The following is a 72089-nucleotide window of genomic DNA, read 5'->3' on the forward strand; positions in this document are numbered from 1 at the left end:
GCCCCTCTCTCGTTCTCCCACCTCTCTCTCTCTCCTCCCCACCCTGTTCTCCCCCCCCCCCGTCCCTGTATCTCCCCCTCCCCCCCTTCTCTCTCTGCCCTCACTCTCTAACCCCCCTCTCTAGACACGCCTGTGAGTTGGGGGCTATGCGTCAGTAGATGGGGCGGTTATGGGGTAATAGGAGCAAATTAATAACATTCATATATTGACAAGGGGGGTAGTTAGCGGGTGTGCGGGTGGGTAGTGTGTGGGGGTGGTTAATGTGTATGACGCCCCCCCCGCAACCGCACGTTGGGGGAACAGACCCAACGGGTCTGCACTTGGTTTAGTTCTCCTTAATTCTACCACAACCAATGAAGAAGCTGCTAAAGCTATTGCCAACCTCTCAGATACTCAGAAGCGGTACCTCATAGAGAATCACTTTAAACTGGGTCCAACATACAAATATTGTGCCTTCTATAAGAATGGATGCTGGCGAAGATTTAACCCTAACTAGTTACGAGCATACCCCTGGCTTGTATATAGCGATCATGTGGATGTTGTCTTTTGCCTACATTGTGCCTTGTTTGTGAACAACAGGAAATCATTTGTCGTCAAGTCAAGGTAAGTCACGTTTATTTGTCACATACACATACAAGATGTGCAGTAAAATGAAAGTGGCAATGCCTGCGGATTGTGCAAAACAACAGAACAGGTGCTCCTGAATGTATATTGCCATTTACCACTACTTCTACTAATGCAAGGGCATTTGTTGGCCTTGCCCTGTAAACCAACCCTGGTTCCGCAAATCCTGTCATGCCACCCCCCTTTTTGAAAAGCTTCGTACGGGCCTGCACTTGTGCCTTAACCTTCTGCACCAGCCAACTACACGGGGCCATTGCAATCAGGTTAGGCCGATGACTCAGCTTTGATCTGAAGTGAGCACTGGTTTAAGCAACTAACTTATAAACACCTGCTGTCCCCCTTCTCCCACCTCCTTCTCTTCCCTGTGCCCCACCCACACACACATAGCTCTCCCCTTCCCCCTTCAACCTATATCCCTTCCTCTTGTTTCACAAATTGTACCACTAATATCCTTTTCACACCTTTTGTCTTTTCATCACTGGCCTTTGTCAAACCATCTGCCTATCAAAAACTTCTCTCACCCATATCCACCTATTGTCCATCAGGCTTTGTCCTGCCCCTCCATTCTTTCAGCTCCCTCCTCCTTCGGTCCACTGAGTCCACGCCGACCATCGATCACCTGTACATTAGATCTATGTTATCCCTCTTCCTCATCGTGCACACTAGCCAATTAACCTACAAACCTGCATGTCTTTGAAATGTGGGGTGAAAGTGAAGCACCTGGAGAAAACCCACGTGGTCACAGGAAGAGTGTGCAAACTCCACACACGGCATCAGATATCAAAATGAAACTCGGATCTCTGACGCTGTAAGGCAGCAGCTCTGCCAATGCACCACTGTGGTGCCCTAATGGTAATCACATCAAATCTATTCCAGAAGCAAGTATTTTCAGCCGGGATAAAGGATTGGCTGCATGTTTGAGGAAGTCATTTGTGGTATTAGTTCTACATGAGAAACTATGAAGCAAACCAGAATCCAGGCAAGTCAAAAAAGCCACTACTTGGATAATTGCAAGTTTGCCGTGTTAAAATAACTTAGAGTCATAGAGTGATACCTTGTGGAAACAGGCCCTTCGGCTCAACTTACCCACACCGGCCAACATGTCCCAGCTACACTAGTCCCACCTGCCTGCGCTTGGCCATATCCCTCCAAACCTGTCCTATCCATGTACCTGTTTGTTTCTTAAACGTTGGGATAGTCCCAGCCTCAACTACCTCCTCTGGTTGCTTGTTCCATACACCCACCACCCTTTGTGTGAAAAGGTTACCCCCTCAGATTCCTATTAATTCTTTTCCCCTTCACCTTGAACCCAGGTCCTCTGGTCCTCAATTCCCCTACTCTGGACAAGAGATTCTGTGCATCTACACGATCTATTCCTCTCGTGATTTTATACGCTTGAATTCTAATTAGAAACCTGCATCAGAAAATCATACTTACATTAAACAGAGGAGGATCCTTGGGATGTGGGTGAAAACCTTTCTGTTTACAGGAAGAAATCTCATCCATCCCATGCTCCGTCAGCCTGTAAAATCCTGACCTTTGTTAAAGAAAGAGGGATCAGTCAAAGCACAGGGTCAAAGCAGTAAAGAGACATCCAACATTTTAACCTCTTTGTTGTTACAGGAAAATTCACATCTAATGTTGCAATACAGTCATAGGGCTGCACAGCACAGAAACAGGCCCTTCAGCCCAACTCACCCATGCTGACCAAGTTGCCAAACAATTTTGTCCCACTTGCCTGTGTTTGGCCAATATCCCTCCAAATCTTTCCTCTCCGTGTAACCTGGCCGATGTCCTTGAAATGCCTTAATTGTACCCACCTCTATCACCGCCTCTTGCAGCTCGTTCCATGTACGCACTGCTCTCCTCTCACTTTAAACCTACGGTCTCTAATTTTGGACTCCCCTATTCCGGGGAAAGGACTATGGCTTTTCACTTTATCTACGCCCCTCATGATTTTAAGTAACTCAAAGATCAGTCTTCAGCCTCCCACCCTCCAGGGAAAGACCACCCTGCCTATCCTTGCAGCTCAACCCTTCCATCTTTGTCAATCTTCTTTTATTCCCTTTCCACTTCAATGAAATCATAGCAGTGGCAGGATGGCCAGAACTATACAGAGTGCTCCAGGGGTGGTCTTCTACAACAGCAACGCAACTTCGCCACTCCCGATGCCCTGACCGATGAAGGCAAGCCTGGATGTTGGCTGGATTGATGGGCTTCTGTTACAAGGAGAGAATGGATACTTTGCATTTGACTGCCAGAAGGCTTTCGACAAGGTCCCACATAAGAGATTAGTATACAAACTTAAAGCACACGGCATTGGGGGTTCAGTATTGATGTGGATAGAGAACTGGCTGGCAAACAGGAAGCAAAGAGTAGGAGTAAACGGGTCCTTTTCACAATGGCAGGCAGTGACTAGTGGGGTACCGCAAGGCTCAGTGCTGGAACCCCAGCTATTTACAATATATATTAATGATCTGGATGAGGGAATTGAAGGCAATATCTCCAAGTTTGCGGATGACACTAAGCTGGGGGGCACAGTGTTAGCTGTGAGGAGGATGCTAGGAGACTGCAAGGTGACTTGGATAGGCTGGGTGAGTGGGCAAATGTTTGGCAGATGCAGTATAATGTAGATAAATGTGAGGTTATCCATTTTGGTGGCAAAAACAAGAAAGCAGACTATTATTTAAATGGTGGCCGACTAGGAAAAGGGAAGATGCAGCGAGACCTGGGTGTCATGGTACACCAGTCATTGAAAGTAGGCATGCAGGTGCAGCAGGCAGTGAAGAAAGCGAATGGTATGTTAGCTTTCATAGCAAAAGGATTTGAGTATAGAAGCAGGGAGGTTCTACTGCAGTTGTACAGGGTCTTGGTGAGACCACACCTGGAGTATTGCGTACAGTTTTGGTCTCCAAATCTGAGGAAGGACATTATTGCCATAGAGGGAGTGCAGAGAAGGTTCACCAGACTGATTCCTGGGATGTCAGGACTGTCTTATGAAGAAAGACTGGATAGACTTGGTTTATACTCTCTAGAATTTAGGAGATTGAGAGGGAATCTTATAGAAACTTATAAAATTCTTAAGGGGTTGGACAGGCTAGATGCAGGAATATTGCTCCCGATGTTGGGGAAGTCCAGGACAAGGGGTCACAGCTTAAGGATAAGGGGGAAATCCTTTAAAACCGAGATGAGAAGAACTTTTTTCACACAGAGAGTGGTGAATCTCTGGAACTCTCTGCCACAGAGGGTAATCGAGGCCAGTTCATTGGCTATATTTAAGAGGGAGTTAGATGTGGCCCTTGTGGCTAAGGGGATCAGAGGGTATGGCGAGAAGGCAGGTTCAGGATACTGAGTTGGATGATCAGCCATGATCATATTGAATGGCGGTGCAGGCTCGAAGGGCCGAATGGCCTACTCCTGCACCTAATTTCTATGTTTCTATGTTTCTATGTTCTCACTGGACCATTGGAAGATGAGGGGTGACCTTACAGTGGTCACCTTATAAGATTATGAGGTGCAAAGCTGAGCTATTTAGTAAGAGCTTCTTTCCAGAGTAGAGGAGTCTAAATCTGGAGGGACAAGGTTTATGATGAGGGGAGAAAATTAGAGGAGATCCATGTGGTAAGTGTTTCCACACAGAGGGTAGTTCCATGAATTAGGGGTAGACACAAAATGCTGGAGTAACTCAGCGGGACAGGCAGCATCTCTGGAGAGAAGGAATAAGTGACGTTTCGTTTCAAGATCTGAGTTACTTCAGCATTTTGTGTCTTCGTTGCTTACAACTCAGACAGGTACTGGTCGACATGGACAAGGTGGGCCGAAGGGCCTGTTTCATACGGTACAGCTCTGCGATTTGATGATTCCATGTGCAGGTGCAAGGTTGTAGAGGTTAATAAAAATGTTCTGGCTCCAGCCAAATCAGAAGGTAATTATAGACAATTGACAATAGGTGCAGGAGTAGGCCGTTCGGCCCTTTAAGCCAGCACCGCCATTCAATGTGAGCATGGCTGATCATCCCCAATCAGTACCCCATTCCTGCGTTCTCCCCATATCCCCTGACTCCGCTATTTTTAAGAGCCCTATCTAGCTCTCTCTTGAAAGCTCTCTCCAGAGAAACTGCCTCCACCGCCATCTGAGGCAGAGAATTCCACACACTCGCCACTCTCTATGAGAACAAGTGTTTCCTCGTCTCCGTTCTAAATGGCTTACTCCTTATTCTTAAACTGTGGCCCCTGGTTCTGGACTCCCCCAACATCGGGAACATGTTTCCTGCCTCTAGCGTGTCCAAGCCCTTAACAATCTTATATGTTTCAATGAGATACCCTCTCATCCTTCTAAACTCCAGAGTGTACAAGCCCAGCTGCTCCAATCTCTCAGCATATGACAGTCCCGCCATCCCGGGAATTAACCTTGTAAACCTATGCTGCACTCCCTCAATAGCAAGAATGTCCTTCCTCAAATTAGGGGACCAAAACTGCACACAATGCTCCAGGTGTGATCTCACTAGGGCTCTGTACAACTGCAGAAGGACCTCTTTGCTCCTATATTCGAATCCTCTTGTTATAAAGGCTAACATGCCATTCGCTTTCTTCACTGCATGCTTACTTTCATAGACTGATGTACAAGGACCCCCAGATCCCGTTGTACTTCCCCTTTTCCCAACTTGACGCCATTTAGATAGTAATCTGCCTTCCTGTTTTTGCTACCAAAGTGTATTACCTTACATTTATCCGCATTAAATTTCATCTGCAATGCATCTGCCCACTCCCCCAACCTGTCCAAGTCACCCTGCATTCTCATAGCATCCTCCTCACAGTTCACACTGCCACCCAGCTTTGTGTCATCTACAAATTTGCTAATGTTACTTTGAATCCCTTCATCCAAACCATTGATGTATATTGTAAATAGCTGCGATCCCAGCACCTTGCGGTACCCCACTAGTCGCTGCCTGCCATTCTGAAAGGGACCCGTTAATCCCTACTCTTTGTTTCCTGTCTGCCAACCACTTCTCTGTTGTAAAAGTGTTGTAAAAACAAGCCTGAAGGCTTTGTGTCTCAATGCGAGGAGCATTCGTAATAAGGTGGATGAGTTGAATGTGCAGATAGTTATTAATAAATATGATATAGTTGGCATCACGGAGACATGGCTCCAGGGTGACCAAGGCTGGGAGCTGAACATCCAGGGATATTCAATATTCAGGAGGGATAGACAGAAAGGAAAAGGAGGTGGGGTAGCGTTGCTCGTTAGAGAGGAGATTAACGCAATGGAAAGGAAGGACATTAGCTTGGAGGATGTGGAATCGATATGGATAGAGCTGCGAAACACTAAGGGGGAGAAAACGCTAGTGGGAGTTGTGTACAGGCACCTAACAGTAGTAGTGGAGTTGGGGATGGCATCAAACAGGAAATTAGAAATGCGTGCAACAAAGGTAAAAGAGTTATAATGGGTGACTTCAATCTACATATAGATTGGGTGAATCAAATTGGCAGGGGTGCTGAGGAAGAGGATTTCTTGGAATGTATGCGGGATAGTTTTCTAAACCAACATGTAGAGGAACCAACGAGAGAGCAGGCTATTGTAGACTGGGTATTGAGTAATGAGGAAGGGTTAGTTAGCAGTCTTGTTGTGTGTGCCCCCTTGGGCAAGAGTGACCATAATATGGTGGAGTTCTTCATTAGGATGGAGAGTGACATTGTTAATTCAGAAACAAGGGTTCTGAACTTAAAGAAAGGCAACTTTGAGGGTATGAGACGTGAATTGGCCAAGATAGACTGGCAAATTATTCTTAAAGGGTTGACGGTGGATATGCAATGGAAGGCATTTAAAGACTGCATGGATGAACTACAACAATTGTTCATCCCAGTTTGGCAAAAGAATAAATCAGGGAAGGTAGTGCATCAGTGGATAACATGGGAAATCAGGGATAGTATCTAAACAAAAGATGAAGCATACAAATTAGCCAGAAAAAGCAGCCTACCAGAGGTCTGGGAGAAATTCAGTCCAGCAGAGGAGGACAAAGGGCTTAATTAGGAAAGGGAAAATAGATTATGAAAGCAAACTGGCAGGGAACATAAAAACTGACTGCAAACATTTTATAGATATGTGAAGAGAAAAAGATTAGTTAAAATAAATGTAGATCCCTTGCAGTCAGAAACAGGCGAATTGATCATGGGGAACAAGGACATGGCAGACCAATTGAATAACTACTTTAGTTCTGTCTTCACTAAGACATAAATAATCTGCCGGAAATAGCAGGGGACCGGGGATCAAATGAGATAGAGGAACTCAGTGAAATCCAGGTTAGCCGGGAAGTGGTGTTTGGTAAATTGAATGGATTAAAGGCCAATAAATCCCCAGGGCCAGATAGGCTGCATCCCAGAGTACTTAAGGAAGTAGCCCCAGAAATAGTGGATGCATTAGTGATCATTTTTCAAAACTCTTTAGATTCTGGAGTAGTTCCTGAGGATTGGAGGGTAGCTAATGTAACCCCACTTTTTAAATAAGGGAGGGAGAGAAAAAACAGGGAATTACGGACCAGTTAGTCTAACATCGGTAGTGGGGAAAATGCTAGTCAGTTATTAAAGATGGGATAGCAGCACATTTGGAAAGTGGTGAATTCATTGGACAAAGTCAGCATGATTTTATGAAAGGTAAATCATGACTGACGAATCTTATAGAATTTTTCGAGGATGTAACTAAGTGGATAAGGGAGAACCAGTGGATGTGTTATATCTGAACTTTCAGAAGGCTTTCGACAAGGTCCCACATAAGAGATTAGTATACAAACGTAAAGCACACGGTATTGGGGGTTCAGTATTGATGTGGATAGAGAACTGGCTGGCAGACAGGAAGCAAAGAGTAGGAGTAAACGGGTCCTTTTCACAATGGTAGGCAGTGACTAGTGGGGTACCGCAAGGCTCAGTGCTGGGACCCCAGCTATTTACAATATATATTAATGATGAGGGAATTGAATGCAACATCTCCAGGTTTGCGGATGACACGAAGCTGGGGGGCAGTGTTAGCTGTGAGGAGGATGCTAGGAGGCTGCAAGATGACTTGGATAGGCTGGGTGAGTGGGCAACTGCATGGCATATGCAGTATAATGTGGATAAATGTGAGGTTATCCACTTTGGTGGCAAAAACAGGAAAGTAGACTATTATCTGAATGGTGGCTGATTAGGAAAAGGGGAGATGCAACGAGACCTGTGTGTCATGGTACACCAGTCATTGAAAGTAGGCATGCAGGTGCAGCAGGCAGTGAAGAAAGCGAATGGTATGTTAGCATTCATAGCAAAATGATTTGAGTATAGGAGCAGGGAGGTTCGACTACAGATATACAGGGTCTTGGTGAGACCACACCAGGAGTATTGCGTACAGTTTTGGTCTCCTAATCTGAGGAAGACAAGGTTCACCAGACTGATTCCTGGGATGTCAGGACTTTCATATGAAGAAAGACTGGATAGACTTGGCTTGTATTCGCTAGAATTTAGAAGATTGAGGGGGGGTCTTATAGCAACTTACAAAATTCTTAAGGGGTTGGACAGGCTAGATGCAGGAAGATTGTTCCCGATGTTGGGGAAGTCCAGAACAAGGGGTCACAGTTTAAGGATAAGGGGGAAATCTTTTAGGACCGAGATGAGAAAAACATTTTTCACACAGAGAGTGGTGAATCTGTGGAATTCTCTGCCACAGAATGTAGTTGAGGCCAGTTCATTGGCTATATTTAAGAGGGAGTTAGATGTGGCCCTTGTGGCTAAAGGGATCAGGGGTATGGAGAGAAGGCATGTACAGGATGCTGAGTTGAATGATCAGCCATGATCATATTGAATGGCGGTGCAGGCTCGAAGGGCCGAATGGCCTACTCCTGCACGTATTTTCTATGTTTCTATGACTTTCCAATTTCGATTACGATTTCTGCACCTTTAACTTTTAAGGTGAGTTTCCCTGATCCAATACAATGGTATCGTGTATTGTGTTCTTTTAATTGTATGGCTGCATGGTAACTCAAATATCACTGTACATTAATAGGTGCATGTGACAATAAATGTGAACTTGAACTTGGTACTCTATCAACACCATCAAAATGTTTGGTCTGAAACATCTCGATGAGAGAAGCTTTTAACCTCATATTTTTTAGGTTCCCAGTTCCACCATGTCACCATAATTTAACCCTTTCAACTATACATGAAGTGAACATTTGCATCCTTTCAACGGTGAATTTAATCCCATCACATACTCACTCATTGTACTTCGGTGAACAAACTATTGCTATAGCCTCTGGAAGCATGATCTGGTAGGAGCAGTGGGTGTGAAGATCCACGCTGGACAGGAACGCAGTCTGTGTTGGATGGGTCTGGAATTGCACAAATATTGCTCAGAGTCATAAACAATGGCAGAGCAAATCATAACTAGTGCTTTGGCATAGAGCACAAACAATAATTTATAGTTTTAGTTTATAGAGGCAACCTGAAAACAGGCCCTTCAGCCCACCGTGTGCACGCTGACCATCAAGCACCCGTCCGTTCACACTAGTTCTATGTTATCCCACTTTCCTCATCCACTCCCTTGACGCTAGGGGCAATCTACAGAAGACTAATTAACCTACTAATCCATGCGTCTTTGGAATGTGGGAGGAAACCGGAGCACTCGGCAAAACCCATATGGTCACAGGGAGAACGTGCACATTCCACACATACAGCTCCCTAGATCAGGATCGAACCTGGGCGTTGTGAGGCAGCAGCTCGTCCATCTGTGCCACTGTGCTGCCCGTGGACAGAGTTTAGTATGAAATATCTGATCCCAGCAATGGAGATACAGAAAGCCATGTGTGGAGGAAAGAGAAGCAACCAAGGCAAGTCAACACATCCCTTAGGAACAGGTTCCAATCCCCAGGCTTGTCTCCCACATCTGAAAGGAATTCCTGCTTGGTACGTTGAACATTGACACATGACATCAGTTTCCTTGTAAAACCAGCAGGGACTGTGGTGGTGTGGGTGGGAAGCCAGCAGTTATGACTCATTCACCACTCAGTGTATCTGCATTACCTATGCCTTGGAGGACATTCCTCGAAGTTCAAGAGATGATTGAAACTCCTGCTACTTTGTTGTCAGTCACCAACATTTATGAGGTAAAAGACCCGTGAAGTACGGGGATGGAGGGGATGTCATGGACCAGCCAGACCGCGCTGCCCACAGCACCAGGGCACTGAAGGATCCGGCTCTCCCAGACTGGGCACCAAGGTCCCAGGTACCCATCCTGAGCATCGGAGCCTCTAGCCCTGGCATGATTCTCATTTGCATTAATTACGGTATCAAAGAGCAGATTTAAAGGCACCACTCTTGTCCCACCTCTCCTCACAAATTTTACAGTCACACAGCTCTGAAACAGGCTATTTGGCCCAATTCTTCCACACCAACAAATTTGTCCATGGTTGGCCCATATCCCTCTAAACCTTTGATATCCATGTACCTGTCCAAATGATGACTGATCTTGATCCTGTCACCCTGCTAAACCCTCCCTAGTAGCACTTACTAACCCGTCAGGATGTTGGTTCCCCTCCAGCTCAGATTAAACCCTCTCTCATGTACAGGTCACCTCAGCTCCTGAAGAGATCCCAATGCTCGAAAAATCTGAAATCCTAACAACTGCACCAACTCCTCAGCCACACATTCATCTGTCCTATCTTCCTATTCCCACCATTGATCACACATGATAGCGGGTGTAATCAGGAGATTACTACTATAAAGGTCCTGATTTTTAATCTCTTTCCTAACTGCTCCCTATATTTGCTCTGCAGAACCTCATCCCTTTTCCTACTGGTCATTTGAGCCAACGCGGACAATGACATCTGGCTGCTCACTCTCCCCTGAGAATGTTCTGTAGTTGCTCTGAGATATCCTGGAACCCTGGCATCTGGGAGGCCAGACTCTACCCCTCACACCTGCCTCTACATGAGCATGAAGGATTCCCACATAATACTGGTGCTGTGGAGGTTGTAGCCTGGAAAGAAGTATGTCCACATTAGAGGTACGGGAAATGTTTCCACTCAGGTTGCAGTGTGAACAGCTTATATGTATTTATGTGTGCAGCCTGGTCACTCCAATACAGGAAATGTGTGGAGGCTTTGTTTCCAAGGAATATGTGGAGAAAGCAAGAACGAGGCACTGATTTAGGATGATCAGCCATGATCACATTGAATGACGGTGCTGGCTCGAAGGGCCAAATGGCCTACTCCTGTACCTATTTTCTATGTTTCTATGTTTGTCGAGGGCACCAAGGAGGTTGACCAGAATAATGCCTGGATTAGACGGTATTAGCTATAAAGAGAGGATGGACCGACTTGAATTGTTTTCTCTTCATCAATGGAAGATAAGCATTGGTGGACTGACAAAAGTATGAAGAATTATGAGAGGCATAGACAGGATAGTCAAAACCTTCCTCCCAGTGGAAATGTCGAAGACTAAAGGGGCATAGCTATAAGGTGAGAGGGAAAATTTAAAGAAGATTTATATTCTCTGGAGCGCAGAAGGTTAAGGGGGGACTTGATAGAGGTCTTTAAAATGATGAGAGGGATAGACAGAGTTGATGTGATCAAGCTTTTCCCTTTGAGAATAGGGAAGATTCAAACAAGAGGACATGACTTCAGAATTAAGGGACAGAAGTTTAGGGGTAACATGAGGGGGGACTTCTTTACTCAGAGAGTGGTAGCGGTGTGGAATGAGCTTCCAGTGGAAGTGGTGGCGGCAGGTTCGTTGGTATCATTTAAGAATAAATTGGATAGGCATATGGATGAGAAGGGAATGGAGGGTTATGGTATGAGTGCAGGCAGGTGGGACTAAGGGGAAAAAATTGTTCGGCGCGGACTTGTAGGGCCGAGATGGCCTGTTTCCGTGCTGTAATTGTTATATGTTATATGGTTATAAGATGTACACTGCGAGTTTTTTGTCATACACAGACAGTGGTGAGTGCCTGGAATGCACTGCCAGGGTTGATGGTGGAGGCAGATACGATAGTGGCATTTAAGAGAATTGATAGTCATTGTGGGCCGAAGGGCCTGTTCCAGTGCTGTACAGTTTAATGCCAAGAGTCTTTTTTAAATTGTCCATTTGCTCACATGACAACCAGTATTCAATGCCCTTTTTTTTATCATTGTGAGGTCCAGTCACAGCCATCTGTAGGGAGATATACTAGTTTGAGGCTCAGACTGAGTCTGCCTCCACTCAGAGGATTCACGAGCAGGCCCATTCTTAGTCACGTGTGTGACCAAAAAGATGAAAAATTGTGGAATACATCTCTTCTGATTCTGAAAGCATTACAGGTATATTGTTTTGTGCTGTATATATGATTCATATATTTTTCAGTTTATCACGTGAAGTTTTAATATGTTATGCTGACAATGTTTGTTTAGAGTCAGAGGCCAAATATGACTAGCCACGTGTGTGACATCACACAGAAGCATTTTACAAACTCTGTGAAATTTAAAAGCTAGAATGTTCATATCTTAGGTAGGAAAATAGCAATGAATAAGATTAATCTCATACAATTTTTTAATGTATCACTTTGTGATGACATTTCTTCCACTGTCATCACTTTCTGGTCACGTGTGCGACGTTTTGATTGACTTTCCCAGGAATGGGCCAGCAACTCAAACATCCCTCTTGCTCCAGCTCACTAATCTAAAAGCTGAATCGATAGTTTCTGGAAAGCTAAAAGAAAAACCAAAAAATGGTGGAAATAACAATATTACACATCTCAACTGGAGAGACAGAGTTCACTTCTCAGTAATTCCAGCATTTTGCTTTTTGCTTTTTAGTCATTTAGCTGCCACTGGACCTCGTAATGATAAAAGGGCATTGAATACTGGTCTTACCAGTGGTAGTCACGTGCAAATAGACAATTTCAAAAAGAGTCTCGGTATTAAACAGTACAGAACAGGAACAGGCCCTTCGGCCCACAATGTCTTTCTAAAGTCTCGTAAATGGCGTTAAATTATCTTAATTTAGCTTAATTCAGGGGTTGTTTCAACAAACTTAAGATTACTTGAGCAGTCGAGCTATAGGCAGAGTACAGAAAAGGCCAACTTACATGTATCCAACCCAGGGTTATCAGGGCATTGTGGTCCTGAATAAGGAACAGCTCCTCTTCACACTCCGTGTTACAGTAGTCAGGACCAGCATTTTGCTTGGGTACAACCACATGGGTTATGGTAAACTCATTCTGCAGCTACAGAGAAAATAAAGCGATCAGAATTAAAGACATAACAGAAAATGAAGCAGTCGGCCTTTCGGTCCCTCTTGTCTGCTCTGATATTCCACCAGATCACAGAGCCATAGAGTCATGGAGCACAGATACTGGCCCTTTGGCCCAGCTCGTCCATGCCGACCAAGATGCCCCATCTACATTAGTCACACCTACCTGTGTTTGGCCCATATCCCTCTAAATCTTTCCTTTCCATGTATCTGACCAACTGCCTTTTAAATGCTGTTATAGTACCTGCCTCAACTACCTTCTCTGGCATCTCGTTCCATGTACCCACCACCCTCTGTGGGAAAAGGTTGCCCCTCAGGTTCCTATTAATTTGTTCTCCTTAAACCTATGACCTCTGGTTCTTCATTCCCCTGCTCTGGGTAAAATACTGCATTTACCTTATCTCCCATATGATTTTACATGCAATAGGATCATTCCTCATCCTCCTTTGCTCTAAGGAATTAAGCCCTAGCCTGCCCAACATCTCCCTATAGCTCAGGCCCTCAAGTACTGGCAAAATCCTTGTAAATCTTATCTGCACCTTTTCCAGCTTAAATATGGCTGAATCATGATTGATATTTTTGTTTGAACACAATGCCATTTCCCTGTATTAACCACTGCCTCAAAATTCTTGCACGTCAAAAGTCTATGGAATCTACCATGAACACACCCAGCAACTGGGCCTCCACATCTGTCTTGCCTGTAAGGAAAACAAAAAAGTACTGCACAATGTCTGTGCTGAGCATGATGCCAAAATAAACTTATCCCATCTGCCTGCAGGCAATCGATATCCCTCCATCCCCACACACCAGAGGCGCACTCTCCTCCTATCTGATGCCGGAAGCAGGGCACGGGTCGATAGGAACGCACCCCTTTACAACAAAATTCATGAAGGGAATTTACAATTTAAGACCTCCAAGGCCAAGGTACACGGACGCATGGGATGTGAGCGTGGTACTACCCTACTTTGACAGTGGGGACCGCCTATAACTAACCCTGAAGGTGGTATGCTGACACAGAGTCTAAGGGCCTCTTAATCACCACCGGTGTCACCAACATCACCTCTGGCAGCGCTTTCCAGGCACACACCACTCTCTGTGTGAAAAAACCTACCCCGCTCGTTCCTCTAACAATAGACAATAGACAATAGACAATAGACAATAGACAATAGGTGCAGGTGTAGGCCATTCGGCCCTTCGAGCCAGCATTCAATGTGATCATGGCTGATCATCCCCAATCAGTACCCCGTTCCTCACTTCTCCCCATATCCCCTGACTCCGCTATTTTTAAGAGCCCTATCTAGCTCTCTCTTGAAAGCATCCAGAGAACTTGCCTCCACCACCCTCTGAGGCAGAGAATTCCACAGACAACGACCAATGACCAACAAGGCACACCAACGCCTCTACTTCCTTAGAAGGCTTGGAAGTTTGGCATGTTCCCTACAACTCTCACCTTCGACAGATGCACCATAGAAAACATTTTATCAGGATGCATCACAGCTTGGTTTGGGAACAGCTCCATCCAGGACCATAAGAAATTGCAGCGAATTGTGGACACAGCCCAGGCCATCACACAAACCAACCTTCTATTGATTCCATTTGTACATTGTGCTGCCTCAGCAAGGCCAGCAGCATAATCAAGGATGAGTCGCACACTGGCCATTCCCTCTTCTCCCCACTCCCATCATGGCAAAAGGTATAGAATTGTGAAAATACACAAGAACCAGGTTCAGGGGCAGTTTTTTTCCCCCCAGCTGTTATCAGGCAACTGAATCACCCTACCACAACCAGAGAGCAGGCAAACTAATATCTACCTCTGCTGTTGCTCGGACTATCCTTGACCAGACTTTGCTGGCTTTACCGTGCACTAAATGTTATTCCCTTATGATGTTTCTATACACTGTAAATAGATAGGAAAAGTGAGGAAAGACAATGCAGAAGAACGGATACTGTTCTAACTGTGGTGCAAGAACAGAGGATCGTGGGGGCCAAGGGTTCACAAATCATTGAAAATACAGGGCAGTTTGGGAAAGTGGGTATTGGTACACACAATTCAATTCTTTATCAGTGGAGGCTTTTATCTTGGTGGCTAATGGAGGCTAGATCCACAATATAGTGGATAACCTTCTAGTCTTTGATATTTCTACTAGGGATAAAGATTCTGACTGTCTACCTCTCCTCGCCTCTTTCACACAAACAGTAGAAAGGCCAGAACAGAACATCTGGACAGATACTTGACTATGCCGTACACAGAGCAATGCAGGCAAGTAGGATTAGTATAGTATAGATGGTTGGCATCGGTGTGATGGGCCAAAAGGCCTGTCTCTCTGCTGCACAACTCCATGACTTGTCAACTGGAAACTCCGGTCACACATGCATGTTCACTACTGCAAAGGGGACGATGACTACAAAGGGGACGATGACTCTGGAGAATGATGAGCCCACATGGGTACCACTGTATTTCAAACATCCTCCAGGGCATAGCTTTAAGGTGAGAGGGCTGAGTGACCTTGCAATGGAAGCTGAGGAAGGGGAAAACGTCAACAGACAAGACGCAGGAGGTGCTCAATTAGTATTTGAAAGGCACCAGGGCAGCGGTGGGGGTGTGGAGAGAGACTGGATCTCCCAAAAACATGCGGAAGGTGTGGTATAGGAGTTCTCAGTGAGTCGCGCGGTGTTATGAAGATGTTGATGTCTGTCGATTCCATCTCTCAGGGAGGGGTGGAAGGTGAGCAAGTCCATTGTGTATCCACCTATCACTCGTCCGGCTTTGCCCTCCCCATGAGAATGGACAAACTCCATACAGACTGCACCCGTGGTCAGGATTACACCTGGGTCATGGCGCTGTGAGGCAGCAGTTCTACCACTAAGCTACTGTGCTACCCTGAACATGATCATGCCAGCTAATGAACCAACAGCAACTAATTGAGGTAAATTTAGAAATAACAACACTGATGTCTAACCTGTTGATTTCGGAACAAAACTTAAACAAAACTTAGCAAAGAACTGCAGGTGCTGGTTTAAATCGAAGATAGACACAAAATGCTGGAGTAACTCGGCGGGACAGGCAGCATCTCTGGAAAGAAGGAATGGGTGATGTTTCGGGTCGAGGAAGACAGGTCTACACCTGAAATGTCACCCATTCCTTCTCTCCAGAGATGTTGACTGTCCCGCAAAGTTACTTCGGCATTTTGTGTCAATCTAAAACAACAAAGGAGTGAGTTCACACGATTACATGGCTGTTCACCATTCTCGGAAGGAATTCACACTGATCACATGAAGCCTGCTTTGCCCTTACCAATTTTCCACAAAGTATCCCACAGGTTTCCACACCTTTGTCGGTATTGGGTTCAGCGAGCTGGAGAAACTGCTGACACAGGTCTTTGGAAACTACCACGTTACGGAGTTTGTCTGCAGAAAAATCTGGAACAGAAATCCAAAAAGATCATGTGTATACAGCCTGCAGCAATCATTCATCACACATTACTGAACACATATGCAGCGATAGAAAATGATGAGAGGCAGAGGGAGGGTGAGTGCCCAGTATCTCTTCCCCATGGTGGCAGTCCTCCTCCACTCCTGAAACAAGAGGGAGTAGGTTTCAAATGAGAGGGTAAGACTTAAAGGGGACGTGAGGGATACATTTTTCACGCAAACAGTAGTCAGTATCTGGAATGAGTGGCCAGAGGTGGAGGAGGCAAGAACAAGAACATCTGGACAGATACTTGACTATGCAGTACACAGAGGAATAGGGAAGTAATGCAGGCAAATAGGATTAGTATAGAAAGGCGTGATAGTCGGCATAGACGTGATGGGCCAAAAGGCCTGCCTCAATGCTACACAACTCCATGACTTGTCAATTGGAAACTCTGGTCCCACATGCATGTTCTCTGCTGCTTGGCTCTGGGCCCTGTTTCCTCTCCCAACTAATACCATAATCTTAAGGTCAACAGATCCTCCAATAGATAAGGTAAATGATTAGGAGCTAGAAATTAAAAGGTTTGAGTATTTGTGGCTACAGTATTTGTGGGGGAAAAAGCTACTCAAGACATTTTCAAATGAGATCAAGCCATTTTACTATAACAACAGTCAAAAGACGTTTGGACAACTACATGGATAGGAAAGGTTTAGAGGGATATGGACCTAATGTGGGTAGGTGTTGAGCTGCCTGGACCTCCAGCCAGATGGGTCGCCGAGGAGCAAGGTGGGCCATCGGAAGCTCCCGGCGAGTGCCACAAAGCCGTCCAAGAGAGGACCTGGCGATGAGTGGCCAAGGACGGGCCTACGGTGATTTCCGGAGGTCAGACAGGCTCGCGATGAGCGCCGGAGATCAGTCGAGGTTACATCACCGAGAACAAAGAGGGCCTTGGCGTGTGGGGGGGGGGGGGGGGGGGGGGTGGGGGCACCGAGAACAAGGAGGTATAATTGAACACTTTGTATCTTTTTTGTATGGTATGCAAAACAAAGAATTTCACTGTGACATGTCACATGTTATAATAACGTATCAATCAAAGTATCAATCAATCAACCAACCAACTCAGTGCAGGGCACATTTACACCACAACACAACACTGGTGTTCTTCAATGAATGGCGACTGCAGGATCACAGTCAAAGGTCACCAGGGCGACAAGGACACGGACAGCCCTGCTATTGCAGACACATAGGAAGATAGAAAATAGGTGCAGGAGGATGCCATTCGGCCCTTCGAGCCAGCATCGCCATTCATTGTGATCATGGCTGATCGTCCCCTATCAATAACCCGTGCCTGCCTTCTCCCCATATCCCTTGACTCCACTAGCCCCTAGAGCTCTATCTAACTCTTAAATCCATTCAGTCACTTGGCCTCCACTGCCCTCTGTGGCAGGGAATTCCATAAATTCACAACTCTCTGGGTGAAAAAGGGTTTTCTCACCTCAGTCTTAAATGACGTCCCCTTTATTCTAAGAACACGTGGGCATCAGAATAACCGAGCGGCTTTGTGCAGGGGCTGGCGGGAAATGAGCCACTTTAGGATCCAAGCTGATGTAGAGGAAAAGACATTGCTCAGCGCTTGGGACTTACCAATTTTTGTATGGTATGCAAAACACAGTATTTCATGTGCAAGTATTCATCTGTGTCGATGCATGTATATGTATGCAGCCCCTTTTTGGTCTGCCCTCTTGGGAGCCAGAAATTAAAAGGTTTAGATATTTGTGGGCACAGTATTTGTGGGAATGAGCTACTGCAGCCATTTTCATTTGATCTCGATAAGATCACAGGTTTGTATTTCCAATGAAAAGATTCATGACTGGTGGGCGGACACAAGAACTCTACGATCACAAGAGATCCACACTCTTGTCAAAGTGCTATTGGCTGTGCAGCTCTTTATATGCAGGCCCCAATTCCGCACATCCCTCAGAAGGCAGGAGGGAGGTATGGCAAACAACGATTGCTCTTTGGCATAGTTTCTTACGTTGGCGTCTGCGCTATAACATGGAAATCAACTGAAACTACTGCATTTTTCAAATAATTATCAAGGAATGTGCTATTTAAAATGCATGGGTGAAAATGAGCCATTGTGCTCCATCTGTCATGACGTGTTTAGAACCCCTGTCCTCTCACACTAATCTTTCAACATATTATTCTCATCCTTTACTCCTTAATTGTTTCACCAACCTCTCTTCAACAGCATCCATGCTATTTAGTGATGACATAAAACTGGTAAGGAAGCAAGTGGTGAGGAGACCACAAGGGGATTGCAAAGGGGACGTTGATAGATTGAATTTGTGGCCAGAGATTTGGCAAATGGATGATGTGTAAACCTGTCCACTTTGTTAGCAAAAATAAGAAAATGCATATTTGAGAGATGACATAGATAGCTCTGTGATGCAGAGGATTGGGATGCCTCGGTGTATGGTTTCAAAGGGATAATGCAGGCGTAGCAACTAATTAGGAAAATCCACGTCTTAGAGAGGCATAGATAGGGTAGACACCACACAAACTCCAAATGCTGGAATCCTGAGCGCAATACAAAGTGCTGGAGCAACTCAGCAGATCAGAAAGCATCTCTGGAAGACAGGGATAGTCGACATTTCTGGGTCGAGATGCTTCTTCAGACTGATGTGTAGGAGAGAGAAAGCTGGAGAAGAGGTGAGACAAAGCATGGCAATTGATACAAGATACAGCTGAAAGTTAGGGTGGACCAAACCTTTTCTCAAGGGGGGAAATGTCAAAGACTAGCAGGGATAGCTTGAAGGTGAGAGGGCCAAAGTCTAAAGATGATGTGCAGGGCAAGTTTTATTTTATTAACACAAAGTGTTAGGTGCCTGGAACGCACTGCCAGGGTCGGTGGTCGAGATGGATAAGAGGCTTTTAGCTAGCACATTGAGAGGGAGTGCAGAGAAGGTTCACCAGACTGATTCCTGGGATGTCAGGACTGTCTTATGAAGAAAGACTGGATAGACTTGGTTTATACTCTCTAGAATTTAGGAGATTGAGAGGGGATCTTATAGAAATTTATAAAATTCTTAAGGGGTTGGACAGGCTAGATGCAGGAAGATTGCTCCCGATGTTGGGGAAGTCCAGGACAAGGGGTCACAGCTTAAGGATAAGGGGGAAATCCTTTAAAACCGAGATGAGAAGAACTTTTTTTGCACAGAGAGTGGTGAATCTCTGGAACTCTCTGCCACAGAGGGTAGTCGAGGCCAGTTCATTGGCTATATTTAAGAGGGAGTTAGATGTGGCCCTTGTGGCTAAGGGGATCAGAGGGTATGGAGAGAAGGCAGGTACGGGATACTGAGTTGGATGATCAGCCATGATCATATTGAATGGCGGTGCAGGCTCGAAGGGCCGAATGGCCTACTCCTGCACCTAATTTCTATGTTTCTATGTTTCTATGTATGGGCAGAGATTAGCTTAACTTGGCATCATGTTCAACACAGACATTGTGGGCCGAAGGGCCTATTCCTGTGCTGTTCTGTTATTGATGTTATTGCTTATGGTTCCAGGAAATAAATATAAAAGTAGAAATGACATGCCTCAGTTACTTAGGGCATTGTGAAACCTCATCCTAAATAGTATAAACAATATTGTTATGCTTATTTAAGACTGTGTCAGATGCAGATCAAAGGTGGTTTACTTGGCTAATACCTAGAATGGTGGTTTGCCCAACAAGAAAAGATTGGACAGGCTTTAAGGTGAGGGAATAAAGTTTAAAGGAGATGTGCGGGGAATATTTTTTTTATACAGAGAGTGGTGGTGACTGCCTCCGCTGGAATGTTGAAGAATGGTTGAAATGCAAGATCAGGATGGGTCTTGATGAGGAGACAATGTGTAATTCTGTGCAAGAATTGAGAGCAGAACATCGCAGTTTAAAAATAAGGAGACACCTATTTAAAAGGAATTGTTTTTCTCTCCAATGGCTGTGATCTACACAGTGCAGTTCCCATCGTGCTTTCAGGAAATAAGTCCCTGAATATTTTTAAGGAAGTAGTATGGAGATGCTTGATAAGTGGGTGAAAGATCATTGTGGGTGGGTCAACAGGAATGCCAGGCTGAAGTTACAATCAGATTATTCATGATCTTATTCATTGGCCAACTCTCTCCTCTTGCTCCTACTCTATGTCCATGACCTTCACCCACTTGTCAGTGTGGGATGTCTCTACACTCCCGGTTCGAACAGGGCATCGTAATACAAGGCAAAAAAACGCTATATAGATACAGCCTGCATCCTCATTTAAAACAAGAGAATGGCGAGGCTACTTTGAAAGCCAAAATCTGTCAATGCCAGAAATTGGAAATAGAGTCAAAGAGTCAGACAGCACGGAAACAAGCCCTTCGGTCCAACTTGCCCATGCTGACCAAGAATCCCCAATTACACTAATCCCACCTGCCCACTTTTGACCCATGCCCCTCCAATCTTTTCCTATCCATGTATACGTCCAAATGTATTTTAAATTGTGTTTATAGCGCCTGCCTCAACTGCCTTCTCGGGCAGCTCGTTCCAGATACCCTATGTGAAAATAGACAGAAAATGCTAGAAACACTATTTTAGTCATACATCAATAGTAGAGAGAGAAACAGAACTAATGTTTCGGTTGGCGAAAGTCAGAAAAAAATTATACGCATGCCAGCTATCGAAAAATAAAAGACTGTGCTGGAAATAGTCAGCAGGTCAGGCTTTATCAGGGGGAAGATAAACATTTAATATTTCAGGTCAAAGACCCTTTGTCAGAACTGGGAAGGAGACAAAAATCAGTAGTGGCGGGGATGCCTCAGGGTAGAACAAGGTGATCACTAGGATAAACTGTGAACAAGGTTATGTTGTCAATGAGTGAATGGTGACAATCAGAGTGAGAACATGGACAAAAGGTGAGAGTTGGGAAATCCAAAGCAGGAAGACATATTCACGTCTTCCACTCCCAGAGAGTAAACCAGAAGATAAGTAAGCCAATGTCACAGGTGGACCACTGATGGAGAGGGAGCCAAATCTGGTTACCTGTAGTCCAGAACATAGACCAGAATAGGCCATTCGGCCCACAATGACAGTGCCGAACATGATGCCAGAATAAATAATGTAATCTGCCTGCATGTGATCCATAGCCCTCTATTCCTTGCATCTTCATGGACTATCCAAAAGCCTCTTAAATGCCACTATTGTATCTGCCTCCACCCCCTACCTGGCAGCGTGTTCTGGAGAGCACCTCTACCTGTGTTAAACAATAAACTTGTCCTGCATATCTCCTTTAAAGTATTCTCCTCTCACCTTAAAGCAATGCCTCCTAGTCTTCAACATTTCCACCCTGGGATACAGGTTCTGACTGTCTACCCTCTCTTTGCCTCTCACCATGTTATACACTTCTCTCAGGCCTCCCCTCAATCTCCAGTACCACAGAGTAAACAATCCAAGTTTGTCCAACCTCTCCTTGTAACTAATATGCACTAATCCAGGCAGAATCCACACATGCGAGCATGTCCCAGCATAGATTCTTGCGGAACTCCAACCCCAATCTCCTGCTTCTCCCCATAACTTTTGACGCCTTTACTAATTAAGTAGCTATCAATCTCTGTTTTAAAAATACCCAATGACTTGGCCTCCACAACCTTCTGTGCCAATGGATTCCACAGATTCACCATCATCTGGCTAAATAAATTCCCCCCTCATCTCCATTCTAAAGGTATCTCCTATTCTGAAGCTGTGCCCTCTGTTCCCAGATTCTCCCAATGCTAGAAACATTCTCTCCACATCCACTCCATCTAGGCCTTTCATTAACCGGTAGGTTTCAGTAAGATCTCCCTCTCTCATCCTTCTAAACTCCAGTGAGTACAGGCCCAGAGCCGTCATATGTTTCTCGTACGTTAATCCAATCATCCCCAGGATGTTTCTCGTAAACCACCTCTGGACTCAACATGACGGGAGCATCGCTTTAAAAAACGCCATGTATTCAATATGGGTGTTGTTATCTCACGATATAGGTAGGGCGTGCTCTAAATAGCTGCTGTTATCTGTCCATTGAGTTTCTGTGAGGTTGTGGGTGTCAAAGAAAAATGGATGACAAAGATTTTATGTCAGTGGAAGGGACAAATAGAGGGAATCCACCATTCAGAAAGGGGACAAAGAAATCTTCACCATCCCTTTGCTAACACCAACCTCTCCTATTCATTTTTTTATGGACCACCCTATCACAGATGATCTCAGTACTCTGCGCCCGACCCTCTGCTCACCTCTCTGCCATCCACAACAGCACAGTAGACTGTCACGAGGGGAGTGAATAAAGTTTGAGGAAGGGAAGGAATTAAGAGTCTGGTGGAGGGTGATCTGCTGAGTGCAGATGCATTGGGTGGATGGTGAAGACCAGGGAGCACCTGCATGAAGCACCTGCATTGTCTGTCGGTGAGTCAGTGAGCTCCCTATTGTTGCCACTTCCATTCTCCATTCCCCTCCCACTCTGCCTGTAGCCTACACTGCTCCCACACCACCATCGCAAGCGAGGAACAGCTCTCCATCCTCAATCTGGGAAAAATAGATTAGCCATGATTGAATGGCAGAGCAGTGGTAGCCAAATGGTCCAATTTTGCTCCTACATCTTATGATCTTATGTTGCTGCTCATTAATTAGTGAATACTCATGAAATCTACTACAAATAACATTGTTAAAACCGCTGGTTTTGCGATGTCTAGAGTCAAGTGTGAATAAGAGCAGGTCTCACTGTTCCAGTTGGTTCCAAAGGATGAGGGCTTTGTTGAACGATCTACGGCAGGTGGGCCAGCGTTTGAGACGCTGGCGGCCGGCGACAGCGGGGCGCGGTTGTTCGGTGGTCTCTCAATGCCAGGTATTAGCGGGCAGTCCTTCGAAGAGGGGGGATTTTCTGGTTTTGCGTATTCCTCCAGCACCTTTAGCTGTTCCTTCTCCAGCTGTTTCCGCCGGATCATCTCCTCAAAGGCATGGAACTGTTCCTGTTCCGTTTGTTGCTGCCGCATCCGTGCCACCCTCTGCTTCTCATCTTCAAGCTGTTGCTGGCGGGCCACCTCAGACACAAACTCCTCAGTTTCCCTCTGCTGTGGAATACAAGCATGATGATACCAAATGATGCAGCTTGGTCCCTAGGAATAGTCACAGTAGTTTTACATTTCATCAAATAGTGTTTGTTGATCCATCTTACAACAGTGACCATTCATAAAGACTGTCAGCTGATGCAAATCATAACACCCTAAAGGCTGGGCAAAGCTACATAAAGTTAGTTGGTTTTCTTTCTCCAAAGCTTTGCTACCAAAAAAATCAGTCGGCCAGCAATTTGAAAAGCCTCCCTCAGAATTTAACTGCTGTTGCCATCAACCCAAGGATGTTAAAACTCCACCAGTTCAAAGATGATCCAGATTTGTGAAATCAAGGAAGTTCTGGGCATTTGTCCAGATTAAATTCCATCTGCTATTTCTCTGCCCATATTTTCAGCTAATCTACATTCCGCTGTACCATTGACAACCTTTCTTACTACCCACTACTCCACCAATTTTTAAATAGTCTGTAAACTTGCTAAGCAGATACTTACATTTTCATTCATATCATTTTTATGTATGGAGGTCCCAGAACTGATCCTTGCAGAACACAGTTGGTCATGGACCAACAGTCAGAAAAACACTCTGCCTCTCCTCCTTCTCTTTTACGGCCAAGCCAATTTTAAGCTTAAGTTTTATGTTGATTGGCCAAGTATTCACATACAAATAATTTGCCTTGATGCTCCGCCCGCAAGTAACAACATGACATACAGTGACAGTTAGGAATGACACATAAAACATTAAACATTAATAATAAAACGTTATCGATTAAACAAGTGAATTACATAAAATACCAGAGGAAAAGGAGGTTACACATTTTTGGTTATTGAGTAGAGCTACTACTCATGGAAAAAAGCTGTTTTTGTCTGGCTGTGGCAGCTTTGACAGTCCAGAGGGAAGTGATTCAAAGAGTTTGTGGCCAGGGTTAGAGGGGTCAGAGATGATCTTACCCGCTCGCTTCCTGCCCCTTGCAGTGTACAGTTCGTCAATGGGGGGAAGGTTGCAACCAATAACCTTCTCAGCTGATCGGACAATTCGCTGCAGCCTCCGGATGTCGTGCTTGGTGGCTGAGCCAAACCAGACCATGATGGAGAAGGTGAGAACAGACTCTACGATGGCCGTATAGAATTGGACCATCATTGCCTGTGGCAGATTGTGCTTCCTCAGCTGCCACAGGAAGTACATCCTCTGTTGTGCCTTTTTGACTGTGGAATCCAATTCACCAATTTACCACGGATCCCACGTGACTTAATCTTCTGGACCAGCCAACCACAGAGTACCTTGCCAGATGCTTTACTCAAGTCCATGTATACAACGTAAGATACCAAACACTTCCTCCTCCTTAATATCAAAATGAGGAAGGCGACATCACTGACTAAAGCCAGGGGAAGACAGGTGCCAGTAGCTTGTGCTACAAAGCAGCAGCTTGTGCTGAGCCACACATACCTGCTGCTCCTGGTATTCTGCAAACTCGATTCCATATCTCTTCAGAAGCTCACCCTTCAACAGCTCCGCCTTCGGAAAGGCAATTTCTCTTAGTTTCTAGAAAAAGAAAAACAAGATTCCGACACGTTACCTAATATGGCATTCCAATATCAATTGCCAACGTTGATTTAGCACAATTCAAAACCATTCATAATCTAACAATCACTGTGATAGTCAGAACGCTCCAGCACAAATTGTAAACCAGGTTCTTGCCAGGGATTCCCTGACAGTTAAGTCCTCGCTTGCTCAGTGTGAGCTCACAAGCAGCAGAGAATCGAGTCTGAAGAAAAAGACCTGATCAGAAATATCACCTATCCATGTCCTCCAGAGATGCCGCCTGATCCGCTGAGTTACTCCAGCCCTTTGTGTTTTGACCAAAACGAGCCAGCCATTCAGCCGACACTGCCCATGCTAGTTGGAGAAAGGACTACCCAGTTTGTTGCCACAATCCTGCTCCAGGTTTGGACCCATGTTCATGGATTGTCAAGTGCGCACCAAACACTTTTTAAAACATGCTCCCTCCACCAGGCTTTCTGCAAGGTGAGTCACACGCAGCACTGGAACATAGCATACAAATGGAATTGTAATGGCACTCAGGGAGCAACAGCATTAATAGTGACAAAATGACGGGCATACTTTCACGCAGATGACTTGGATAGGCTGGGTGAGTGGGCTAATGCATGGCTGATGCAGTATAATGTGGATAAATGTGAGGTTATCCACTTTGGTGGCAAAAACAGGAAAGTAGACTATTATCTAAATGGTGGCCGATTAGGAAAAGGGGAGATGCAACGAGACCTGGGTGTCATGGTACACCAGTCATTGAAAGTAGGCAGGAGGTACACAAAAATGCTGGAGAAACTCAGCGGGTGCCGCAGCATCTATGGAGCGAAGGAAATAGGTGACGTTTCGGGCCGAAATTGAAAGTAGGCATGCAGGTGCAGCAGGCAGTGAAGAAAGCGAATGGTATGTTAGCATTCATAGCAATAGGATTTGAGTATAGGAGCAGGGAGGTTCAACTACAGTTGTACAGGGTCTTGGTGAGACCACACCTAGAGTATTGTGTACTTGGTCTCCAAATCTGAGGAAGGACATTATTGCCATAGAGGGAGTGCAGAGAAGGTTCACCAGACTGATTCCTGGGATGTCAGGACTTTCATATGAGGAAAGACTGGATAGACTCGGCTTGTACTCGCTAGAATTTAGGAGATTAAAGGGGGATCTTATAGAAACTTACAAAATTCTTAAGGGGTTGGACAGGTTAGATACAGGAAGATTGTTCCCGATGTTGGGGAAGTCCAGGACAAGGGGTCACAGCTTAAGGATAGAGGGGAAATCCTTTCGGACCGAGATGAGAAAAACATTTTTCACACAGAGAGTAGTGAATCTCTGGAACTCTCTGCCACAGAAGGTAGTTGAGGCCAGTTCATTGGCTATATTTAAGAGGGAGTTAGATGTGGCCCTTGTGGCTAAAGTGATCAGGGGGTATGGAGAGAAGGCAGGTACAGGATACTGAGTTGGATGATCAGCCATGATCATATTGAATGGCGGTGCAGGCTTGAAGGGCCGAATGGCCTACTCCTGCACCTATGTTCTATGTTTCTAAGTCAAGCAGATTCAAGTCTGAATTTTTTTGAGGGTCGGAAGCTTAATTTGAGGTAACAAAATGGAGGAGCTCCCCATGTCCAAACACCCTCCTCCGAGTAATGTTCTTATCAAATGCAATGAGATACCCAATGTATTATTCTCTGATCTGTCTAACATTTATACATATCTAATTTATGCTACGATGCCTATTCCTGTAGTGAAGACTGAGTAGCAGGTTTGCTGACTACAAGTCTGTTTAAATGAAGGGAGAACTAATCAGCACAGCATCCATCTTACAGTAGCATACAAGGTGGAAAATGCAGCTGATATGATACTCTTCAAGTGTGCCAGAGGCAATTTCGGCAAGTTATTTGGTGGGGCACACGCCAATCTGTTTCCAGCCACTGATAGACGGGATATGTTCTGGAGTGTTGGCACTTCAGACAAGGGCATGGAGAATAGGTGGCACAGTGGCACAGCTGGTAGAACTACTGCCTCACGGTGCCAGAGACGGGTTTGATCCTGATCTCGGGTGCTGTCTGTGTGGAGTTTGTCGTTCTCCGTGTGACCATGCGCGTTTCCTCCCATATCTCAAAGACGTGCGGTTTTGGAGATTAGTCACATTTCACTCCTCTTCCTTTTGTATCTGACACCTTTTGTCTCCTTTTCATCTCTGGATTTAGTCCACCCATCTGCCAATCAAACCACACTCACCTGTATCCACCTATCACTTAGGTAGACACAAAATGCTGGAGTAACTCAGCAGGACAGGCAGCATCTCTGGAGAGGAGGAATGGGTGATGCTTCGGGTCGAGACCCATCTTCAGACTAATGTCAGGGGAGTGGGCGGGACAGAGATATAATGTAGTTGGAGACTGTAAGACTGGTGGGAGAACTGGGAAGGGGAAGGGGATGGAGAGATAGGGAAATCAAGGGCTATTTACAATTAGAGAAGTCAATGGTCAAACCGCTGGGATGTAAACTACCCAAGCGAAATATGAAGTGCTGGTCCTCCAATTTGCGCTGGGCATCACTCTGACAATGGAGGAGGCCCAGGGCAGACGGATCAGATTGGGAATGGGAGGGTGAGTTAAAAGTGCTGAGCAACCGGGAATTCAGGTAGATTAAAGCGGACTGAGCGAAACGATCGCCGAGCCAGCGCTTGCTCTCGCCAATGTACAGAAGTTAACACCTGGAACAGCGGATACAGTAGATGAAGATGGAGCGGATACAGTAGATGAATACTAAAGTTGCCTTGTCTAATTGAAAAGTTGGTTTGAGAATGTGAAAGTTGCCTTGCCTAATTGAAAAGTTGGTTTGAGAATGCAAAAGTTGCCTTGCCTAATTGAAAAGTTGGTTTGAGAAAGCTAAAGTTGCCTTGCCTAATTGAAAAGTTGATTTGAGAATGCCTTGCCCAATTGAAAAGTTGCTTTGAGAATGCTAAAGTTGCCTTGCCTAATTGCCAAGGAGAAGGATATTGAATTATGTGAGGTAAGGGAAACTAGTAGAGTAGCTATGTATACTATGAGTTTCAAAGTAAAAGAAGTACTGACACTTTTGAAAAATATAAAAGTGGATAAGTCTCCAGGTCCTGACAGGATATTCCCTAGGACATTGAGGGAAGTTAGTCATTAGAAACGGGAATAGTCCCCGAGGATTGGCGTACTGCGCATGTTGTTCCATTGTTTAAAAAGGGTTCTAAGAGTAAACCTAGCAATTATAGACCTGTTAGTTTGACTTCAGTGGTGGGCAAATTAATGGAAAAGATACTTAGAGATAATATATATAAGCATCTGGATAAACAGGGTCTGATTAGGAAGAGTCAACATGGATTTGTGCCTGGAAGGTCATGTTTGACTAATCTTCTTGAATTATTTGAAGAGGTTACTAGGGAAATTGACGAGGGTAAAGCAGTGGATGTTGTCTATATGGACTTTAGTAAGACCTTTGACAAGGTTCCTCATGGAAGGTTGGTTAAGAAGGTTCAACTGTTGGGTATAAATGCAGGAGTAGCAAGATGGATTCAACAGTGGCTGAATGGGAGACGCCAGAGGGTAATGGTGGATGGCTGTTTGTCGGGTTGGAGGCAGGTGACTAGTGGGTTGCCTCAGGGATATGTGTTGGGTCCTTTGTTGTTTGTCATGTACATCAATGATCTGGACGAAGGTGTGGTAAATTGGATTAATAAGTATGCAGATGATACCAAGATAGGGGGTGTTGTGGATAATGAAGAGGATTTCCAAAGTCTACAGAGTGATTTAGGCCATTTGGAAGAATGGGCTGAAAGATGGCAGATGGAGTTTAATGCTGATAAATGTGAGGTGCTACACCTTGGCAGGACAAATCAAAATAGGACGTACATGGTAAATGATAGGGAATTGAAGAATACAGTTGAACAGAGGGATCTGGGAATAACCGTGCATAGTTCCTTGAAGGTGGAATCTCATATAGATAGGGTGGTAAAGAAAGCTTTTGGTATGCTAGCTTTTATAAATCAGAGCATTGAGTATAGAAGCTGGGATGTAATGTTAAAATTGTACAAGGCATTGGTGAGACCAAATCTGGAGTACGGTGTACAATTTTGGTCGCCCAATTATAGGAAGGATGTCAACAAAATAGAGAGTACAGAGGAGATTTACTAGAATTTTGCCTGGGTTTCAACAACTACGTTACAGAGAAAGGTTGAATAAGTTAGGTCTTTATTCTCTGGAGCGCAGAAGGTTAAGGGGGGACTTGATAGAGGTCTTTAAAATGATGAGAGGGATAGACAGAGTTGATGTGGACAAGCTTTTCCCTTTGAGAATAGGGAAGATTCAAACAAGAGGACATGACTTCAGAATTAAGGGACAGAAGTTTAGGGGTAACATGAGGGGGAACTTCTTTACTCAGAGAGTGGTAGCGGTGTGGAATGAGCTTCCAGTGGAAGTGGTGGAGGCAGGTTCGATGGTATCATTTAAAAATAAATTGGATAGGCATATGGATGAGAAGGGAATGGAGGGTTATGGTATGAGTGCAGGCAGGTGGGACTAAGGGAAATAAATTGTTCGGCACAGACTTGTAGGGCCGAGATGGCCTGTTTCCGTGCTGTAATTGTTATATGGTTATATGGTTAATTGAAAAGTTGGTTTGAGAAAGCTAAAGCTGCCTTGCCTAATTGAAAAGTTAATTTGAGAATGCCTTGCCTAATTGAAAAGTTGATTTGAGAATGCCTTGCCCAATTGAAAAGTTGGTTTGAGAATGCTAAAGTTGCCTTGCCTAATTGAAAAGTTGGTTTGAGAATGCTAAAGTTGCCTTGACCAAATTGAAAAGTTGGTTTGTGAATGCTAAAGTTGCCTTGCCGTCTATATAATTAAATGTCTAATCTTGACCACTTCCTGTTTGCGCTGTATATTGATTTTAGGCTGTGATATTTGGCCATCTTACTCAGAGTCCCCCTCCGCTCATCAGATGCCGAGGATTTTACCCATTGATGAAAAATAAAAGAGTTATTAGTTATCTACACCTCACGCTGCCTCACGCAGCATAATCATGAACGAATCTCATCCCCTCTCACAGCAGGCACTAATGTGTGAAAACGCACACCTCCAGATTCAGGGACAGCTTCTTCCCAGCTGTTAATCAGGCAACATAACCATCCAATCACCGACTAACCGACCATCTACCTCATTGGAGAAACTTGAACTATCTTTAATCGGACTTTACTTTGCACTAAACCTTATTCCCTTCACCCTGTATCTGTACACTGTGGTTGTACCTTTAATGTGTAGGGAATGGATGAGAAGGTGGTATAACATAGAACTAGTATGAATGGGAAATCGCTGGTCGACGTGGACACGGTGGGCCAACGGACCTGCATCCATGCTGTATGTCTAAAGTGAACTAAACACTTGCGCAGAACCTGACAAGGAAATATGTTCTTAGTCATTCATCAGCAGTGGGTGTAACCCTATCCCACATAATACACTCTGAGAATACCTTCACTGGAGGGACTGCAACACATTCAAAGTGGCTGACTACACATTCTTGTGGGCAATAATTGTAACAACTCCAAAATTAAAAAAAATGATTTTTAATAATTAATTTCCCATTCCAATAGATTAGTTGTGATACAAAAATGTGAAGTCATTTCAAAGGGCCTGTCATAGTTAACCCCATTACTGTGGATCCGGGGCCAGAATGGGCAAGTGTGCTATACAATGCCCGAGGGGCATTGATGAACCATACACCCACCACCACCCCTCCCTCCCATCCCACCCCCTCCCTCCCCACAACACCCATTTCCAGTTACCCAACTGTGGTCACAGTTTAGTTTAGTTTAGTATAGATTGGTTCCAAGAATGTGCCGCCTGTGGCAGCCTCGCCAACTTTTGTTATTTTTAGTGTGTCCTAGTGTATGTGTTAGTATCTCCCGGGTGCCTTATGCCGGGGCGCTGGCGGGGGTTTGGGGTAAACCATTTCCAGTCACCTACCTCGGCGGAGATGCGACTTCTCTCCATGTTGCATTTTCGCCCCCCTCACAGCCTTTCAACTGGATTGGTGTGGCCTTCCCGACCGGGTACCAGGCCAGAGCCTAGAGGTTCAGCAGGGGGCGCAGTGTGGGGTTCAACATCACGAAGCTCCAGTGTTGGAGCTCCGACCAGGGGGTCCTGCTCGAACACCGTGGAGCTTGATCTGTGGAGCTGCCAGCCACGGGCGCGGCACGGACTTTACCACCATGGAGCTGCCTGTGACCTTCTGTGCCTATGGACTTGGCATTGTGAAGCCGCAGTCTCCGGTAGGAAGCAGTCGATTCGGGAATTCCGAGCCGCGGGGTGCTCCGATCCGTCCCGACGTCAGAGTTTCCATCATCCCAGCTAGAGGGCCTATACATCGGGCCATCCGTACCGGCGACTGCGGAGGGTCCAAGGCCCCAACCACGGGTCCACAGAAGTGCTGGTCCCACTGTGGTGGATGTTTTATGTTTAGTGTTTATTTTCTGTCATATATTGTGTTCTTTCTTTCTTGCTGGGAGTGGACTGCTCATCCTCCTAGCTTACCCTTGAGTAAAACTGCAAAATGCAGATGGCACCGCTCAACCTCGGTTGGAGTGAAAGCCACTTAATGTAATGTATTTAGAGATACAGCATGGAAACAGGCTCTTTAGCCAACCGTATCCGCTCTGACCAACAATCACCCTTACACTCGTTCTATCCTACATGCTGGGGTCAACTTACAGAAACCTATTCAGCAACAAACCTGCACGTCCTTGGAATGTGGGAGAAACCTGGAGAACGGGGGGAAAACCCACATGCTCACAGGGAGAATGTGCAAACTCCACACATGCACCATCCGTAGTCAAGATCAAACCCAGGTCCTTGGCATTGTAAGGCAGCAACTCAACTCTGGGCAATCAAGCACCAAAGGAAGTGATTCACTTACTTTTACAGTTTCCTTTTTTTCTGGTACGACAATGGTTTTATAATCCCGGTGTTTAGGTACCTTTTCCAAGAATAACCTGCACAGTAAGTTGAAAAACAAGAATGACTTAGTGGTTGCAGGAGAAACAAAGAAGTAAATGCACACAAAGTTGTATGGTAGCAACACAAGTACAACAGTGATCAGCATTTCCTTTCTATAACTGCAGTAAAATCTGTACGTTTGTGATACAAATAACTTGTGTGGCCATATTTTCCAAATAATCTCTGGGTATGTTGCTGCTGAACTTACTGCAGTCTTGTCTCCATGTCACCAGATATCCGTCCCATTGTGCAGCACAAGAGCAACTCCCGGGATGGCGGGACTGTCATATGATGAAAGAATGGAGTGACTGGGCTTGTATTCACTGGAATTTAGAAGGATCAGAGGGGATCGTACAGAAACATATAAAATTATTAAGGGTTTGGACACGCTAGATGAAGGAAACATATTCCCGATGTTGGGGGAGTCCAGAACCAGGGGCCACAGTTTAAGAATAGGGTAGGCCATTTAGAACTGAGATGAGGAAAACCTTTTTCACACAGAGATTTGTGAATTAGTGGAATTCTCTGCCTCAGAAGGCAGTAGAGGCTGATTCACTGGATGCATTCAAAAGAGAGATAGAGCTCTTAGGGTTAGCGGAATCATGGGATATGGGAAGAAGGCAGGAATGGGGTACTGATTGTGGATGATCAGCCTACTCCTGCACCTATTGTTTCAATTTTTCCCAGAGCCCTATACAACTGCAGAAGAACCTCTCTACTTCTATACTGAAATCCTCTTGTTATGAAGGCCAACATTCCATTAGCTTTCTTCACTGCCTGCTGTACCTGCAAGCCAACTTTCAGTGACCGGTGTACAAGGACGCCCAGGTCTCGCTGCACCACCCCCTAACCAAACCTAACCCCATTGAGATAATAATCTGCCCCCTTGTTTTTGCCACCAAAGTGGATAACCTCACAATTATATATATTATACTGCATCTGCCACGCATCTGCCCACTCACTCAACCTGTCCAGGTCATCCTGCAACCTCCTAACATCCTCTTCACAGTTCACACTGCCACCCAGCATTGTGTCATCCGCAAACTTGCTAGTGTTGCTCCTAATTCCCTCTTCCAAATCATTAATATATATGGTAAACAGTTGAAGGCCCCAACACCGAGCCTTGCGGTGCTCCACTCGCCATTGCCTGCCATTCTGAAAATAACCCGTTCACTCCTACTCTTTGCTTCCGGTCTGTCAACCAATTTTCTTTCCAAGTCAACACCCTACCCCCAATACCATATGCTCTAATTTTAGTCACCAGTCTCCCATGTGGGACCTTATCAAAGGCTTTCTGAAAGTCTAGATACACTACATCCACTGGCACCCCTTCATCCATTTTACTTGTCACATACTCAAAAAATTCCAGAAGATTAGTCAAGCATGATTTCCCTTTCATAAATCCATGGTGACTTGGACTAATCCTTTTACTGCTATCCAAATGCCCCATTATTACCTCTTTAATAATTGACTCCAGCATCTTTCCCACCACCGAAGTCAGGCTAACTGGTCTGTAATTCCCCGTTTTCTCTCTCGCTCCTTTCTTGAAAAGTGGGATAACATTAGCTATCCTCCAATCCACAGGAACTGATCCTGAATCTATTGAACATTAGAAAATGATCACCAATGCGTCCACTATTTCTAGATCCACCTCCCTGAGGACCCTGGGATGCAGTCCATCAGGCCCAGGGGATTTATCATCCTTCAGTCCCATTAGCCTACCCAATACTATTTCTCGCCTAATTAAAATTTCTTTCAGTTCCTCTACCCCCTTAGATCCTCTGTCCCCCAGTACTTCTGGGAGATTGTTTGTGTCTTCCTCAGTGAAGACAGATCCGAAGTACCTGTTCGACTCTTCTGCCATTTCCTTATTCCCCATAATAATTTCACTCTCGTCTGCCTTCAAGGGACCCACATTTGACTTTGTTACTCTTTTTCCCTTAACATATCTAAAGAAGCTTTTACTGTCCTTCTTTATATTCCTGGCCAGCTTCCCTTCGCACTTCATCTTTTCAGCCCGTATTGCCCGTTTTGTTTCCTTCTGTTGTCCTATGAAAGTTTCCCAATCCTCTGGCTACTCTTTGCTGTGTTATAGATCTTTTCTTTTAGTTTTATTCTATCCCTAACTTCTCTTGTCAGCCACGGTTGCCTCCGACTCCGCTTAGAATCTTTCTTCCTTTTTGGAATGAAATGATCCTGTGTCTTCCGGATTATGCCCAGAAATTTCTGCCATTGCTGTTCCATAGAAACATAGAAAATAGGTGCAGGAGAACTCCCTCTTTAATATAGCCAATGAACTGGCCTCAACTACCTTCTGTGACAGAGAGTTCCAGAGATTCACCACTCTCTGTGTGAAAAAAGTTTTTCTCATCTCGGTCCTAAATGATTTCCCCCTTATCCTTAAGCTGTGACCCCTTGTTCTGGACTTCCCCAACATCGGGAACAATCTTCCTGCATCTAGCCTGTCCAACCCCTTAAGAATTTTGTAAGTTTCTATAAGATCCCCCCTCAATCTCCTAAATTCTAGCGAGTACAAGCCGAGTCTATCCAGTCTTTCTTCATATGAAAGTCCTGACTTCCCAGGAATCAGTCTGGTGAACCTCCTCTACACTCCCTCTATGGCAATAATGTCTTTCCTCAGATTTGGAGACCAAAAGTCTACACAATACTCCAGGTGTGGTCTCACCAAGACCCTGTACAACTGCAGTAGAACCTCCCTGCTCCTATACTCAAATCCCTTTGCTATGAATGCGAACATACCATTTGCTTTCTTCACTGCCTGCTGCACCTGCATGCCTACTTTCAATGACTGGTGTACCATGACACCCAGGTCTCATTGCACCTCCCCTTTTCCTAATCGGACACCGTCATTCCTGCTAGTTTCCCTTTCCACTCTACCTTGGCCAGCTCCCCTCTCATGCCTTTCATAGTCCCCTTTGTTCAACTGCATCACTGCCACTTCCGATTTAACCTTCTCCTTCTCAAATTGCAGATTAAAACTAATCATATTATGATCACTACCTCCAAGCGGTTCCTTTACCTCTTATCAAATTTGGTTCATTGGACAACACTAAATCCAGAATTGCCTTTTCTCTGGTCGGCTCCATTTCAAGCTGCTCTAAGAATCCATCTCGGAGGCATTCTACAAACTCTCTTTCGTGGGGTCCTGAACCAACCTGATTTTCCCAGTCTACCTGCATATTGAAATCCCCCATCACCACAGTGGCATTACCTTTGTTACATGCCAGTTTTAATTCCTGCTGCAACTTACACCCTACATCCGGGCTACTATTTGGGGGTCTGTAGATAACACCAATTAGTGTCTTCTTGCCTTTGCAATTCCACAACTCAATCCACAGTGACTCTATCTCGTCAGTCCCACAAGGGACTGAATTCCATTCCTCACCAGAAGAGCTACCCCCCCTCCTCTGTCCACCTGCCTGTCCTTTCTATAGGATGTATAACCCTGAATATTAAGTTCCCAGACCCGATCCTCCTGCAGCCACGTCTTGGTAATCCCCACAATGTCATATCTACCAACCTCTAACTGAGCCTCAAGCTCATCTACTTTACTTCTTATACTTCGCGCATTCATATACAATACTTTTAATTCCTTACGCATCTCACCATTCACATCGATCCCTACTACACTTGGCCATATTTTGGTCAATAGATTCTCTGATCATTGTCACAAAGCTGACAGCAAAGTAGCAGCCTACTTCCTACTTTACCTCAGTGACTCTACTTCATACAGTCCTGAGATACAGTGCCCTCCATAATGTTTAGGCCAAAGACCCATCATTTATTTATTTACCTCTGTACGCCACATTTTGAGATTTATAATTTAAAAAATCACATGTGGTTAAAGTGCACATTGTCAGATTTTATTAAAGGGTATTTTTATACATTTTGGTTTCACCATGTAGAAACTACAGCTGTGTTTATACATAGTCCCACCATTTCAGGGCACCATAGTGTTTGGGACACATGGCTTCACAGGTGTTTGTAATTGCTCAGATGTGGTTAAATGCCTCCTTAATGCAGGTATAAGAGAGCTCTCAGCACCTAGTCCTTCCTCCAGTCTTTCCATCGCCATTGTAAACTTTTATTGCTGTTTATCAACATGAGGACCAAAGTTGTGACAATAAAAGTTAAAGAAGCCATTATGAGACTGAGAAACAAGAATAAAACTGCTGAGAAACAAGAATAATACATCAGCCAAACCGTAAGCTACCCAAAAATCAACAGTTTGGAGCATCATTAAGAAGAAAGAGAGCACTGGTGAGCTCACTAATCGCAAAGGGACTGGCAGACCAAGGAAGACCTCCACAGCTAATGACAGAAGAATTCTCTCTATAATAAAGAAAAATCCTCAAACACCTGTCCGACAGATCAGAAACACTCTTCAGGAGTAAGGTGTGGATTTGTCAATGACCACTGTCCACAGAAGACTTCTGAACAGAAATACAGAGGCTACACTGCAAGATGCAAACCACTGGTTAGCTGGAAAAATAGGATGGCCAGGTTACAGTTTCCCAAGAAGTAGTTAAAAGAGCAACCACAGTTCTGGAAATAGATCTTGTGGACAGATGAGATGAAGATTAACTTATCAGAGTGATGGCGAGAGCAAAGTATACAGGAGAGAAGGAACTGCCCAAGATCCAAAGCATGCCATCTCATCTGTGAAACACGGTGTTGGGGGTGTTATGGCCTGGGCCTGTATGGCTGCTGAAGGTACTGGCTCACCTATCTTCATTGATGATACAACTGCTGATGGTAGTAGCATAATTAATTCTGAAGTGTATAGACACATCCTATCTGCTCAAGTTCAAACAAATGCCTCACAACTCATTGACCGGCGGTTCATTCTACAGCAAGACAATGATCCCAAACATACTGCTACAGCAACAAAGGAGTTTTTCAAAGCTAAAAAATGGTCAATTCTTGAGTGGCCAAGTCAATCAGCCAATCTAAACCCAATTGAGCATGCCTTTTATACGCTGAAGAGAAAACTGAAGGGAACTAGTCCCCAAAACAAGCATAAGCTAAAGATGGCTGCATTACAGGCCTGGCAGAGCATCACCAGAGAAGACACCCTGCAACTGGTGATGTCCATGAATCGCAGACTTCAAGCAGTCATTGCATGCAAAGGATATGCAACAAAATACTACTGACTACTTTCATTTACATTGCTTTGCTGTGTCCCAAATATTATGGTGCCCTGAAATGGGGGGACTATGTATAAACACTGCTGTATTTTCTACATGGTGAAACCAAAATGCATAAAAATTGCCTTCATTAAAATCTGACAATGTGCACTTTAATCACCTATGATTTTTTCTATTACAAATCTCAAAGTGTGGAGTGCAGATACAAATAAATAAATGATGGATCTTTGTCCCAAACATTATGGAGGGCACTGTGGCTATGGCCTTTCCAAAAGGGATATGAAAAGACACAACAAACACTTTAAAAAATGTGTGCAGTCTGCACTGGAAAGCCAAAATTTCTCAGGTGTATGTATTGAACTAGAGAGCAATCCTGAACTACTTTCCATCTCATTTGGATACCTTCAGACTATCTTTGATCGGATTTTACTGGCTTTATCTTGCACTAAATGTTATTCCCTTATCATGTATCTGTACACTGTGAATGGCTGGATTGTAATCGTGGCTCGATTGTAATCGTGTGTTGTCTTTCCGCTGACTGGATAACACGCAACAAAAGTTTTTCACTGTACCTCGATACACGTGACAATAAACTAAACTAAATTTCTTGCAGTTTTACTCCTTCATCCTTACCCAGGACAGTAGCAAATTCTAGTGCGCAACAGTACCATTTGACTTTGTGTTGATCACTGCGTTGTCTCATAGAACACAGAACAGTGCAGCACAGGAACGGCTCATTCGTCCCACAATCTTTGCGTTGAACATGATGCCAAGTTAAACCGATCACATCTGCCTGTACATAATCCATATTATCCCTCTATTCCCTGCATTTCTATGCTCCTATCAAAAAACCTTGTAAATACCACTGTTGTTTCTGCCTCCACCACCACCCCAGGCAATGCGTTCCAGGGCCCCATCGTTCTCTGTGTAAAAACATTTCCGGATCATCTCCATTATACTTTCATAGAAACATAGAAACCTAGAAAATAGGTGCAGGAGTAGGCCATTCGGCCCTTCGAGCCTGCATCAACATGCAATATGATCATGGCTGATCATCCAACTCAGTGTCCCATCCCTGCCTTCTCTCCATACCCCCTGATCCCTTTAGCCACAAGGGCCACATCTAACTCCCTCTTAAATATAGCCAATAAACTGGCCTTAACTACCTTCTATGGCAGAGAATTCCAGAGATTCACCACTCTCTGTGTAAAAAATGATTTTCTCATCTTGGCCTAAAAGACTTCCCTCTTATCCTTAAACTGTGACCCCTTATTCTGGACTTCCCCAACATCGGGAACAATCTTCCTGTATCTAGCCTGTTCAACTAATATCACTTACTAAGAATTTTGTAAGTTTCTATAAGATCCCCCCTCAATCTTCTAAATTCTAGTGAGTACAAGCTGAGTCTATCCAGTACAAGCTGAGTCTATCCAGTAGTGGAAACAAAGAAATGTAGATGCTGGTTAATACACAAAGAAGCACAAAGTGCTGGAGTAAATCAATAGGTCAGGCTGCCTCTCTGGAGAATATGGATTGGTGATGTTTCAAGTTGAGACCCTTCTTTAGAGTCTTGGTCTGGAACCAAGCGTGGAATCCAGGCGAGTTGACAGCCCTGGCCTGCTGATGGCCAGTTAAGAGGTGAGGATCGGCTGAGTTAATGGTCTTGAGTAGCCGGAATACAGGCAAGGGTCGGCGGCAGGCATGGCCTGGAAGTGGCGGAGGAAACAATGTGGGCTGGTAGTGGTGGCAGCAGGACCAGCCTGGAAGCAACCGTGGAGGCTGTGCAGGTCGGCATTGGCAGCCCGGCCTTGAAGTGGCCAGGGAGGTGGTGCAGGCCAGGGATGGTGTCAGCAACCTGGCCTATTATCAGCCGGAGATAATGTTGGCAGCTCGACCTAGAAGCGGCCAGAGGTTGCGTCCGCAGTCAGGACAGGAAGTGGCCGGGGAGGTGGTGCGGGCAGGTCTGGCTAGCCGGAGAAGGTCGATAGGTCCGTCCACAATAAAGAGATTCTGTTATAAAGAGGTTCATAAAATTGACGGTTTACTAGACTTCTATCATCTCCCTTCAAAGTGCGGCGTTCCAGAGAAAACAATCCAAGTGTATCTAACCTCTCCTGTAGCTGAAACCCTCTTTAATACAAGCAGCATTTTGATAAACATCCTCTACAGCATTCTCAAAGTCTCCATATCCTTCCTCTAATGGGACGACCAGAACTGCACACAATACTCTAAATGAGGCCTAACTTTACAGATCTACATCTGTCTCAATTCATTGCTATCCTGGAAACCTTCCCCAATTATGAGAAGAATGTAGACAGGCTGGGTTTGTTTTCCCCTGAGAAGAGATGGTTGAGGAACAATCTGATATTATAAAGAGTTACACAGCATGGAAACAGGCCCTCCGACTAAACACATTCATGCCAACCAAGTGTTCAAAAGGGAACTGCAGATGCTGGAATATCGAGGGTACACAAAATTGCTGGAGGAACTCAGCGGGTGCAGCAGCATCTATGGAGCGAAGGAAATAGGCGACGTTTCGGGCCGAAACCCTTCTTCAGACTGCCAACCAAGTGACAGATCTCCGCTAGTACCATTCGACTGTTTGGCCCATATCCCGCTAAACCATTCCTATCCATGTACCTATCCAAGTATCTTTAAATGTTGTTATTGTACCTTTACCTCAACTACCACCTCTGGCAGTTTGTTCCATATATCCACCACCCTGTGAAAATGTTGCCCCTCAGGATCAAGTTTAATCTTTCACTTTAAACCAATGCTCTATCCTGGGTAAAAGTCTCTGTGCATTTATTCCCCTCATGATTTTATACGCCTTTGTAAGATCGCACCTCCACCACCTGCACTCCAAGGAATAAAGTCCAAGCCTGCCCACCTTTTCCCTATGGCTCAGGCACTTGCATACGGGCGGCAACCTTGCAAATCTTGGATGCTTCCTCTGGCAGGGTTGCCAAAATTGTACATGGTACTCCATATGTGGCTTCACCAACATCTTGTTAAACTGTAACTCAATTTCTATATTTAATAGCCCGATTAATAAAGGTCAGCATGCAAAAAGTCTTCTTCACTACCCCATCTACCTGTGATGCCAATTTCAGGAAACAATGTACCTGTGCTCATAGATCCCTCTGCTCTACAACACTCCCCCTGAGATACCATTTACAATAATGATGCCAGGAATGAGTAGGCTAACCTATGATGAGCATTTGTCGGCACTGATCTGGCACTCGCTGGATTTTAGAAGAATGAGGGGGGACCTCATTGAAACATACATAATAGTGAAAGGCTTGGATAGAGTAGATGTGGGGAGGATGTTTCCATTAGTGGAAGAGTCTAGAACTAGAGGCCATAGCCTCAGAATCAAAGGACGTTCTTTTAGGAAGGAGAAGAGGAGAAATTACTTTAGTCAAAGGGTGGAATTCTTTGCCACAGAAGTCTGTGGAGGGCAAGTCAGTGGCCAGGCAGAGATAGATAGATTCTTGATTAGTACAGGTGTTAGAGATTATGGGGTGAAAGCAGGAGAATGGGGTTAGGAGGGAGAGATAGATCAGCCAAAATTGAATGGCGTAGACTTGATGGGCCGAATGGCCTAATTCTACTCCTGTCACCCGACCTTATGACCTTATTCAATGTGACGGATTGAATTTGTACGGTAATATTTGAAATGATGAACAGATATTGATACCATTGTATCACGGTTCCAGGGTGAAGTTTTATTTTTGGGGTGTGAAGCTGTTTGTACAGATTTTACATGGGATTAAATGGCACAGGTCATTCTCCAAGTAGTGTTCTTCCCATTGCGTCTCCTCTGATGGAACTATCTGCTCACATCTGACATACATGACTCATTAGCACTATTCTCCAGGTCAGGAGTATGAGATCCAAGCCACACATCATGCTTTGAGCGAGCAACCAAATTATCCTCCAGAGCAGCAACAAAAACTAGTCTATCGTCGTCACCATTAAACCATACAGACCATAGCTTCTTGAATAGTATGGGTGCCAGGGGTTACGGGGAGAGGGCAGGAGAATGGGGTCAGGAGGGAGATATAGTTCAGCCATGATTGAATGGCAGAGTAGACTTTATGGGCCGAATGGCCTACTTCTACTCCTATCACTGATGATCTTATGACCTATGACTTCCCAATAATTTCTGTGTGTGTTTTTTCTTTTGCTTTTTGAAATGTGGCTTAAGAAGCGGGACTTAAAAAAAAATGTGTGTTCTATCCTGCAGACAGAGGAATAGGTCAACCCGTCGTTTTCTGGCAGGAAAAGCTAACTGTATGCAAAGGCTGTCTAACAACTTTTAAGCAAAATACTTTGGGGAATCCTTGATATTGCCCAGATACTGCCATTGTTTTTCTTTAAGTATTTATACACAGGATCTGGGTGTAACTGGCAAATTTGTTGCTGATCACAAGTTGCCTTCACAAGAGTCTCTTTCCTGATGTACAACAATAGGTGAAGTTTTGGATCAGGACCCTTCTTCAGACTGAAGGGTCTGCAACAACATCCTCCACAGATGCTGCCTGACCCGCTGAGTTACTCCATAACTGTGTGTGTTTTTTTGGTAAACCAAAACCTGCAATTTTTTGCATCTCCAATTCATAAAACAAAGAAGTTGGACAAAGTGATTGGCCTGTGACAAATGAACGGGCACATTTTCAAGTCAGAAAAGTTTCCAACACTGCTTCAATATTTCTCCATTCTCTGATCTCCACCAGCACTTGAGCTATGCACACGATAACACAAACTCCAAACGGTTCCATCTTGAAGGAAAATTTGCAGATGGTGCTGTAGTGTGCATATCTCGTACTGGTGGAGCAGACAGGCTGTGGAAGTATTGAAGCAGCGTTGGAAATCTGTTGAAGAACACCTTACAGATAGTACACAACGCTAGAACTGCAACACAGGGCAATGGGATTGTTGAACTTACGTGATGTATTTATTGTAAAGCACGAACGCACTTTCCAGGTTGCCTTCATCCACATACACCGCAGCCATGCGAATCATTTCAACACCAGAGCGGAAGTACCTCCGCAGAGGGACATCATCGTTGATGTCGACAGAGCTTCCTTTCTTTGTGAGGGCCCGCACACGCTCCTCGGGAGATAAACGAACATCAGAGTGTTCTGGCATCGTAACCAAGCCACTCCACTGCATGGAAAGGACGAGAGTAACACATCACACAATAATTAGCACACTATTTCATAGACCTGGAAAAGGCCTTTTGGTGGAAGGGTCAAGAACCCAGACACACAAAATAAGGTGGGTGCAGCAGCATCTATGGAGCGAAGGAAATAGGCGACGTTTCGGCCCGAAACGTCGCCTATTTCCTTCGCTCCATAGATGCTGCTGCACCCGCTGAGTTTCTCCAGCATTTTTGTGTACCTTCGATCTTCCAGCATCTGCAGTTCCTTCTTGAACACAAAATAAGAGGGATTGCCAAAGGAACCAAAGTTCTAGATTCTCTTAAAACATCCTCTCCACGGCCAATACTTTACACGGTATTCAAGCAAGTGGGCAGAGAAATGCCTTCTGTAGGAGGCCCTTGTGTTGGTCAGGGCACCCGTGAGAAAACTGCCAATCCTGTTTTCAGCACTTTCATCTGATCTGACACTGGGGTTTCTGATGACCAGTTCTGGGCATCACTCGACAGACAGGCAGAAAGACTTCATAATGGATGCAGAAAATCCAAGCTCGGGGGACTTAACATGTGGATGGACTTAACATGTGGATGGACTGGTTACACTTGGACCAGAGGAGGTTGAAATGGGATCCAAGGGAGGTATTCGCAATCATGACGGGGATACATGAAGTGATAGAGAGAAAGACGTCTTTCGGTGGAAGGGACAAGAAACCAAGATAATTTCAGTGAATGCCAAAGAAACCAAAGTTCTCAACTCTCTTAAAACATTATTTCCACATACAATACTTTGCACAGTATTTAACCCAGTGGGCAGAGAAATGGCAGATAATGTTTCAACCAGACAAGTATGAGGTGAAGCCATTTGGGAGGTCAAATGCAAGAGGAAAATGTACAGTAAATTGCAGGGATCTTAGGCATGTTGGCCTTCATAAGAAGAGGAGTTGAGTATAGGAGCAAAGAGGTCCTTCTGCAGTCGTACAGGGCAGGGCCCCAGTGAGAACACACCTGGAGTATTGTGTGCAGTTTTGGTCTCCAAATTTTAGGAAGGACATTCTTGCTATTGAGGTTCACGAGGTTAATTCCAGGGATGACAGGACTGTCATATGTTGATAGAATGGAACGGTCCAGCTTGTATACACGCTAGAGGCAGGAAACATGTTCCCGATATTGGGGGAGTCCAGAACCAGGGACCATAGTTTAAGAATAAGGGGTAAGCCATTTAGAATGGAGATGAGGAAAAACTTTTACACACAGAGAATTTGTGAAATTCTCTGCCTCAGAAGGCAGTGGAGGCCAATTCTCTGGATGCTATCAAGAGAGAGTTGGATAGAGCTCTTAAAGATAGCGAAGTCACGGGATATGGCGAGAAGGCAGGAACGGGGTACTGATTGTGGATGATCAGCCTTGATCATATTGAATGGTGGTGCTGGCTCGAAGGGCCGAATGGCCTACTCCTGCATCTATTGTCTATTGATGTACAAAGAGATCTTGGCAGTGCAAGTTCATAGCTCCCTGAAAGTGGCAACACAAGAAGATAGTGGTAAGGAAGGCATATGACACCCTTACATCTCGATCAGGGAATGGAATGTACAAATCGGGAAGTCACACTACAGCTATAAAACTTTAGTTAGACCATGTTAACTGTTTTTTATGCAGCTTACATCACCATATTACTGGAAGGATGTGGAGGCATTGGAGAGGGTGCAGAAATAATTCACCTTTGGATATTGCATGAATTGGGGAGTATTTGCTACACGGTGGAATTGGACAAACTTGAATAGTTTTCCATGGAACATCACAGGTTGAGGGGTAACGTGATAGAAGCATATAGAATTATGAGAGACATAGATATGGGTAGAAATGTCAAATATTAAAGGGCAAAGGTTTAAGATGGGATTGGAAAAATTGAAAAGAAATTCATGATGCAAGCTTTGTTTTATTTTACACAGAGTATTGGGTACCTGGAGCACGCTACCATGGGGAATGGTGGAAGTAGGTAAAACAGCAATGATTAAGAGGCATATGAACAGGCTGGGGTGGGGATATATCCTAACTGGCTGCATCTTGGCCTGGTACAGCAATTCCAATGTACAGAAAAGCAAAAGGCTACAGAGAGTGGTGGCTCAGCCCAGTACATCACGGGCACAACTCTCCCTATCATTTATATGAGGCACTGTCCCAAGAATGCAGCATTTATCACTAATGATCCGCACCAACTTGGCCATATCCCGTACTTCTTGTAGCTGCCATCAGGCAAGAGGTACAGGAGCCTGTAGTCGCACACTACCATGTTCAGGAACATTGCACAACTTTAATCCTACCGCAACAACCAAACACTATGGACCACCTCTAGCATCACGTGGACTCGTTTCATAATTGTGTTTTGCACTAATATATTATTTTTAGCTGTCTTTTTCTTTTCACTGCCCCGTAGAATTTAAATTATTTATACATACTTTGTTTCTTTGTGTTGCCTGAGTCTACCTGTCTGTGATGCTGCTGCAAGCAATTTTCATTGCACCTGTACATCACTATACTTGTGCAAATGACAAGAAACTCAGCTTGACATTTGTTGCTGATTTTGCTTCATCCTCTAATCTTTCCACCCTTTTCCTGTTCATATTGGAATTCCTTGGTGAACTTGACTTGACACCCATTTTTATGCAATTATATACTTTTTTGAGGTTATCTTTAACTATTTTTTGAATAACCAGATGGAGCATCCTCCATGTTGTTTTCACCCATTCCTTCTCTCCAGAGATGCTGCCTGCCCAGCTGAGTTACGCCAGCATTTTGTGTCTATCTATGGTTTAAACCAGCATCTGCAGTTCCTTGATACACATTTTGTCTGCTCCACTGTCAAATCTACTCAATGTCTACCTTGAAGAAATGTCCTCCTCTCTCCGACGAGAGTTCAGCTATCCAATCCTTCCCTTCAGAGATGCTGCCTGTCCCGCTGAGTTACTCCAGCACTTTGTGCCAATCCTCCATGTGGAGTTGTAATCGTTATGTGTCCATCTTGCATAAAAGGGCATAGGCATTTAGCAAGGCACATAGTTGACTTAACGACTGGCATGATAAATGCCGTTTCTTGGATAGGAGATTGGACAGTGGTGTTCGCAGGTTTCAATGTTGGGGGCACTTGCTTTTCAAAAATCTATATTAAGGACCTAGATTAAATGCCATGATTTTAAAATTTGTTGATAACACAAAACTTAGCAGTATTATGAAATGGAAGGAAGACAGATTCAAACATGCCAGTAGAAAAGGACGAGCTTGTGGTGAGATGAAGATGATAGAGAGAATGACGAGAGACAATACAATAAGAAAGGAAGCTCATCTGAAAGGCTCCTGGGGTTCAAGTGTACAAGTAATTGAAAATGGCAGCAAAACACAAAGTGCTGGGGTAACTCAGCGGGTCAGGCAGCACATGTGGACGGAATGGTTAGGCAGCATTGTAGTTCAAGGCCCTCTTTGGATTGATTGCGGGGGGTGGGGGGGGGGGGGGAGGAAGCTGGAAAAGGTGGGTGTGGGACAAAGCTTGAACCCTTGAACATAATCCCCCCTTTCTGTCATGGCTGTGTCCCTCATAGCCAGTATTTTGGGTACGTTACATCAGGGGATAAAATTGGCATGTAAAAAAGGCAATGATAAGGTGGTCATGGGAGATTTCAATATGCTGGTATGGATAAATCAGGTTGGTACTGGACCCCAAGAAAGGTAATTTGTGGAGTGCCTCTGAGATGTATTCTTAGAGCAGCTTGTAGTCGAGCCTAACAGGGAAAGGGCAATTCTGGATTTAGTGTTATGTAATGAACCGGATTTGATAAGGGAACTCAAGGTAAAGGAACCAGTAGGAGGTAGAGACCACAACATGAGGGAGGAGCCGGCCAAAGTTGACTGGAAAAGGACCCTAGCAGGGTTGCCGGTAGAACAGCAATGGCAGGAATCCCTGGGAATTATCCGGAAGATGCAGGATCTTTTCATTCCAAAGAGGAAGAAAGATTCTAGTGGGAGAAAGACGCAACAGTAGCTGTCAAGGGAAGTCATGGACAAATTGCCAATATTACCCCGCTGTACAAAAAGGGAGCAAGATGTTGTTTACTTAGATTTTCAGAAAGCCTTTGATAATGATTACCACCAGGGGGCGCCACACGATGGAAGCCTCACCAACAGTCTATCTTTTCGTCTTTTTTTTAGTGTGTTTTAAAAGTTTGTGTTAATGTTCTCTGGTTTGTTTTATGTGGGGGTGGGGGGGGGGGGGGGGGGGGGGGGGGGGAGGGGGGGTGGGGAAGGGAGCCGGAGGAAACTTTTTTTCAATCTCTTAACTTGCCGGAGATGCGATTGTTTTCCGGATTTTATCTCTGGTCGCTCTGCGACCTAACATCATGGAGCTGGCGGTCTTGTTCGGGACTGGCTTTAAGCCCCACCGTCGGGACGTGGACTTACCATTGGAGCCAATCCTTTGCCTGGGATCGACGCTCCAACCACGGCCTGCGGATTTAACCATCTCGTGTAGCAAGCAGTCTCGTGTAGAGACCGATGTCGGGAAGCTCCAAACTACGCAGAAGGTTCGACCAGCCCCGACCCGGGGTCAGATCGTCCGGCGCGGGATAGCTGACATCCCACCGATGCAGAAGCTTGATCGCCCCGAATGTGGAAGGCCCGAACGCCGCTGGCAACAGGAGCCAAGATCATCCCGTCAACGGAAGGCTCGAGGCTCCCGACCGCAGGAGAACAAAGAAGGGAAGAGATAGAACTTTTTTTCCCTTCCATCACAGTGAGGAATGTGGAGGAGTCACTGTGGTGGATGTTCATGTTAACGTGTATTTTGTGTGTTTCGTTGCTTTTTAATGGTATGACTGTATGGCAAATCAAATTCGTCGTATGTTGCAAAACATACTCGGCTAATAAAGTATGATTATGATTATGATTATTATGATTATAAGGTGCCACACGTGAGGCTGCTCAGGAAGCTGAGAGCCAACGGTATCAAAGGGCAGATACTAGCATGGAAAGCAGGTTGGTTGGATGGCAGATAACAAAGAGTGGCAATAAAGGAGGCTTTTCGTAGTGCCTGCAGTGACTGTTGGAGTTCTGCAGAGGTCGGTTCTGGGGCTGCTGGTCTTCCCGTTGTATATTAATGATTTGGATGAGGGGATTGAAGACTTTGTGGCCAAGTTTGTGGATGATACAAAAATAGGTGGAAGGGCAGGTAGTGTAGAGAAAGCAGGGACTCTGCAGAAGGACTTGGACAGGTTGGGAGAGTGGGCAGAAAAGTAGCAGATAGAATATAGTGTAGCAAAGTGTGGTCAGGCATTTTTGTACAGTAGGAATAAAGGCGTAAACTATTTTCTTAATGGGGAGAGAATCCAGAAATCGGAGGTGCAAAGGGACTTGGGAGTGCTGGTGCAAGATTCCCAAAAAGTTAATCTGCAAGTCAAATCAGTAGTAGAGAAAGCAAACTCAATGCTACCATTTATTTCAGGATGGATTGTATAAAAAAACAGGGATGTAATGCTGAGGCTCCATAAGGCGCTGGTTAGGCTGCATTTGGAATATAGTGAGCAATTTTGGGCACCATATCTGAGGAAGGATGTGCTGGCTCGGGACAGGGTCCAGAGGAGGTTTACAAGAATGATCCCAGGAATGAGTAGGTTAACCTATGATGAGCATTTGTCGGCAATGGGCCTGTACTTGCTGGAGTTTAGAAGAATGAGGGGGGACCTAATTGAAACATACAGAATAGTGAAAGGCTTGAATAGAGTGGATGTGGAGAGGAAATTTTCATTAGTGGAGAGTCTAGGACTAGAGGTCATAACCTCAGAATTAAAGGACATTATTTTAGGAACGAGATGAGAAGGAATTTCTTTAGTCAGATGTGGTGAATCTGTGGAATTCGTAGCCACAGACGGCTGTGGAGGCCAAATCAGTGGATATGTTTAAGGCAGAGATAGATAGATTCTTGATTAGTACAGATGTCAGAGGTTATGGGGAGAAGGCAGGAGAATGGGGTTAGGAGGGAGAGATATATCAGCCATGATTGAATGGTGGAGTAGACATCATGGGTCAAATGGCCTAACTCTAACTACGGGATGGGTCTCGGCTGCATCCTGTAGCTCTGCTCTTGCTCCTCTTCCCCCCAGAAGCAACAAGGACAGAGCTCCCCAGTCCTCACCCTTAACCTACCAGCCTCTGCATCCAACACATCATCCTCCAACATTTCCATCATCTCCAACATGATCTCACCACTAATCACATGTTCCCATATCCACCTTCCGCAGAGACCACTCCCTCCCAGCTCTTTGGTTCACTCTTCCCCTCCCACCAAAACCACCCCCTCCTCAGGTACCTTCCCCTGCAACAGCAAAAGTTGCAACACCTATCCTTCTACTGCCTCCCTTGATTCCATCCAGGGACAACAACAGTCCTTCCAGTTGAGACAAATGTTCACATGCACCTACTCTAACCAAGTGGCTGTTGTGTTGAACATTTACGCTCAGTCTGCCAAGGCCTACCAGATCTCCCAGTTGCTAATCATTTTTAACTCTTTCCCATACTCCCTTTCTCTCCTGGGCCTCCTCCACGGCCAGAGTGAGGCCACGGGTAAATTGGAGGAACAACACCTCATATTTTGCTTAAGTAACTTACAACAAAGAATGTTGAATTCTCTCAGTTGAATTCTCCTTAAAGTTGACAGGTACATGGGTAGGACAGATTTGGAGGGAAATGGACCAAGCGCAGGCAAGTGGGACGAGTGTAGCTGCGACATTGTTGGGCCAAAGGGCTTGTTTCCACACTGTATCACTCTATGACTCTAAGTGGCAGTACCTTGAACAACGTGGAAACAAAGAACTGCAGATGCTAGTTTAAACCAAAGATAGACACGATCTGCTGGAGTAACACAGCGGGTCAGGCAGCATCCCTGGAAAGAATGAATGGAATGAACGTTTTAGGTCGAGACTCTTCTACAGACTTTTTTTTACAGAGAGGGTGGTAGGTATATGAAACTAACTGCAGGAGGAGGTAGTTGTCACAGGTTCTATCGCACCAATCGCAACAGGTCCATGGATAGGATAGGTTTAGAAGGACATGGACCAAACGCAGGCAGGCAGGACTAGAGTAGATGGGGAATGTTGTCCAACAGAGACAAATTAGGCTGAAGGGCCTGTTTCCACCCTGTACGACTCTATGACTCTCCTCTGTCCAACCCCCTTCCTCCATTAAAAGTTGGTTAACCAGTTTAACAGTTCACAGACCGAAAGGTCTGAATGACAATAAAGGAATCTAATCTAATCTAATCAATTATATTTGATAGTTTTAGCAACAAAGTTCTAGCACTTTGTATCTATCTTTGCTATAACCATCATCTGCAGTTCATATTTATTACATTGTGACAGTTGCTTGCAGGTGAAGGGGATTTGATTGGCAGATGGGAGGAGTGTGACAAAGGTCAGAGATGAAACGAAGACAGTAAATGTCAAACCAGAAGACGGGATATAAGTGGTGGAAAGATGGGGACAAGACACAGTGTGGAGAAGGGTGACAGAGCATGGGATAAATGGGTGCCGACAGCAGAGCTGCCAACTCTCACGCATTGAGCGTGAGACCCGCGCATTTCGCCCAATTCTCACGCTCTCACGCTGATCACAGAATTTCTCACGTTCTCATGAAAAATTCTGTGATCAACGAGAATTTAAAAACTAATATAAACTGCATGGGCCGCGGGTGTTGGAGAGCCGGGGCTGAGGGAGGGATGGAAACAGCAGCGGCGGGGGCAGATGCGGACGGGGAGCTGAGGCTGGTGAGTGTTTGCCAAGCTGGCAAGTCGCTCGCTGCAGCTCCGGCCATGAAGCAGCCTCATTTTCTCCAACCACCCCCATTTGAAGGCCACTATCTTCCACTACTTCTACCCAGTGCTTGGTATCTACTTCCAGCAGCCACTGGTTGTCCTCCAGGTTGCACCGAGCTGCAGCCTGGTCCATGCCGGTCACCAGGCGAATTCGGCACAGAGACTCTCACGGCAGCGGCGCAACGCTTCCGACGCCTCTGACGGCCCGGGACTCTTGCATTTCTATTCAACCTGTTTTATCCATTTATCAGTCTTTCTTAAATGTTGGGATAGACCCTGCCTCAACTACCTCCTCTGGTTACTCCTCAAAAATACTTCAAACAAAAAGCATTTAAATCATACTTCTACAATGCACTAAAACATGATTTTAATACATCAAATTTCAAAAAGGTCACTACCGTGGGAGGGGGGCACCCCTCTCCCACACTCGGTTGCTCCACCCCCAAGGCCAGTGATCACTCAGCCCCCCTACTTTCAAAAACGCTCCACGGCCCCTGGTTCAGACGGAGAGCACTGCCAGATGTGAGCGGGGAACTGAGGCCAGTTGTCCGTGATGTCTGGATCAGCGCTTCGTGTTTCGGAGTTGGCTAATGTTATTGATTTGTAATTAGCCTGATTTGTAATTAGTTGACAAAACCTTAATTTATTAATCCGGAATATCCAGGGGGATGGGATAAGTGTAATATTAAAATGACATGCAAGGTGTCAGGCTGTCTGTCACAACATACAGCCCCGATAACCCATTATCTCCTTCAGTTAAATATTGGGAAGGTCATTTGTCATTTGCCACTCAACTATTATATTTGTTTACCTCACTGATTATTTCTAACCCCCCCCAAATTCCTTTCACAGGTTGAATAGAAATGTCCCCAATCTCGTTGTGTAATCAGATGGAAACTGGTTCAGATGTAATGTTTATTCGCTTGTTCACAGAAGGAGCATATTTTAAAGGAGTGATAGAGATACTTGCAGGGGAATGTGTGAGGAGGTTATTATTTGTCTTTAGCTTTAGCTTGAACCAGGCCATCTGAAGATTCAAAGTTTAATATAGTAATTGTGTATCATTGTTGTGTTATGAATATCACAGAAAATATTATGTACTCTCTAGATCACATTAAATAGAATATTATTGCTTAAATATATAGTTATTGGACTTTGCATTTCGGAAAAGTCGCAGCTGAGAGGAAGGCAGTAAAATACTGAAAATATTGGGGGTGAAAATGACTTCAGGACAGTTTGTTAGGATAATGAAGGAAATGGTAACAGAATATTTATACAGCTGAGTGAGTATAATTTTATGGATAAGAAATTACGTTCAACCAATTGATTACTTATTTTACAAAGTAACTAGCATGTTAGATAACAAGGAAGCCAATGGATGCAGCAAATTTTGTTATACAAAATTTGGTCCGTGAAGTACCCCATAAAACATTAGATAAGCACCTGTGGACTTGAACGTAATAGTTTAAGTCCAGGTGGTCAGATATGGGGCTTTATGTGTGGGCCAGGTATACTGTCAGTGCAGAGGGGCTAGGAGCAAGGCCAAGTGTGCATCCAGAGTCAAGGTCTGGAACAGTACTAGGTGTGCAGTCAAAGCTGGGATAATGGGAGTGTTCAGCAAGGGAACCTAAGCAGGTAAGCAGTTATGATCAGGGTAGAATAAGGTGTAAGGCTGGACTCAGGGTCAGGAATGAGAGAAGGTATGCAACTAGAGTCAGGGTCAGGAGTAGTACCAAGTTGGCCAAGTGCTTGATTATAATCTGACTTCCATACATGAATACACTAAGATCATCCCTGTGCTGCACCTGTTGATCAGAGCCTGGCTCTACTATGGAATATAATTAGGAATGTAATTTAACCCAACCTTATTCATAGCTAATCCAATTTAAAGCATAAATATTGCATTAAAAAAAAAGACTCGCAACAGTATGCACCAGATTGCACAATTTCAAGCTGAAAATGCAAAAGCTCCGTACCAATGGGAGGGGGGGCTCGGGCTTGGTCTCTCTCATTTCCCAACTCTCACCCAATGTTGGCAGCCCTGCGACAGAGAAGGGGCACAGGAAAGAGGAGTATGGGGGGAGGGGGGGCATGTTAGTTGAAGCTGGAGAATTCAATGCTCATACCCTCTGGTTGTAAGTTACCCACACAGAACATTAGGTGTGCTGTTCCTCCAGTTTGTGTGGCCTCACTCAGCCCGGATCAGAAAGGTTCGTATGGGAATGGGAAAGTTAGCAACCGGGAGATCCAACAGACCGAGCGCCCTGAACAAAAATGGCATTTACAAAGCAAATAAGGCAAACACAATTGTGGTCTTTAACAATATAAGCATACTGTATATAAACAAGACGGTCGTGCTGAATCTTTAGAAATGACTGGCCCTGCCTCAGCTGGAGTTTGGTGTTCAATGTTAGCCACCTCAACGTGGAGAAGATGTGATGGTGGGGCTCAAGAGAGGTGAATGATGCTCAGAGAGCGCATTTGCTGTCAAAGAGGAGATAGTGGAGCTCGTGGAGACCCGGGAGCGCGGGCGCCGGGCGGAGACACGGGGGAGACCCCGGAACAGGACGACTAGGTGCAGCCGCGGGGCGGGGTTGGCCAGTCACCGACACAAGTGAAGGCGAGCGTACAATGACCGCTGCTGGGACCCCCGGGGGCTGGGAGCGGCGCCCGCAGAGACAGCATTACTACAACGGGCCGAACGGCCCCCGCTCTTCACTCACCCGCCCGGATCCCTGCGCCGACCACTAGGCCGCAAGCCCCGCCCCTCCCGCATCATCATCACGTAATTACGCCGCAAACCACCCCGCTGCACCATTGCGTCATTACGCCGCGACGTCATTACGCCGCAACTTTCGCCCCTCTGCGTTGTCACGTGACAGCTCCACGTCCGGCCAATCACAGGCTGGTCCCGCACCTCAGCCGTCCAATGACCATAGACCATGCTCTCCTCCAATCACAGCTCGTGACCAATCAGCACAGCTTACCGCCGCCCAACAGCCAATCACCGCTCGCGGTATCCGCCTGGCGACCAATTGGAATGGAGGCCACCCAGTGCCCGGGACAGGGGAGCTCGTCACTTTCTCCCGGCATGCCCACACGAACTCGTCACTTCCTCCCGGCACGTCCATACGCTACTCGTCACTTCCTCCCGCCACGCCCACACGCAGCTCGTCTCCGGGACACGGATCCTGCACCAAAGGCCCGAGCGGTCTGTCCACAGATGCTGAGTGACCGCTGAATTACTCCAGCACTCTGTATATCAAAGATCTTAAAGCAAGCAGAGCAAGATAGGTTACTCTCACGCAAACGTGTAGTACGCTCATGGGCGGATTCATGGGTGATTATATGACTCATTTTAGCAACCAGCCCCCGCCATCTTGCTTCCGGCCAAAGTTCGGATCTTTGTTTCCGCAGCGGGGAAAAGGAGTGCGCGGCCCGGGGAGAGGGAGTGGAAGTGTGGGGCCCGGGGCAGCGAGGAGAGGGAGTGTGCGGCCCGGGGCAGTGAGGAGAGGGAGTGTGGGGCCCGGGGCAGCGAGGAGAGGGAGTGTGGGGCCCGGGGCAGCGAGGAGAGGGAGTGTGGGGCCCGGGGCAGCGAGGAGAGGGAGTGTGGGGCCCGGGGCAGCGAGGAGTGGGAGTGTGGGGCCCGGGGCAGCGAGGAGAGGGAGTGTGGGGCCCGGGGCAGCGAGGAGAGGGAGTGTGGGGCCCGGGGCAGCGACGTGAGGGAGTGTGGGGCCCGGGGCAGCGAGGAGAGGGAGTGTGGGGCCCGGGGCAGTGAGTAGAGGGAGTGTGGGGCCCGGAGCAGCGAGGAGTGGAAGTGTGGGGCCCGGGGCAGCGAGGAGAGGGAGTGTGGGGCCCGGGGCAGCGAGGAGTGGGGCCCGGGGCAGCGAGGAGAGGGAGTGTGGGGCCCGGGGCAGCGAGGAGTGGGGCCCGGGGCAGCGAGGAGAGGGAGTGTGGGGCCCGGGGCAGCGAGGAGTGGAAGTGTGGGGCCCGGGACAGCGAGGAGAGGGAGTGTGGGGCCCGGGGCAGCGAGGAGAGGGAGTGTGGGGCCCGGGGCAGCGAGGAGAGGGAGTGTGGGGCCCGGGGCAGTGAGGAGAGGGAGTGTGGGGCCCGGGGCAGCGAGGAGAGGGAGTGTGGGGCCCGGGGCAGCGAGGAGAGGGAGTGTGGGGCCCGGGGCAGCGAGGAGAGGGAGTGTGGGGCCAGGGGAGAGGGGCATAGGAGGGGGGGAGACAATTGTAGTGAGGGGGCAGGCGAGGGAGTGCCGGGGGGGGATAAGGCCTAGTGTTTGTGAAGTTGCGGGGAGGTTTACAATGTTTCTTATTTAATGTCCCTTGTCTAGTCTGAAATAAAGTTCATCATTGGATCAGAAGAAATATAATTGTGTGTGTTATATGATTATATACATTTATATCATTTTCATGTATGTGTGTTTATAAACATATTCTTTAACAAGAATTAACAGAATTATGAACTAACAGAATTATGAATCTAACCCTATATCACACACAAAAAGTTCCCCCGCCATGTCAATTACCCTGCGAATCGGGTCGGTTCCGGTTACTACAAAATCAACTCAATCACTGCTTGTGAGCCATTTTAAAATAAATGATTTAAAAAACATAAAAAAAGACAATTACCAGAGTCAAATTTTATTCTTGACAAGAAGTATGAACTGACAGATTTATGATTCTAACCCTATATCACACACACAAACTGTTGCCCCGCAACATTGATTACATTGCGAGTCGGGTCGGGTCAGGTAGGCTCAGGTTACTAAAATGGGCGGGGAAAAATGCCCATGATCCCCTCCATAGTGTACTACACGTCAGCCCATTGCATTTCGCAGGAGTAGCCTATCTTGCTCCGCTATAAGATCTTTGCTGTATATCTTTTTGTAAACTGGCATCTGCGGTTCCATGTTTCTCCTCCCTGCTCTCATATCGATTTTCCCCACCTCCCCAATGCAGCTTCAGCCCAATATCCTGTTTCCATGCTGTGTCACTAGAGATCAGGCAGCATCAGTGGAGGGAATGGAGAGGCGACATGTCATGTCGGGAGCCTAGATGCTGCCTGACCTGCTAAGTTACCCCAGCGCTTTGTGTTTAGCTCAGATTGCAGCTTGACTGGTCTGTCTGTGGCCTCCTGCTTTGTTACAACAAACCCACCAAAAGCTTCAGTATGAAGCTTCACATTGCAGCCACCTGAGCTGATTCTCAAATTCTCCAACCTTATGTTGTTTTGTCTATCAGAACTGACCACTTCTGCCAGTCATCCATCTATGATTTGGCCGATTTTCTCTTTACATTGGTATAGTCTAACTTTGGGCATATCTCACAGCTCTCGTGGCAGAAACCTTTAACTGCCACACTAACACACTTGGTCTCATCCCATCACAGATATTCCCTTTGTTCAATCCATCCTACGTACACTTTGTCTGTTACTGGAAACTACACTGCTTTAGAAAATACATGCAGGTACAGCAAGTTGTGAAGAAATCTAACGGGATCTTGGCCTTCGTTGCGAGAGGATTTGCGTTTAGGAGCAAGGAGGTCCTACTGCAGTTGTACAGGGCGCTGGTGAGACTGCACATGGAATGAGTGTTGTGTGCAATTTTGGTGTCTTAATTTGAGGAAGGACATTATTGCTAATGAGGGAGTGCAGCGTAGGTTCACCAGGTTAATTCCCGGGATCTCGGGGCTGACATGATAAAAGAATGGGTCGATTGGGCCTGTATTCACTGAAATGTAGAAGTAATGAGAGGAGATCTTAAAGAAACATAGAATTCTTAAAGTGTTTAAGAAGGAACTGCAGATGCTGGAAAATCGAAGGTACACAAAAAAGCTGGAGAAACTCAGCGGGTGCAGCAGCATCTATGGAGCGAAGGAAATAGGCAACGTTTCGGGCCGAAACCCAATTTGGCCCGAAATTCCTTCGCTCCATAGATGCTGCTGCACCCGCTGAGTTTCTCCAGCTTTTTTGTGTACCTTAGAATTCTTAAAGAATTGGACTGGCTAGATACAGGAACATTTTTCCCGATGTTGAGGAGTCCAGAACCAGCGGTCACTGTTTAAGAATAAGGGGTAGGCCATTTAGGACTGTGATGAGGAAAAAAAATTTCACCCAGAGAGTTATGAATCTGTGGAATTATCTGACACATAAAGCAGTAGAGGCCAATTCACTGGATGTTTTGAAGAGAGAGTTAGATTTAGCTCTTAGGGCTAAAGGAATGCAGAAATATGGGGAAAAAGCAGGAACGGGGTACTGATTTTAGGTGATCAGCCATGATCATATTGAATGGCAGTGCTGGCTCAAAGGGCCGAATGGCAAACACCTGCACCTATTTTTCTATGTTTCTATGCTTTAGCTTTTTCTAAGGTTCCTGGACTTTGGTTTAGAGAAAACCCACTTGGTCACAGGGAGAACGTGCAAACTCCACATGGACACCACACAAGGTCAGGATCTAACCCGATATCTAGCACTCGGGCATCAGCTGCGCCATTTTGCCTGTGCACAGATGCTGCTGGCCTGCCGAATGTTTCCAGCATTTTCTATTTTATTTCATTTTCTTATATTATTTCAAATGTTCACAATCCAAAGTGGTATCCACTTCAAGAGAGAGTTAGATTTAGCTCTTAGGGCTAAAGGAATCAAGGGATATGGGGGGGGAAAGCAGGAACGGGGTACTGATTTTAGATGATTAGCCATGATCATATTACACCAAAAAGTGAATAACATTGTTAGTGCATTACCACCTCATCAATCAGTGGAGGGCATGGCTATAAACACCAGGTCGTTCCCTAGTAACTAATCTCCCATCCCTTCACAAATGCTACTCAAGATCTATGATAAGACTTTCCCAAAAATGGACTTACTATCTTCCGAAACAATTGCACAACTAGTTTAAATTTATTTTCTACCTGTAAATCTAGGACCAGATTAGATTAGAGATACAGCACGGAAACAGGCCCTTCGGCCCACCGCATTCACGCCGACCAGTGACAGCACTTTTAGCACCATCCTACACAATAGGGACAATATACAATTTTACCAAAGCCAATTAACCTACAAACCTCCACATCTTTGGAATGTGGGAGGAAACCGGAGCACCCAGCGAAAACCCACGCGGTCACAGAGAGAACGTACAAACTCTGTACAGACAGAACCCATAGTCAGGGTTGAACCCGGGTCTCTGGCTCTGTAAGGCAACAACTCTATTGCTGCGCCACCGTGCCACCCCATATCTAATTGTTCTAATAATATTCCCTGTAATATTACCCCATTGCAATTTGTCTACAAAACTAATGTGCTACAATTCTGAGCACTATATTCTGCATTCTATACCTTTCCCCTTGCTCTACCTATTGTACTTGAATTTGGCTTGAGTGTAGTTATCCATGGTATTATCTGATCTGGTTGGATAGCATGCAAAAAGCTTTTCCTTGAACCTCGGTATATGTGACAATCATAAATCTAAACTTCACATTCCTCTGTCCTTGCCCATGGCGGAAATGATGATGAAATGCACCACTCTTTCAGTAACTCAGCTCACTGCGGTTTTGGAGATTTGTAAACCAGAACGTCAAATCAAGCACGAAGCTGATAATTATAAGGATAATTCTGTAAGTAGGACCAAAAGACATTTGGACATGGATAGGGAGAGCAAAAGTTTAGAAGCATATGGGTCAAGCGCAGGTAGGTGGGATTAGTGTAGATCTTGATCAATGATAGAACAAAATGCTGAAGTAACTCAGTGGGACAGGCAGCATCTCTGGATAGAAGGAATGGGTGATATTTGGAGTCAAGACAGTCTGTAGAAATGTTTCGACCCAAAACGTCACCCATTCCTTCTATCCAAAGATGCTGCCTGTCCCGCTAGGTTTTTCCAGCATTTTGTGGAAATGCAAAATTTATGGTGTCAAACTAGCGGCTGCAGTTCCCTCCTACACATAGATCTTGCGCGAAGGGCCTGTTTCCATGTTGTACGACTCTCTGACTGGGGATGTTGGCACCTTGTGCCTGACCCGCCATTCAATGAGTTCATAATTGATCTTTCTCCTTAGCATTGCTTTCCTATCTAAAACCTATAACCCTTGATCCATTGAGCAGCAGTAATCTGTAATTGAAACATGGTCAGATCATTGCATGCATCTCAATGTACTGAAGAGTGTGTGAAGAGAATGATGGGCTCGGGAATTGTGGATGAAAATGGAGTGGAGGTAAATCACCCATCAGAGTATCAGGCAACCCCACTACTGTTCCTAATTCCTATGCTTTGGTAATTTTTTACTTCAAAAAAAATGTTTTATTCATAAAAAATCAAAATGTCTGTACCAGAATTTTCCAGCCAACAATTTAATCACAAGCCACGTTATTCCGATTATTCTCTGTTTGCACATCAGTTGCAATAGCCCTTGAGCAAATAGTTGCGTGCAGTGGGAAGAGGGCCTTCAACTGCGCTCTCCACATAGAGCCATAGCTCTATTGTGAAAATAAGATCACACAGTGCAGGCACTAACACATCGAGATTGATCAGCAGATTGACATGGTGACAGGAAACAGAATCGGCATGTGTAGTCTTTAGCTGGTTGGCAAGATGCAGAGAGAGTCAAGTGTCTTATTGTCCGATGTCCCGACAAGGAACAATGAAGCAGCAGCACTACAGGTTGCTCAATAGATAATATAATAAACAAAAAGAAAAGTTCAATAAGTAAAAAACACAATATAGTGCAAACACACCACAACGCCCAAATCCCTAGTGTAACCCAGGAAGTTGATAGTTCAGCTGGTGCTTATTATGTTCAATGTCTTGCTGGTCATTGGGATGAAGTTGTTCTTGAACCTGGATGTTACAGTTTTTACATTCCCTGGCAGGAGTGAAATGAGAGCGTGGCCAGGATGGTGTGGGTCTTTATGATGCTGGCTGCCTTTTGCTGCAATGCCTCCTATAGATCCCCTCTATGGTGGGGAGGTCAGTACTGGTGATGAACCAGATAGGGCCCACCACTTTTTGTCATCTCCTTTGTTCCTAGGCATTCGAGTTGTAATGAGTGACGTTCCAGAGGGATCAGTGTTGGGCCTCAACGTTTTACAATTTACATAAATGTCTTGGGGAAAGGAACCAAATACGTTTGCTGAACTGTTTGATGGCATAAAAAGAGAAATTAAGAGTCAGACATAAGAACTACAAATGCTAGTTTATCCACAAAAAAAAGATACAAAGTGCTGGGTTAATTAGTCGGGCCAGGCAGCATTTCTGGAGAACATGGATAGGTGACTTTTCAGGTCGGGACCCTTCTTCAGACTGATTGCAGTGGGGTGAGGGGAGAGGTGAAGAAATCTGGAAGATAGAAGGTACACAAAAAAGCTGGAGAAACTCAGCGGGTGCAGCAGCATCTATGGAGCGAAGGAAATAGGCAACGTTTCGGGCCAAAACCCTTCTTCAGACAAGGACAAAGCTTGGTGAGTGATAGGTGGATACAGGTGAAGGGGGGAGGGTGGGAGATTGCAACCTTCACATGGTCCGCCCTATTTCAACGAATGCAATCAACCTGGCGTGCACAATCAAATAAGATCAAATAGAACAAGTTGTCCTACAACTTTAGGCTCTGCACACCACATGCAAGAAGAAGAAGAATATGAGGGAGGATTTTGATTGGCAAATGGTTGGACAAAGATCAGATATAAAAAGACAAACAAGAGAGTTTAGGGGTAACATGAGGGGGAACTTCTTTACTCAGAGAGTGGTAGCTGTGTGGAATGAGCTTCCAGCGGAAGTGGTGGAGGCAGGTTTGATTTTATCATTTAAAATAAATTGGATAGGTATATGGACGGGAAAGGAATGGAGGGTAATGGTCTGAGTGCAGGTAGATGGGACCAGGGGAGAATACATGTTTGGCACTGTTAGGCGCTTCCCCCCCCCTGGTGAATGCTATGTACTTACCTCTCTGTTTCTATCCCAAGTACAGGCCTCGTGGCTGTGAGTCTGGAATCGAGGGGTTAAAGGCTCCTGTACCCGATTGGCCAAGCTGCGTCAGGTGACGGGTGACTCATCTGAAGTATAAATACCAGAGCTTCCCAGGATTCTTCTCTTCGTCGTAGACTCTGACTGATGAGCAGACTGTTGGTGTGGGCCGAGGAAGCCGGACCACATGGCATAGAACTTTGTGTATTTTCACCATTCCTTGTTAACAGATATTGAATTGGGACGGATAAGGGCTGACCTTAGAGTTTTCGTGTATTTTGGTTTCAGGGTTGTATCTCTTTGGGCAGGTTTTGGAATCTCCGGTTCGACGGCCCATGGCGTGGCTGGCTGGAGCATTGTTAAATTGTTTGTCGGTTTATCCATATCCCTGACTGGGTTGTTTAAATCAGGTTTGAGTTTTGTGTTCCAATGAATAATTAAAACTGTTTTTTGAACCTGAACCTGGTTTTTGACTTGTGTTACGTGGCTCTGAAGTACTTGCATTCGGGAGTCGTAACAGGCACGGACTAGAAGGGCCGAGATAGCCTGTTTCCGTGCTGTAATTGTTATATGGTTATCTGGAGAGACAAGAATAGAAGAGGAGTGAATTGTGAAGCTAGATGAAGGAATGTAGGTGGAGAGGGGGCAAGAAGTGAGGGAAAAGGGGAGAAATGGGTGTGAGTCCAGGTGGGACACAGGGAAGATAGAGGGAATAAAACACGAGAGGTTGTTTCTAGGTTAGTTAGCGAAAATTGGAGAATGCAATGCTCATAACGTTAATTTGCAAGTTACCCAAGCAGAATGAGATAAATGTGAGAAAGATATAATGAGGCTACAAAAATACATAAATTAGTTAAGTGAATAAAGATTAGGAAAAGTAGCATGTGAAAAATGTGAAATTGTCCACATTTGCAGAGACCTAGTTGTCCCAATGAACAATTCCCAATAGGTTTACATGTAGAGCTAAAAATAACAAACCGGTTGGAAAGATAACATAATGTTGTTGTTTATTGAAAGAGGAATCGAAACTGAAAGTGGGGAGCTAATGCTTTCATTTCAGAGAACATTGGTCTCATTAAATGCTGCAAATATGCTGGGGGCAGCTGGATGATGTGCTAAATCGGTATCAATAGACAATAGGTGCAGGAGTAGGCCATTCGGCCCATCGAGCCAGCACTGCCATTCAATGTGATCATGGCTGATCATCCCCAATCAGTACCCTGTTCCTGCCGTCTCCCCATATAACCATATAACCATATAACCATATAACAATTACAGCACGGAAACAGGCCATCTCGACCCCTCTAGTCCGTGCCGAACACATAGTCTCCCCTAGTCCCATATACCTGCGCTCAGACCATAACCCTCCATTCCTTTCCCATCCATATAACTATCCAATTTATTTTTAAATGATAAAAACGAACCTGCCTCCACCACCTTCACTGGAAGCTCATTCCACACAGCTACCACTCTCTGCGTAAAGAAGTTCCCCCTCATGTTACCCCTAAACTTCAGTCCCTTAATTCTCAAGTCACCCCTGTATCCCCTGACTATCATATGGTCATACGTCATAGGAGTAGAATTAGGCCATTTGACACATCAAGTCTACTCCGCCATTCAATCATGGCTGATCTATCTCTCCCTCCTAACCCCATTCTCCCGCCTTCTCCCCATAACCCCTGACACCCGTACTAATCAAGAATCTATCTAACTCTGCCTTAAAAATATCCAGACTTGGCCTCCATACCCTTCTGTGGCAAAGAATTCCACAGATTCACCACCCTCTGACTAAATACATTTCTTCTCACCTGCTTCCTAAAAGAACGTCATTTAATTCTGAGGCTATGACCTCTAGTCCTAGACTCTCCCACTAGTGGAAAAATCCTCTCCATATCCACTCTATGCAAGCCTTTCACTATTCTGTATGTTTCAATGAGGTGCCCCCTCATCCTTCTAAACTGCTGCGAGTACAGGACCAGTGCCGACAAAAATGCTCATCACAGGTTAACCTACTAATTCCTGGGATTATCCTCTGGACCCTCTCCAGAGCCAACGCATCCTTCATCCTTCAGAGGCTGCTTCAGTAGGAGTGGCTGGATGGAGCAGGCTGGTAAACACTGGCGTTTAGAGAGTGAGAGGCAACTTTATTGTAGTATGTAAGATCTGAGGAAGCCTGACACAGAAGATGTGGAGGATCTTCCCTTTTTGTGTCTGAAGAAGGGTCTCGACCCGAAACGTCGCTTATTTCCTTCGCTCCACAGATGCTGCCTCACCCGCTGAGTTTCTCCAGTATTTTTGTCTACCTTCCCTTTTTGAGAAGTCATCTGCAACTCAGGCTCATGGTTAAAAAAAGAAAGGATTGCCCATTTCATACAAAAGGTATTCTTTGTCTCTTAAAGGGTTGAGAGTGAAACTTTTTTTCCTCAAAGGGTTCTCTAAGCAGATTCATTAAAGCTCCACAAAAGGAAAATAATTTCACTGTGCAGTGCATGCATGATAATATTGAACCATTGACCAGTGAATATTTTTAGGGCTGATATTTGATAAGCAAAGGCAGAAAGCTACCTCAATTGTATGGGAATGCAGAGTTGCAGCTCTTCACTAACTAAATGGATCAAGCAAGAGGGACTGAGTAAAAGTACTCCAGCTTTGTGTCAGATACTCACTCATTATGTCCCCAGTGCCGGCAAGCCAAAGACCTACCCGAGGACAATTGATCACCTTACATCTGATTGTGCAGTTTGCTTTGATCGGTGGGATAACATCTCAAGTCCAAGGTAAACACCTTTCTCTGAACATCAAGGCAATTTCCACTAGACAGTGATGTAGCTCAGAACACAGGAATTGGGGGTGACACAGCAGCATGGATTGAGAGCTGGTTAACAGTTTAGTTTAGAGATACAGCAGGCAAACATGACTCTCAGCTCAGCAAATCCACGCCGACCATGGATCACCCGTTCACACGAGTTAGAAACATAGAAAATATGTGCAGGAGTAGGCCATTCGGCCCTTTGAGGCCATTAGGCCCTTTGAGGCCATTCAATATGATCATGGCTGATCACCCATAATCAGTACCCCGTTCCTGCTTTTTCCCCCATATCCGTTGATTCCGTAAGCCGTAAGAGCGAAATCTCTCTTGAAAACATCCAGTGAATTGGCCTCCACTGCCTTCTGTGGCAGAGAATTCCACAGATTCACAACTCTCTGGGTGAAGAAGATTTTCCTCAAATCAGTCCTAAATGGTCCACCCTTTATTCTTAAACTGTAACCCCTGGTTCTGGACTCCCCAACATGGGGAACATTTTTTCTGCACATTAAGAATTTTATGTGTTTCTATAAGATCTCCTCTCATCCTTTCAAATTCCAGTGAATACAAGCCCAGTTGATCCATTCTTTCATCATATGTCAGTCCAGCTATCCCAGGAATTAATCTAGTGAATCTACTCTGCACTCCCTCAATAGCAATAATGTCCTTCCTCAAATTAGGAGACCAAAACTGCACACAATACTCCAGGTACGGTCTCACCAGGACCTCCTTGCTCCTAAACTCAAATTACCTCGCAATGAAGGCCAACATGCTATTTGTTTTCTTCACTCACTGCTGTACCTGCCTGTTTACTTTCAGTGACTGATGTTCAAGGACACCCAGGTCTCGTTGCACCTCTTTTTTCTAATCTGACACTATTCAGATAATAATCTGCCTTCCTGTCCTGCCACCAAAGTGGATAACCTCACATTTATCCACAATATACTACATCTGCCATGGATCTGTCCACTCATCCAACCTATCCAAGTCACCCTGCAGCCTCATAGCATCCTCCTCGCAGCTCACTTTGCCACCCAGCTTTGTGTCATCTGCAAACTTGGAGAAGTTACATTTAATTACCTTGTCTAAATCGTTTATATTGTAAACTAGACCAAGTGCAGACCCGTTGGGTCTGTTCCCCCAACGTGCGGTTGTGGGGGGGGAGGCGGCATGCAGCGTCACATACACTAACTATCCCCCCCCCCACTCACGCTAATGACCCCCCTTGATATTATATTAATATTATTAATTTGCTCCTTTTACCCCATAACCACCCTATCTACTGACGCATAGCCCCCAACTTGCAGTCACATCTAGAGGGGGGGGGGGGGGGGGTAGAGAGTGAGGGCAGAGAGAGAAGGGGCAGACAGAGAGAGAGACAGAGATGGGGGGTGGAGAGGGATGGGGGGTGGAGAGGAGGAGAAGAGGGAGGGTGGGTGAAGGGGGAAAGGTGGGAAGGCAGGGAGTGGGTGTGGAGGGAGGGGTGTTGAGGGGAGGGAGGGTGGGGGGGGGAGAAGGGGAGAGAGGGAGGGAGAGGGGGTTGGTAGAGAGGGGGAGGGAGGGGGAGGAGAGAGGGGGAGAGAGGGGGGAGGAGAGGGGGTGTGCTGAGCGGAGGGGTGAGGGGGAGGGAGAGGCTGGGAGCAGGGCGGGTGAGGAGGGTGGAGGGAAGGGGTAGGGAGGGACAGTGGGGGAGGCGGATGGCGGGGAGGAGAGGGAGAAAAAGAGCGGGGAGAGAGAGCGAGAGGGGGAGAGGAGAGGGGAGGGGGGAGAGGAGAGGGGAGGGGGGAGAGGAGAGGGGAGGTGGGGAGAGGAGAGGGGGGGAGAGGAGGGGGGGAGAGGAGGGGGGGAGAGGAGGGGGGGAGAAGAGAGGGGGGGAGAGGAGGGGGGGAGAGGAGGGGGGGAGAAGAGAGGGGGAGAAGAGAGGGGGAGAGTGGAGAGGGAGGGGGAAGAGAGGAGAGGGAGGGGGGAAGAGGGGGAGGGGGGAAGAGGAGAGGGGGAGAGAGGAGGGGGGAGAGGAGAGGGGGGAGAGAAGAGGGGGGAGAGGAGAGGGGGGGAGGGGAGAGAGGAGAGGGAGGGGGGAGAGAGGAGAGGGAGGGGGGAAGAGGAGAGAGGGGGGGAAGGAGGAGGAGGAGAGGAGAGGAGGAGGGGGGGAGAGTGGGGGGTGATGGGGAGAGGGGGGGGGTGATGGGGAGAGGGGGGGAGAGAGAGGAGGGGAGAGAGAGAGAGAAAGGGAGAGAGACAGGGGGGAGAGAGAGAGAGAGAGAAAGAGAGGGAGACAGGGAGAGAGAGGAGGGGGGAGAGAGATAGGGTGCCTTTTTATTTCAACCCAAACAACCATTTGCAGGCAGTGCTTTTTCCTCAAACTAACCATATTTTCATTTTCAAACCACATTATGGGTACTCACAGCTGTGGAGACATTTGTTCAGTGTTATTCAGAGCTCTGATTGAGGCACACCACTTGCAGAGACTGGTACACAAAATTACTGGGGAAACTCAGCGGGTGCAGCAGCATCTTGCAGAGACTGATTGAGGCACACCACTTGCAGAGACTGATTGAGGCACACCACTTCCTGGTTTTATAATCCCTCCCCCTCCCTCCAGCAGGGGCAGCAGAGAGAATGGGGAATTTTGTAAAAACATTAATATCTCTGTCATTTTTCATCGACGGGAAAAATCCTCGGCACACATGCGGCGGAGGGGGGCTCTCAGCGGGGTGGCCAAAAATGACGGCCGTAGGTGGCGGCGTTCTCTCGGAAATCGCAGCACAGAAGGCCAAAAGCGGTCAAGAACAGAGATTTTGTAATATAGATAGATAACTGTAGTCCCAGCACGGAGCCTTGCGGCATCCCACTAGTCATTGCCTGCCATTCTGAAAAGGACCCGTTAATTCCTACTCTTTTCTTCCTGTCTGCCAACCAGTTCTCTGTCCATGTCAATACCCCCAAACCCATGTGCTCTCATTTTGAACACTGTGAGGGACCTTGTCAAAGGCATTTTCAAAGTCCAGTTACATCACATCTCCCTTATCCATTCTGCTTGTTACATCCTCAAAAAATTCCATAAGATTAGTCAAGCATGATTTCACCTTCATAAATCCATGCTGACTTTGACTGATTTTGTCACTGCTTTCCAAATGAACTGCTAGTTCTATGTTGTCCCACTTTCTCATCCACTCCCTACACACCGGCAGCAATTTACAGAGACCAATTAACCTTAACGTCTTTGGGATGTAGGAGGAAAACATAATACCCAGAGAAAACCCACAAGGTCACAGGGAGAACATGCAAACTCCACACAGACAGCACCCAAGGTCAGGTTCGAACCCAGGTCTCTGGCACAGTGAGGCAGCAGTTCTACCAGATAGAAAACAGTTGGATGGATAGGATCCTTCTCAGGTTGACAAGCCGACTGGTAAGATACAAGATTGATACAAGGAACTGCAGATGCTGGTTTGCATAAAAAGACAAAGTGCTGGAGTAACGTACACGGGCCAAGCAGCATCTCTGGAGAACATGGTTATGAGAAGGGTCCTGCCCCAAAACATAGAAACAGAGAAACATAGAAAATAGGTGCAGGAGGAGGCCATTCGGCCCTTCGAGCCAGCACCACCATTCATTGTGATCATGGCTGATCGTCCCCTATCAATAACCCATGCCTGCCTTCTCCCCATATCCCTGGACTCCACTAACCCCTAGAGCTCTATCTAACTCTCTCTTACGTCACCTATCCATGTTCTCCAGAGATGCTGCCTGACCGTGGTAGGATACCAATGTGTTTTAAATGGAGACACAATGGGAAATGTCAATGTACAGAAGTACATGTATGCCATGATGCAAAAATCATTAGCATACAGATGCCGCAGGTGACCGAGAGGTCAGATGGTATGATGGCTTTTATTCAAGGTGACTGGAGTATGTACAAGGGTATCTTCTTACAATTACATTGGGCTATTGGGCCACTATACCTTGAGTATTGGGTGCAAATTTGCCATTTTACATTTTACATTTTACATAATTAGCCAGTGAAGATCAACAAACCAATTTGTAGAATGACAGGTTTACCACAAGGAGAGATCACGTACGTTGGTGTCCATTTTCCTAGTTTTATTTTTAGTTGCTTTCTCCATATAAGGGGAGCTCAGCTGGAAGCTACTGTTTCACAGCGCCAGAGGCCCGGGTTCTGTGTGGAGTTTGCACATTCTCCCTGTGACCACGTGGGTCTCCCCCCACATCCCAAGGTCATGCAAGTTTGTAGGTTAATTAGTCTCCGTAGGTTGCCCCTAGTGTGCAGGAGTGGATGAGAAAGTGGGATAACATAGAACTAGTGTGTTTGGATGATGGATGTTAGTGTGCACCTGATGGGCCGAAGGGCCTGTTTCCACGCTGTTTCTTTCCATCAATACATTTTTTTAAATGCATGATGAATCCACTTAAGCAAAACAAAAAAGAACTCAACCTGTAAGGTGAAGGCTTCCTGGTTCAGTCCGGAATTAGTGTAAAAATATCCTTATTTAGAACTGGACTGAGAGATTATACAGAGTGACGAATCTCTGGAATAATCTAAGGCAGAGGGTTGTGGAGGCTCGGACACTGACTGCACTCAAAACAGATTCAGAACATCAGGGCAATAAAGGGGGACATGGCAGGAAAGTGTGCGTTAGATCAGCAGTGATCACTTTGAATGGCAAAGTGGGCCTGACTGACCTGCTCTGTATTCGTACATACCATCCTGGTAAAGATCTATCAACCCCACCAACTCATGTTCATTACAAACCAGCAGAAAGGCTCCAACTACCAAGTCTCTTGAATGGAAGCTGATGGGGGGCAAACAACAATCTGCAAGCATGCAGTCAGCTGTGATGAAGGTAGACACAAAATGCCGGAGTAACTCAGGGGACAGGCAGTATCTCTGGGGAGAAGGAATGGGTGACATAGAAACATAGAAAATAGGTGCAAGAGGTGGCCATTTGGCGGTTCAAGCCTGCACCGGCATTCATTGTGATCATGGCTGATCATCCACAATCCGTACCCCGTTCCTGCCTTCTCCCCATATCCCTTGATTCCGCGAGCCCCTGGAGCTCTATCTAACTCTCTTTTAAATTCATCCATTGATTTGGCCTCCACTGCTGTCTGTGGCAGAGAATTTCACAAATTATCAACTCTCTGGGTGAAAAAGTTTTATCTCATCTCAGTTCTTAGACTGTGGTCCCTGGTTCTGGACACCTCCATCATTGGGAATTTTTTTCCTGCATCTAGCTTGTCCAGTCCTTTTATAATTTTATACATTTCTGTAAGATATCCTCTCATCCTTCTAAGTTCCAGTGAATACAAGCCCAGTCCTTCCAATCTTTCCTCATATGACAGTCCCGCCATCCCGGGGATTAACATCGTGAACTGCCTCAATAGCAAGGATGACCTTCCTCAAATTAGGAGACCAAAACTGCACACAATACTCCAGATGTGGTCTCACCAGGGCCTGTGCAGCTGCAGAAGGACCTCTTTACTTCTATACTCAAATCCTCTTGTTATGAAGGCCAACATGCCATGTTATGAAGGCCAAACGTTGCCTATTTCCTTCGCTCCACAGATGCTGCCTCACCCGCTAACTTTCTCCAGCATTTTTATCTACCTGCCATTAGCTTTCTTCACTGCCTGCTGTACCTGCATGTTTACTTTCAGTGACTCGTGTATAAAGACACCCAGGTCTCATTGCACTTCCCTGTTTCCTAATCTGGCACTATTGAAAAAATAATCTGCTTCCTTGTCTTGCTGCCTAAATGGATAACCTCATATTTATCTACATTACACTGCATCTGCCACGCATCTGCCCACTCACTCAACCTGTCCAAGTCACCCTGCAACCTCCTTGCATCCTCTTCGCAGTTCACTGCCACCCAGCTTTGTGCCATCTGCAAATTTGTTAGTTACATCTAAATCATTAATATAAATTGTATATAGTTGCGGCCCCAGCACCGAGAGTTGCGGCACTCCATTCACCTCTGTCTGCTATTCTTACAGGGACCCGTTTATTCCTACTCTTTGTTTCCTGTCTGCCAACCAATTCTCTATCCATGTCAATATCCTACCCCCAATACCATGTGCTCTAATCTTGCCCACTAATCTCCTGTGTCGGACCTTATCAAAGGCTTTCTGAAAGTCCAGATACATTACATCCACTGGCTCTCCTTCCTCCTTTTTAGAAACATAGAAAATAGGTGCAGGAGTAGGCCATTCGACCCATTCAATATGATCATGGCTGATCATCCAACTCAGTATCCTATACCTGCCTCTCTCCATACCCCCGATCCCTTTAGCCACAAGGGCCACATCTAACTCCCTCTTAAATATAGCCAATGAACTGGCCTCAACTAGCTTCTGTGGCACATTCTCACATTATTCCAGAAGATTAGTCAAGCACAATATCCCCTTCATAAATTCATGCTGACTTGGACCAATCTATTTACTCCAGCAACTTCCCCACCACCGATGTCAGACTAACTGGTCTGTAATTCCGTTTTCTCTCTCGCTCCTTTCTTGAAAAGTGGGATAACATTAGCTACCCTCCAATCCACACGAATTGATCCTGAATCTATAGAACATTGGAAAATGATCACCAATGCAATAATAATAATACTTTATTGTCATTGTAAATACATACAACAAAATTTCAGGCGCACTGCCCGAGCGGAGCTCCAATGTATCAGATAAATAATAACGACAATGGATACAACAAAAACAGCAAGAAAAACGGCGTCAGAATGTGCAATATTTCACAGTATAGTGTTGTGGCAGTATAAAATATTGGCTATGGGGGCTGTGTGTTCAATGCAGAGTTCAGAGTGGTGATGGCCTTGGGGTAGTAACTGTTTGTTAATCTTGTGGTGTGTGATTTGATGGATCTGTAACGCTTTTCTGAGGGCAGAAGCAAAGATCATAGAGGAGCAAGATAGACCACTCCTCCGAAATCCAATGGACTGACGTGTAGTACGTGACGGAACGTCACGGCCGCCATTTCTTAATGCGACACGCGACTTCCGGTATGCCACCCGCTGAGATCCAAAGCAAAGATTATAGAGCTCCTCTATAATCTTTGATCCAAAGCAAAGATCCTCGAGTATCTTGTAGCGGGAACAGCCCCCTCCTTTGCGTAGTTTCCCTTGCATTGTATTGTGCAGTTTCCCTTGTATTGCTTTAACACACACTGCACAAAATTAAATTTAACGTATCTATATTTTATATATTTATATGAATGTGTGTCTGTGTGTGAGAGGCAAGTTAGAGATAATAAAGTTTATTCTCATGGATCAGAAGCAACTTTGATTTAAATAATCACTATTAATTCATTTGTCTTGTAAGATGATATACATAAACCATAAAGGCAATTATATATATAATTATATAGTAATAATAAATATATGCATATATATATATTTATACACATACATATATACACATACATACATACACACGTATACACATACATATGCACACATACATATGGATACATTTATATGCATACATACACACATATATAAACATATATATACATACATATATACACACATATACATATACATGCATATATACACATACATATATATTTATATATATGATCATTTTCCAACGATCAATAGATTTACGATCAGTTCCTGTGGATTGGAGGGTAGCTAATGCTATCCCACTTTTCAAGAAAGGAGCGTGAGAGAAAACAGGGAATTACAGACCAGTTAGCCCGACTTTGGTGGTGTGAAAGATGCTGGAGTCAATTATTAAAGATGTAATAATGGGGCATTTGGATAGCAGTAAAAGAATTAGTCCAAGTCAACATGGATTTATGAAAGGGAAATCATGTTTGACTAATCTTCTGGATTTTTTTGCCGCAAGGCTTGGTGTTGGGGCCGCAACTGTTTACCATATATATTAATGATTTGGAAAAGGGAATTAGGAGCAAAACTAGTGCATACATACCTACATATTTAAATTCATCTGATAAGTTGGTCAAATAACATGGGCACCTTCTTGCTTTTTTTGAGACATGGATTTTTTAAATGTGAATGTCTCATAGCAACACATTTGTGGGTCAGCAGTATTTTGTACCAACCCCCACAATTTCAAATAATTCTAAATTGAACTTCTTAAACAAGGAAAACAATTTTTATTTACATCATTTTGTGTGGCTGTCAAGGCGGCTGTGTTGACTGTAATTATGAGACTGCCGGGCAGTATCACTGTGAATGGCGGTGGCTGTGTGTTTTAATGCAAGTGTGAAAAGGAGAGTAAATTTAAAGAGACAATGTGAGACCCATCAGGGTTTCATCCAAGAACCAATTTAAAGGCAAGGTTCCATCAATTACAGTATTTTAATTGACAATCTCACTCTTAATATTCTTCCTAATTAGGCTTTTTGTGTTCCCTCTTGAACTTTGTGTCTCCCAGAGCCTCTGGGGAGGTTCTGGAGATACAATAATCCAATCTTGAGGCAAATAACCATCTTTAAAACTGGCATTGCCTCTGCCTTTAATTCTACATTCTCCGAGGATGCTGGATGCCGCGACAATCTCTTGCAACAAGTACAGAAAGGCAGTCAACTGCAAAAAGATCAAAGAGAGGAAAGAGTATGGGAAAGGCTTTTCAGAATCATAATCAGATTTTATTTGCCAAGTATGTTTTGCAACATACGAGGAATTTCATTGGCCAGGTCAGTCATACAATTAAAAGCAACAGCACTCAAAAACACATTTTAATACGGACATTCACCAGTGACTCCTACACATTCCTCACTGTGATGGAAGGCGAAATAAAGTTCAAGTCCCTTCCTTTTGTTCTTCCTCGGTCGGGGGCCTCAAGCCCCCCGTTCAAACTCCGTTCAATGGTGAACTCCTCTTGGTCTCCAGGCCTATAGTGCTGCACAAATCACTGCACCACATGCATCTATTTATTCCCTTTTCCCATGGTTCATGCAGCTGGATATTAACTTGCCGACATGGAAAGAGATGCAGTGAGCATTCAATAGTTCAGACTTCTGGGTGAATTAAGGGGCTGCTTGATGGGCTGAGGGTAATCGAGATTGTATGATTGTCATTCTTTTGGAAGAACTGATGGAAGTTCTTATGGAAAAGCTGATGAATTGACTACGGGATGAGCTGGTGGGCTCGAGGATTGCTG

General features: G+C 45.4%; 1 protein-coding gene across 4 annotated transcripts; it reads right to left on the reverse strand.

Annotated features, from left to right (window-relative positions):
- Positions 1–2021: 2021 nt before the first annotated feature.
- LOC116967258 (STAM-binding protein-like) lies at positions 2022–52981 on the reverse strand. Of its 4 annotated transcripts, XM_033013730.1 has the most exons (11): positions 52881–52935; positions 52284–52421; positions 49137–49230; positions 42093–42313; positions 31894–31969; positions 24850–24945; positions 23058–23406; positions 16168–16292; positions 12709–12846; positions 8865–8977; positions 2022–2161 (listed from the first exon to the last, which is right to left on the reverse strand). In XM_033013730.1, the coding sequence occupies exons 4-11, from the start codon at positions 42293–42295 to the stop codon at positions 2044–2046; spliced, it is 1218 nt and encodes a 405-aa protein (XP_032869621.1). In that variant the 5' UTR covers positions 42296–42313; positions 49137–49230; positions 52284–52421; positions 52881–52935; the 3' UTR covers positions 2022–2043. The 4 variants fall into 4 exon arrangements, with proteins under 4 accessions (XP_032869621.1, XP_032869620.1, XP_032869623.1 ...); XM_033013729.1 differs by lacking the exon at positions 49137–49230; XM_033013732.1 differs by lacking the exons at positions 49137–49230; positions 52284–52421 and adding an exon at positions 50969–50972 and having other exon boundaries at positions 52881–52908.
- Between the last annotated feature and the right edge of the window lie 19108 nt (positions 52982–72089).

This window comes from Amblyraja radiata, chromosome 39, assembly GCF_010909765.2.
Source record: "Amblyraja radiata isolate CabotCenter1 chromosome 39, sAmbRad1.1.pri, whole genome shotgun sequence".
In the NCBI taxonomy this organism is placed as follows: domain Eukaryota; kingdom Metazoa; phylum Chordata; class Chondrichthyes; order Rajiformes; family Rajidae; genus Amblyraja; species Amblyraja radiata.

Coding starts and splice junctions, on each gene's coding strand:
- LOC116967258 (XM_033013731.1), bottom strand. CDS start 42,295: ATGCCAGAACACTCTGATGTTCGTTTATCTCCCGAGGAGCGTGTGCGG. Junction 16,293..23,057: donor CTTTGGAACCAACTGGAACA/GTGAGACCTGCT, acceptor TTTCTGTTCCAG/ATTTTTCTGCAGACAAACTC. Junction 2,162..8,864: donor TGTTCACCGAAGTACAATGA/GTGAGTATGTGA, acceptor TCTTTAACAAAG/GTCAGGATTTTACAGGCTGA.